Below are 71106 nucleotides of genomic sequence, written 5' to 3'. Positions count from 1 at the left end.
CCATCTGAACCTCAGTCTACACACACTGCCCAAAGCACCACACTCCCAGCACTTACACACCAACAATCTCTACCTACCAACACTCACAACCACATCTCACATCTTGCACACAATGACAGCTATTCAACTATGGCAGGCACCTTACCCAAACACATTGCTCTACACTCATTCACACACTTTCCTTTCTCTTGCAGGCCAAGGTGGTTCACAACAGGAGTGAGCAGGAGCACACAGGCGAGGGACAAGCCAACACCCAACCACTGTCTGTGCTGGAAAATAGAGTGCTGCAGATTATTGGGCACCAGGTGGTGGGCGACGCTGACCCCCTTGGGGAGAAAAATGGTATGTTCATCCCTACTCCTTCTTCTCACATCCCACTTCCCCCTCACCCCACAAGCGTTTCACACTTTCCAGCTAATCATGCTGTATGCATGCATTTCTCCCTTCCTGGCCCCCTCCCCTCACCTTAACCCGACTCTTGTACCTTTATGCTTTCAGATAATGAGCAAGCACCTGAGCAGCATGTCCCTGAGGGCACCGTAGGGAGCAAGGTGGGAGAAGGGGAGGAGGAAGAACACACCGCGTCATTGCATGTCTCCCCCGCAGGCACCAGCTCAGACACTGGCACTACACGTCTTTTTCCGAGTGGCAGGCAGTGACTAGTGGGATACCGCAGGGATCGGTGCTAGGACCCCAGCTATTCACAATATATATTAATGATCTAGACGAGGGAACTAGATGTAATATCTCCAAGTTTGCAGACGACACAAAGCTGGGTGGGCGTGTGTGCTGTGAGGAGGATGCAGAGAAACTCCAGTATGATTTGGACAGGTTGGGTGATTGGGCAGATGCATGGCAGATGCAGTATAATGTGGATAAATGCGAGGTTATCCACTTCGGTGGCAAAAACAGGAAGACAGATTATTATCTGAATGGCAATAGATTGGGAAAAGGGGAAGTGCAACGAGACCTGGGCGTCCTTGTGCACCAGTCGCTGAAGGTAAGCATGCAGGTGCAGCAGGCAGTTAAGAAGGCAAATGGTATGTTGGCCTTCATAGCGAGAGGATTCGAGTACAGGAGCAAGGATGTCTTGCTGCAGTTATACAGGGCCTTGGTGAGACCACACCTTGAGTATTGTGTGCAGTTTTGGTCGCCTTATCTGAGGAAGGATGTTCTTGCCATGGAGGGATTTCAGCGAAGATTCACCAGACTGATACCTGGGATGGCAGGAATGACGTATGAGGAGAGATTGGGTCGATTAGGCTTATATTCGCTGGAGTTTAGAAGAATGAGAAGGGATCTCATTGAAACTTATAAAATTCTAACAGGACTAGACAGACTAGATGCAGGAAGGATGTTCCCGATGGCGGGGGAGTCCAGAACCAGGGGTCACAGTCTAAGGATAAGGGGTAAGCCATTTAGGACTGAGATGAGGAGGAATTTCTTCACCCAGAGAGTGGTGAACCTGTGGAATTCTCTACCACAGAAGGCAGTAGAGGCCAATTCATTAAATATATTCAAGAAGGAGTTAGATATATTTCTTAAGGCTAAAGGAATCAAGGGATATGGGGAAAAAGCAGGGACAGGGTACTGAATTTGGATGATCAGCCATGATCTCATTAAATGGCAGAACAGGCTCGAGGGGCCGAATGGCCTACTCCTGCTCCTATCTTCTATGTTTCTATGTAGAGGCTAGTATAGTAGCGGGATATGCACAGGGTGAGGCAGCGGGGATGAATGGGCTGCAGCAAGGCCAGGGGGAAAGGGTAGCTCAGGGCCCAGCTCCCTTGAGGGCGAGTTTGCACATAAGCTCTGCTGCACAGGTCTCAGATGAGGACCTCGATGGGGAGGTGTTTAGAGGAAGGGTGATGGGCATGCACACGGAGATGAAAGGTACAATGGCAAGGGTATCCGAGAGCCTCTCGGCAATGATAAGGAGCGTGGAGGAGTCCGCCTCCAACATTGCACAAGGCTCTGCGCACACCATGGAGCCCATCATTTCCAGTCTGCAAAGGATGGTAGACTCCCAGAGAGACTGTGGCGACCCAGACCTGATGTCACATGTAATGGGCGATCTGGCAGCTTCCATTGCAGCACAGGCAGAAGCAGCGCAACGTCTTAGTGCTGTAATGCAGTCTATGCTTGGTGGCATCAAATCTCAGACTGCTCTCAAGCAGTCTCAGCTTGATACCACGCAAGCTTTGACTGCTGCCATCGTGGCTGGGTCTACCACCGTCAACTGGGACTTTAACGGTGTCGCAGCAGGCCAGCAATCTGTGCTGCAACAGATTGCTAGGGATGCTGAAGTTCTGCCCCGAGGGAGCGGCAGTGGGTCAGTGGAGCAGGAACCTGCTGTCCTCTCTCAGGATGACAGCATTCCTGCTCCCACTACTGCTACTCCACCATTGCCCTTGTCGCTGCCTGTCATCCAGCCAGCCCAGACTGCTGCCACCCACTTTGAGGTGCTGCAGTCTACAGCTGGGCCTTCCAGGCCCAGAGCTGGTCGAGGACGTCCTGCAAGGCCATCTGAAGTCTCCCGCATGGACACTCAGCAGCCTTCCGCCAGCCCTGCTGCATCCACTGGGCCAACACTTTGTAGAAGCACTAGAGTAGGCAAAGGCACAGTAACGAGAGGCACTAAGGGATTGCACAAGGGTGAATGGTTAATATTTTTGTTGTAAATATGTGTTCACTGATTATTGAAAAATGTATTAATTCAGTTTGGATTCTTTTGTGGCGTCTCTCATTTCAGCTTTGCACTGTGATATGACCTGTGACAGAGATGGAATGATGGGGATATGGTGAGCAATGTGGATCTGGGATTCAATTCATTCAAACCGCAGTCTGATGAAGCAATCACGGACCGTCCTTCCAGAAGGCCAATTGAGTGGCTGCCTCCTCCCTTGCTCCTGTTCCTCCTCCTCCTCATCCTTCTCATCGTCCTCCTCATCTTCCTCTTCCTCCTCGTCATCCTCCTCTCCCTCCTCCTCCTCCTGAGGTGGTCCCGCAATCCCTGGTGGCAAGGGCTGGGCCCCCATGATGGCCAAGTTGTGGCGCATGCAGCAGACCACCACGAAATGGGACACCCACTCAGCCGAGTACTGGATGGCTCCTCCCGAGCGGCCAAGTCAGCGGAACTGTTGCTTGAGCACCCCGATGGACTGCTCAATGATGTACCTGGTGGTAGCATGGCTCTCATTATATGAGTGCTGGGCAGGAGTGTTGGGGTTGCGGAGGGGAGTCATGAGCCAGGTGGAGAGCGGATAGCCCTTGTCCCCGACAAGCCAGCCGTGAGCTTGATGTGGTGGCTGGAAGAGTGCTGGCACACCGGTCTGGTGCAGGATGAAGGCATCGTGGCTGCTGCCAGGATAGCGGGCAATGGCATTGAGGATTAGCTGTCCTTGGTCGCATACCAACTGCATATTAAGTGAATGGTAGCCTTTGCGGTTATGGAAGTTCTCAGGATTGTTATACGGTGCCCACAAAGCCATGTGGGTGCAGTTAATGGCGTCCTGCGTCATGGGAAATCCAGCTATCCTGGCAAAGCCACATGCACGCTCGCCCTGCTTCTCTCATGTGATGTGGGAAAAAATTGTAGTCCCTTCTCCTACTGTAGAGAGCCTCTGTGACTTCTCGGATGCAGCAATGGATGGCAAACTGCGATATGTTCACTATATCTCCTGTTGCAGATTGGAAGGATCCACTGGCAAAGAAATTGAGGGTGACAGTGACCTTGACTGCCACTGACAGAGCCGTGGTCGCCCTGAACTGAAGTTGGAATGCTGGTTGCAGGAGGTGGCAGAGTTCTGTGACCACCTTCTTGGTGAAGCGGAGCCTTCTAATACACTACTCCTTGTTTAATTGGAAGTGGGAGAAGTGCTCTCGGAATACCCTCAGAGGGTAAGGCCTCCTGTTGAGAGCCCTGATGGCCCTCCTCCTCCCTCTGGCCACATGTTCCAGTCTTTCTCGCTGCCTCCGCTCCCTCTGGCATAGATCCTAGAGGGCAAGGTTGACCACCAGTACAGCCCCCATTAATGTAACCAAGTTTAGCAATTTCATTTTTTAAAGAATAAATGTAGCTACTTTTTAGTTGCCACAACACTCCTGATACTAAATAACCTTGAAATCACGGAATGAGGCTGTTGTACTATGTGAAACTGACAGGAAAGCACTGAAACTCCACTAACCCACAGCTGCGACTCATTACTGATGATTCCTTTAAATAACGTCCCTGGAGCCAGCTTCCTGGTGTTTCATACCAGCTCTCCCTGTCGCTGTTTCTCAGGTGCTAAGGTAGGTGGCAACAATCAATTTCACAGATTGGTTGGTCAGTGAGCTTTGCACACTCACTGATGTCACGAGCCACCTGGCGTTGAAGCTCCTGGTGATAACTGTTAGTGGCAGCAGTGCGGGGGGGGGGGATTTGACGTGCGGTGCTGGATTCACATCGCCCCAGCGATAATGCTCTAGCGCCCCGTTAGCACCAGCAGATGGCGCTAATGGGAGGCATTAAGGTACCAAATTTTTCCCCATACAAGTTTTAAAAAATACAGCTCAGGTAACATAGACAAAATCCAAATTGCTACACAGCATGACTAAGGAGGAGTGCAGGTGCATTAGAGGAGGATCCTAAAGGAGGTTGGAAGGCCCATTCCAGGAAGCCTTCAAATGATGAATTGTGGGTAAAGTGCCAAGGAAGGCCTACCTAAATATAATTGCTTGCTGAGCAATATCAATTCATCAAGTCCTTTGAGTGCATGCAAAGAACCCTGTACAATATGAGAGCTAGTATGAAGCAGTTCACTACCTGCACCTGTGGAGTCATCTTTGACTGAATAATGGAACTGCAGTCCACCCTGGAGTGCATGGGAACTCCTTCCCTTACCTGAAGATCCAAGTACACTTGTGGGTTCTCTCATGAGCCCCATAATTGATGGTAGGGAAAACTGTTACATTTCAATATTCTGTCCTAGATGGGATTTTGGGTTACTTTTTATTAAGATGTTGTTATTAAGTTAAATTCAGCACACAAGGGATTAAATCTACACAACATATAAGCTATCTGGGAATGTGTATTCAACCCAGTGGCCAGGGCAAGATGAAATAGCTGGCAAATTTGTGTTTCTTGCATACCATATCAGTTTGAGACAATGGGTCCTGTTAGTACATCCTAGTAACATTAACATACAATGTTGGAATGGCCTCATTCATTTGAGCACATTGAGAGGTGGCTGCCAGTGGCAGGTTTGATTTGCAGCCCCACTACCCAATCTCCGACCGAGAGCTAAGGATGTCAAGTTTTTGGCTTCCTTTTGAGGTGGAAGACAGTCTGCAGAAGTTTGGATTTTAAAAGACAGGTAGGCAAAGAACTCTCCTTTGCCAAAGATTACACCCAGTCAGTCCAGTAAATATTGACTTGTAACGTGAAGTTAGACCTGTATCACAGGCGACGTTTGTGTAATTTTATTATTTTTGATGTCATGGGAGCAATCTTTAATTAGATTAAATTTCACAGAGAACTGTATTACATTTGTTCATATGTTATATTAAAATAAACCAGTCTCTTGGTTCACAATTGGCCTCATCTCACTCAATTGCTTATCAATCCACCTTCCAAAGTTCGGGTGAAATGCATGTGGGAACATTTACAAGATTGCACACAATGAGTGTTCTCACTGTTACAGTCCTCAAGTCATGCTGTCCTAGATATTGGGCAGTAGAGGTAAACTCCTGATCATAGAAAATGCATGGTCCACTTATGTGAGAGACCGGTGACGCTGAACTCGAGAAAATATCTAGTGCAGACACAAATATTTTTAACAAAAGCTGGGGCTCCAATCATCATAAGTCCATCCTTATAGGATTCTCCATGCTGGAAGATCATCTGGATAGGACCTTGATGCAGAGTTTCCTTGACCTCTCAGCAGCTCTATAGTCTGTACCCACACTCATGGCTGAATATGCTGAGGCTACGCCCAGCATCAGAGTTGTGGCATGAGGAGCAGAGATGAAAGGGTTGTTGCTCAGGATGACTCACCCAGCTGGCCCACTCAAATGATTCTTCCCGTGCTGGAAGGCAAACAGGTCCAGGCAGCCACAGCAGCAGCACAAGTGGCGCTTGCAATTGCAGGAACCCCTCAGAGACATCCAGCAGCCGGGTACATCATTTCCTTTTCCCATGAGGGTAGCACTTTGAAGGACCGTTAGAATTAGGTAGCAGGACACACCCAATATCAAATGTTACCAAGGATAAAAAAGTAGAGCCCACCACACACAAAAAACACACAACACAAAAAGCACAATACAGTACAGTGGAAATGATTGCAAGGATTCCTTAGAGGTGCTCTGCCCTCTATGTTGTAGTATATGCCTGGCTGTGCAGTGATGATGACTGAAGGATAGCAGGAATTCACCATAAATTTTGTTGGTGTGTTGGGTAAAAATGGCCTTTTAAGTAAAGTGGCCAATGACCTTTTAGGTGAAGTGGGTTTTGATTAATAGCTGTGTCAAGTTGCGAGCAAGTTCCCCTGTTCTGGCTCATTTGCCGATCCTTCCCCTGAACCTTCTCTCCCTGCTGCGAATCAGTGCTTCTACAAAATGCATAATTATAAAGCATGCAGCATGCAACTACTGTATAATTTTGGACACCTTGATGGGGCTGTATAGTCAATATCTGGCATCAGCCTGGAAGCTTTAATGACTGTGGTCACAAAAAAGCTGGACATTTACTGAGTGGAACCCATTCCTTTTCATGAATGCCTCTGAATTAATAAAAGGAGCTCATATAACCATATGAGTGACATCAATTAGGGCTTAGACCATGGGATTTCTGCCACCCTGTACAAGTGCTGGGCCCTCTCCTTTTGCTTCAGCTCTTCCTTGGAGCAGGTGTTAAAGTTATTTGCCCTTTTAAACATGCCATCAGTGACCTGATGGATTCAGTGGTACATTGCATACAGGCTTATCTGGCACATGTTTTTTGTGGCACTGTTTTTCTTGTCATTCTTGGGGTGTGGGCATTTCTGGCAAGGCCAATATTTATTGCCCATCCCTAGTTTCCCTTGAGAAGGTGACGGAGGGCTTTCTTCTTGAACACCTGCAGTCCGTGTGGTGAACGTGTTCCCATGCAAAACCTAGGACGACCATATGGTGTTGGCCTGCAGGGTTATCAGAAGGTAAGTACAACGAACCCCATCCCCCTCCAGATCCATTAATGAACCAGGTTGATTAGCCAATTATCAACAGTGCTCTGGAATACGAATACCTGCCCGGCTCAAGTATCGGATTACCGAGTCTGTCATAGAGGGTTGACATGGATCCAATGTCTGAATGCAAGAGTTATCTTGGAGTCATCAGATATATTTGGTGGAGGTTAGCACAGATCCAGTTGAATGCAACAAGGTAAACACATCGATATCTAAAAAATTGCATGTGTATGTGAAATTACAAATTGCTTGCTCTATTCTCCTCTAAAGGAAAATGGTTTTCAAAATGCTCCATTGTGTTAGAGGATCCTTTTCAATTCAACTTATTAACATTTGTGGAGACTGCTTCTCAAGGCGTTATTAGCATAGAGATCTATTGTTGCTGATTTTTGGATGCAGCGCTTGAAACTTCAATGCATAATAGTTGCTGAGCAACATTAATGAGATTGTAAGGCAAAATGCTGTACAGGCTGGCAGTGGGGGAGGGATTAATTAACTGATGTATTATAGTTATAACCATTGTTAATAACATTTAAAAGTAATCAGTAGAGGGGAAATTAGCACCAACACTCCCACAATACGCCGTAATAAAAACACAATTTTAATTATTCCATCATCACAAATCAGTGACCCTGACAATTAGATCTTGTATTTTAATTATTTGTAGGCATTTCTATATGTTAATTGTATATGACATGGGATAGAACAATGTGTCCTCCTACTTAACGAGAGATCCACTAGTATATGTAAAAAAAATACTCTCCATTGATTTTAATAGAAACTAAAATCAGGCAGGGTGTAAAACCAGAGTTGCACCTGATTAGATTAAAATTGCTTCCTTCGAGTCAGAGTGCTACTTTAACAGAAGGGTATTTGTTTATCCTGAAAAAATTTCAGTTCATTACTAGACATTAACCAGTTAAGCAACAGATACACCAAACCCCAGACAAGATTTCTGACATTGTATATTTTTGGGAAGGTTTGTATGATTCACTCATCTACCAGAGGCCGACTCTGAGGCACATTTTCCCTCTGAAACAGTAGGTCATGAATGAGGCAAGCTAATAACTAGGTAAATTTTTTAAAAAGTACAAATGCAGAAAACTGGTGACATTTCAGACGTGTAATCCTTCATCAGATGTAGGTATCTCTTTCCCTTTTTCTAACAAGGGAATGATAGCGTAGTGGTAATGTCACTGGGCTAGTACTCCAGATACCTAGACTAATGATCTGGATTTGTGAGTTCAAATCCCACTATCTCAACTAAATTTAGTTAATTAAATAAATCTGGAATAAAAAGCTAGTGTCAGTAATGGTGATCATGAAACTACTGGATTGTCGTAAAAACCCATCTTGGTTCTTTAGGGAAGGAAATCTGCTGTCCTTACCTGGTCTGGCCTATATGTGACTCCAGACCCACAGCAATGTGGTTGACTCTTAACTGCTCTCTGAAATGGCCGAGTGAGCCACTGAGTTGTAACAAACCACTACAAAACAAAATAATAAAAAAGAAACTGGATGGACCACCTGACATTGGCTATGGACACTGCAACGGCATGCCCAACCCAGTCAACCCTGCAAAGTCCTCCTCACCAACATCTGGGAACTTGTGCCAAAATTGTGAGAGCAACAGCCTTTCAGCCAACGTCCCAAACTCCTCCATCACCAATCCCTGGGGTGGCGGCACAGTGGTATACAGTCTGGCAGGATTGGTCCTGGAGTCCTCATGAAGTGTCATGGCTTCAGATCAAGCATGGGCAAGGAAACCTCCTACTGATTACCACCTACTGCCCTCCCTCAGCTGATGAATCAGTACTCCTCCATGTTGAATACCACTTGGAAGAAGCACTGAGAGTAGCAAAGGCACAGAATGTACTCTGGATGGGGGACTTCAATGTCCATCACCAAGAGTGACTCAGTAGCACCACTACTGACCGAGTCCTGAAGGACATAACTGCCAGTCTGGGCCTGCGACAGGTGCTGAGAGAACCAACACGAGGGAAAAAACCTTCTTGACCTCGTCCTCACCAATCTACCTGCTCCAGATGCATCTGTCCATGACAGTATTGGTAGCAGTGACCTCCGCACAGTCATTGTGGAGACAAAGTCCCGCCTTCACACTGAGGACACCCTCCATCGTGTTGTGTGGCACTACCACCGTGCTAAATGGGATAGATTCAGAACAGATCTAGCAGCTCAAAACTGGGCATCCATGAGGCGCTGTGGACCATCAGCAACAGAATTGTATTCCACCACAATCTGTAACCTCATGGCCCAGCATATCCCTCACTCTACCATTACCACCAAGCCAGGGGACCAACCCTGGTTCAATAAGGAGTGTATAGGAGGTGTGCCTGGGGAAGTTGCAACACAGGACTACATGCAAGCTAAAAAGTGGAAGCAGCATGCTATAGACAGGGCTAAGCGATCCCACAATCAACAGATCAGATCAAAGCTCTGCAGTCCTGCCACATCCAGTCGTGAATGGTGGTGGATCATTAAATAACTAACAGGAGGAAGAGGCTCCAAGAATATCCCCATCCTCAATGATGATGGACCCCAGCACGTGAGTGCAAAAGACAAGGCTGAAACGTTTGCAACTATCTTCAGCCAGAAGTACCGAGTGGATGATCCATATCAGCCTCCTCCTGAGGTTCCCATCATCACAGAAGCCAGTCTTCAGCTAATTTGATTCACTCCACGTGATATCAAGAAATGGCTGAGCGCACTGGATACAGTAAAGGCTATGGGCCCTGACAACATCCCGGCTATCATGCTGAAGACTTGTGCTCCAGAACCAGCCACGCCTCTAGCCAAGCTGTTCCAGTACAGCTACAACACTGGCATCTACCCGACAATGTGGAAAACGGCCCAGGTATGTCCTGTCCACAAAAAGCAAGACAAATCCAATCCAGCCAATTACCGCCCCATCAGTCTACTCTCAATCATCAGCAAAGTGATGGAAGGTGTCATCGACAGTGCTATCCAGCAGCACTTACTCACCAATAACCTGCTCACTGATGCCCAGTTTGGGTTCCGCCAAGACCACGCTGCTCCCGACGTCATTACAGCCTTGGTCCAAACATAGACAAAGGAGCTGAATTCCAGAAGTGAGGTAGCATTTGACCGAGTGTGGCATCAAGGAGCCCTAGTAAAACTGAAGTCAATGGGAATCAGGGGGAATACGCTCCACTGGCTGGAGTCATACCTAGCACAAAGGAAGGTAGTTGTGGTGATTGAAGGTCAATCATCACAGCCCAGGACATCGCTGCAGGAGTTCCTCAAGGCAGTGTCCTAGGCCCAACCATCTTCAGCTGCTTCATCAATGACCTTCCCTCCAACATAAGGTCAGAAATGGGGATGTTCGCTGATGACTGCACAGTGTTCAGTGCCATTCACAACTCCTCAGATAATGAAGCAGTCCCTGCCCGCATGCAACAAGATCTGGACGACGTTCAGGTTTGGGCTGATAAGTGGCAAGTAACATTCACGCCACACAAGTGCCAGGCAATGACTATCTCCAGCAAGCGAGAGTCTAACCACCGCCCCTTGACATTCAATGGCATTACCATCGCTGAATCTCCCACCCTCAACACCCTGGGGGTCACCATTGACCAGAAACTTAACTGGACCAGCCACATAAATACTGTGGCAACAAGAGCAGGTCAGAGGCTAGGTATTCTGCGGCGAGTGACTCACCTCCTGACTCCCCAAAGCCTTTCCACCATCTACAAGGCACAAGTAAGGAGTGTGATGGAATACTCTCCACTTGCCTGGATGAGTGCAGCTCCAACAACACTCGAGAAGCTCGACACCATCCAAAACAAAGCTGCCCACTTGATTGGCACCCCATCCAGCATCTTAAAAAACAATCACTCCCTCCACCACCAGTGCACCGTGTCTGCAGTGTGTACCATCTACAAGATGTACTGCAGCAACGCGCCAAGGCTTCTTCAAAAGCACCTCCCAAACCCGCGACCTCTACCACCTAGAAGGACAAGGGCAGCAGGCACATGGGAACACCACCACCTCCAATTTCCCTTCCAAGTCACACACCATCCTGACTTGGGAATATATCGCTGTACCTTCATCGTCGCTGGGTCAAAATCCTGGAACTCCCTACCACACAGACTGCAGCAGTTCAAGAAGGTGGTTCACTGCCACTTTCTCAAAGGCAATTAGGGGTAGGCAATAAATGCTGGCCTTGCCAGTGATGAATAAACAAAAATCGCACAGCTCTGCCAACCAGACCATGTGAAGACACCTCCGCACAGCCATTGCCAAGTGAGTGTGACAATGCTTGAAAATATGACTGGTGCATCTTGGCGGATGCAGCCAAACAGGCTGTGCTGCCTGATGATCACCCTGGCATGCCTCTTTCATGCAGGAACATGATGTGCTGTAACTGAATGGTTCTGAAAAAACAACCAGTAGAACAGTTCGTCAGGCATGTATCTGTGCCATCTAGCCTGCTGTCACAACTTATCTTGACAGTTGGAACATCCGCAAGCACAAATCATCTATTAAAGAAAGGTCACCTTTGTTTGCAGATACAAGTGTGTGGATACCAGTGGGTGGTACAAAGCATCTCTTGTGCAATCCAGCCTCCTGGCACCCCTTCTTCTTATAAGAACCTCAAATAGAGGGATTCCCATTAGGAAACCTGTGATGCAAGTAATATTGCTAGAGCCAAAAAAAATCAAATCAATTGGCACAAAGGCTCATGAAAACTGAGAGATGACTAAGGGGGTGGGGGGTGGCGGGGAAACACAAAACAAACAATTTGGATAAATGTGTCTGTACTGGTCTCAAAACTGCAGGTGCTTTTGAAGAAGCCTTGGCGAGTTGCTGCAGTTCATCTTGTAGATGATACACACTGCAGCCACGGTACGCCGGTGGTGGAGGGAGTGAATGTTTAAGGTGGTGGATGGGGTGCCAATCAAGTGGGCTGCTTTGTCCTGGATGGTGTTGAGCTTCTTGAGTGTTGTTGTCCAGGTCTTGCTGCATGCGGCCACAGACTGCTTCATTATCTGTGGAGTTGCGAATGGAACAGAACACAGTGCAATCATTAGCAAACATCCCCACTTCTGACCTTATAATGGAGCGAAGGTCATTGATGAAGCAGCTGAAGATGGTTGGGCCTAGGACACTGCCCTGAGGAACTCCTGCAGCAATGTCCTGGGGCTGAGATGATTGGCCTCCAACAACCACAACTATCTTTCTTTGTGCTAGTTGTGACTCCAGCCAATGGAGAGTTTACCCCCTGACTTCAGTTTTACTAGGTTTCCTTAATGCCACACTTGGTCAAATGCTGCCTTGATGTCAAGGGCAGTTACTCTCGCCTCACCTCTGGAATTCAGCTCTTTTGTCCATGTTTGGACCAAGGCTGCAATGAGGTCTGGAGCGGAGTGGTCCTGGCGGAAACCAAACTGAGCTTCAGTGAGCAGGTTATTGTTGAGTAAGTGCCGCTTAATAGCACTGCCGACGACACCTTCCATCACTTTGCTGATGATTGAGAGTAAACTGATGAGGCAGAAATTGGCCAGATTGGATTTGTCCTGCTTTTTGTGGACAGGACATACCTGGACAATTTTCCACTTTGCCTGGTAGGTGCCAGTGTTGTAGTTGTACTGGAACAGCTTGGCTAGCTAGTTCTGGAGCACAAGTCTGCTGTAAGCACACCTGCTTGTTAACATGCACCAGAGGGCTGGCACAGCCAGTGATGGAACTGATCAGTTGCCACCTACAACCTGCATGCAGCTTCCTCTTTAGCTGTCACTTCTAATCCCCCGTCCTTTCGGCCTTGGGCTGCTAATTGGTTGTGATCCCTTTTGAGCCTTTCTAAAGTCTTTTAGAATGCTTGTCCTACCATGGTGACACTTTCCTTTAATTGTTCCAAGCCTTTAACATTTTCTTTGTACACAGTTTTCCACTCCCACCTCTTGTTTGGTATCTACCTCTGCCTAAGGCTACACTTGGATCTGTGAATATTTATACAAATGAGCTGACCCAGGAAATTTGAATGCTATTAGCTTTTTACCATTCAGATGGGATTAACACCAGGGGGGAAAAATTCAGTATCGCCCCGTTTGGGGCGCCATTATCAGCCGTGCGCAAAGTTTAGCGCCTGACGCTAATTATCGCCTCTGACAGCAAACTTGGCTTTTATCGCCCCTGGAGGTGATTGGAGCGCTAAATCAGGCACTTCACACCTGTCTTAAGGCGCAAAGGCCGAGGAGCGAGGCGCTATCTCAGAGCGCTGGCGAAGCAAGGAAGGGCAAATCAAAATAAACCTGCAAAGTGCTGCTCAGTACTCAAAACTCCTTCACACAGCGTTGAATCTCTCCAGAAGTCTCTCTCTCTCTCTCTCAGAATGCGTGGTGCAAAAATGTCACCGACAAAAAAAGGCAGGAAGTGGTCACCTTTAAATAGCGCTCCCCTAGTCCCTTTCTGACAGCATAACGCTCCCCTCAACCTGTCGTTGCTAGCGGCAGGCAGTAAGGCAGGGGGCGCCACTCAATATCCGGTCCAGGGCGCTAACGGGGCGTTGCGCACTCGACTGACGTCACGATCTGACATCACGATCTGGCGGTAGTGTTTAGCGCCGCCGCAAAATATCTAGTTAATTTCGCGAGTGGTGCAAACATCGCTGCGCCCGGGCGTTAGTTGCTTTGCATCCCATTAGCACCCTCTTACGGTGCTAATGGGAGGCGCAAGCAACTGAATTCCCCCCCCCCAGTTCTTTACCTTTTAGACATGACACATCAGTAGAGGAAAATCGTCCTCAATTTGTGCACAGTAAGATTTGCGAAAACCAAAACAGAACTTGTTACAAATGGAAACATGACATCACTAATATAACTTCTTAAATGATGTCCCTTCTTCATCAAGGCGCATTCTTTCTCTACCACATTCAAAGGTGCTCTTTCAACTTCAAAGCAGGTTCTTGGCTTAAAGTTTCTAGATGTTTAGGATGCTTTGTAAATTTCTCAGTAAGTAGTCTGAGATTCAAATGGACGGAACGTAGAACAAGTCAGAAGGGTCAAGCTGGAGACTTGCAGATCATAGTTGGAAAAGCGCTGCACCTATCAGCAGCATAGAGCTTAATTGCTTTTAATGGTATACTGCACTTTTTCCCGCGCATTTATAAGCATTAATATTAGTGAGATCCTATCACTGTTGTGATTGATGTGGCTAATGTCCATTCTTAGCAGAGGGAGGTGCTATTTCTAGAACTTCACTTCCTTCTTGCCCAATTGAATGAAGAATCTGGAGTGCAGCACAGCTAGGAGCAGCAGATATGGGCGTTACAATTTGGCCGTAGTCAGGAAAACCAAATCCAGCTTCTCCTAGGAAGCCTAGGCAACAGCCTAGAGCTGTATTTTCTTTGGGTTCCCCTTGCTGTAGTACCTTAGGCATATCTGTGCCTAGGTCACCTATGCGTTAATCTGGCCCTGTGTTGACTAGCTGTTTGCCCCAAAGTGCATGTTCACCTTTGAATAACAAGGGATGGTTTACACACCAACCTCAGCATCGCAGTACAACAAAGTTGGCGTGTAAACAGAGACTGACACCAGCAATCTCAGAGTGGATCACACTACTGGTGCTTAAGTGAGACAGATCCCCCAGGCTGGGGATTTCACACCCAAACTGCAGATCTTAGACAGCAGTGTGAGCATGGTTTTCTGCAGTTCGGGTTGAAAAGTCCACGATAAAGTGAAGGCATGGATGGAGCTTTGCCAGCAAGACAGGACAGGCAAAATGGGAAACTTCATGGAAAATCTTGAAATAATTGGATGTCCCTTCTAAGAACATAAGAACATAGGAAATAGGAGCAAGAGTGGGCCATTTGGTTCTTTGAGCCTGCTCCGCCATTCAATAAGATCATGGCTGATCTTCTACCTCATCTCCACTTTCCTGCACTATCCCCATATCCCTTGATTCCCTTAATATTCAAAAATCTATCGATCTCTGCCTTGAATATACTCAATAACTGAGCCTCCACATCCTTCTGGGGTAGAGAATTCCAAAGATTCACCACCCTATGAGTGAAGAAATTTCTCCTCATCTCAGTCCTAAATGGCCGACCCCAGATTCTGAGATAATGTATAATAAATACTTTTCACTGCTGCTAAATTTTGCAAATTGTGGTGTGTGCATGCACTCTAAGCATTGTGACATTATCATGCATATGTAACAACAGAATAATGACAAGCTTCAGACCAATTTAAAAAACAATTTAAATTGTATGAGTTGGACAAATGCCTGAGATGTGAGATTTTCGGCTGAAGCAGCAAACCGGAGGCATAAGATTGTGCCTAAAACATAAATATGATTAAAGGCGGCATGTTGCATCCGTCATATAGCTGTGGTTAAAAAAAAACTTTCATTTATATAGCGCCTTTCACGACCCCAGGATGTCCCAAAGCACGTTACAGCCAATGAAGTACTTTTGAAGTGTAGTCACTGTTGTAATGCAGGGATTACAACAGTAGCATTAATAACTTCTGTCATCTTTACCCTGTCTTTCCCTTTTGTTTTTTTTTCGTTGTCTCTTCAGAGTCCACCAGGCTATGGGAGTTGCCCAGTGGTTCTCTTCCAGTCATGGAGGTGGGACCAGCCCAGAATCCACTTGGACGGTGCAAGCCCTCTATTAAACTTGCAGGAGCTTAGTTGAGCGGCACTCCCGTGTGTAGATGGCGCTATGAGAGGGTGAAATGTCCGTCTGATGTTACCAAGAGGCTCCTTCTTCTCTCATTGCAAATGACAAACAGTGGATGAAGGTTTTTGGGCCGAAGCAGGCGCTTTGCTCAACAAGAGAAGCAGTTTAAAGGGATCAGGTGAGTGAATGTATCTCACTTTCAGTTTGCAGGAGCGGGCTGTCCATAACTTGTGCGTTGCATTTATTTGTTATTGTTAGTTTGTATTTTGCAGCGACGTGATGCCCTTGCTGAATGGTAGCCTGCGGGCAGCGTGGAGAGCGCTCTCCTCCGCTCGCTACGCCGCTCTGGATGACCCCCAAGGCGGTGCCCTTCTCCTGAAGTCCACGTCCAATGATGTCTACGAGAACCTGGCGGTGGAGGACTGGCTGCACGAGTACGTGCAGTCCCGGGACCGGGAAGTGCTCCTGCTCTGGAGGAATTGCCCAGCCGTGGTCATCGGTCGCCACCAGAACCCCTGGCAGGAATGCAACCTGAAACTCATGAGGGACAAAGGCGTCCGACTGAGCCGGAGGAGGAGCGGGGGAGGCACCGTGTACCACGACATGGGCAACATCAACCTGACCTTCTTCACCTCCAAGAAGAGGTATGACAGGCGCGGGAACTTGGAGCTGGTCATTTCTGCCCTGAAGAAGATCCGACCTCACCTGGACATCTTGGCCACAGACAGGTACGACTTGCTGCTCAACGGTGCCTTTAAGATCTCAGGCACTGCCTCCAAGATTGGAAGGACCTCTGCTTACCACCACTGCACCTTACTTTGTAACTCAGACAGGTCTCTCTTATCCTCTGTGCTCCACACTCCCCACCAAGGTCTAAAAAGCAACGCTACCCCTAGTATACCTGCCACTGTGAAAAACCTCTGGGAAGAGGATCCCACTCTCACATGTGATGTCTTGATGGATGCCATTGCGGCAGAGTATGCAAGGCGCCACGGCCTCCAAAACCAAATCATGCTCATTGACCCCAAAGACAATTTGGTGCTACCAGGAGTTAACACGTTTACCCAGGAGCTTAAAAGCTGGGACTGGATCTATGGAAAAACACCCAAGTTCAGTGTCAGTCATTCTTTCTCTGTGGACCATAATGTATCCGGGGCAGAAGTGAAATTGAACATGAGCATCAACCGTGGCAGAATTGAAAGCTGTAACATTGAAGTATTGTCTGATTGGCTACCACCTGCAATGTGTGACCAGCTAGCTTCAGACCTCATTGGCAACAAGTTTTGCCCCACTGAAACACTGGTTTTGGCAAATGCCCATTTAAGGGTTTGTCCCCAGGACAACGAGCTGCATAACAAATGGAATGTACTTTGTGAACAAGTTATGGCAATTATGTAATTTTTAGTCTTGAGTGATTTTTTTAAATGTCAAATCTCTACATGCACCCTGGCAAACTTGAATTTAACACTGTTGAACCTCCCATCAAAACAAAAATGGCAATCTAATTTTGTGCAACATTTATTCGAAGATGAGTTTTACAATCCAGTGTACCAAGTTAGTAAAAACTGTAAAAATGGGTCCTGGCAGTTTGAAGTAATTATTTTCTTTAGGGAAGCAAAAAGGATCTGTATGGGCGATGGGCTTGAATCAAAATAATGTAATTGGTATCTATTGTTAGGAATATTTGAATTAACAAACAATATATAATATATATATTACACAAATATTTGATCTGATACCAGTAGCTGTATTCTGGGTTCCACCTCATTTGAAAGTGTGAGGCTGGAACTGCTATTCTTCCCAGGAGAGATTTTTGCACATCTGTGGTTACATGAGTAATCTGAGTTCCACTCCCAGGAGTTAAAATTTCAAGTTTAGAAAGCATAGGTGGTGTCCACACCCATTATTCAAATTAACTCCAGTTATGTTTAAAAAGCACTCCATGCGGTGTCAAACCCAAGCAGGGTGAGGCTACCTCCTCCGGGGAGTCTCCAACCTCTTAAGGAGTTAGGTTAGGCCCTATGGCTGGATTTATACTGGAACATTATTGTTGCTTGCGAAGTGGAAATCGGAATGCAGCAATGCTAAAGCTGCAATGTAAGTGCACTCTAAAATCTGACATGCATTGAATTCTGCAGCTAACACATTGGCTTATCACAAGATCACCACTGTGTGTTCACAAGATCACCACTGTGTGTTGAGTCTCCGTGGAGCTGAACTGGATTTGGATTCAGCAACTCTGGAATAAGTTTCAATGCACAACTCTTGATATGACCAGGGGATTAGTAAGTGCTTGCTGTGTGATTTGCATTCTAGCTACTAAATCACCTAAATGTGTCATATGTGACCTAAAAGTTCCTGTACAACAGGTTTGTTTTTCAAATGAGACTAGCTGAAATGCATTCTGGGAGTAATAAAACTACATTTCCCAGAATGCTGTGCGCCAACCAACCTTTTCCGTGGAAGGTAAGGAACACCTGCACAAAACATTATCTATCCAGTTTCTAAGCATTTTCCACCAAATTTGGAATTAAATTTAATTAACTGGATGACCTTGTACCAATGAGATGGCTGTGAGAGGGCATAAACATTGGAATAATAATTTAATAAGAGAAAATAAGGATTAAACAGGTGTGTAGAACTCACCTGTCTTGAAATGCTTTTGTGGTCTGGGGTGTGACTGTTTGCTTTTGTTAATGCCTTAAAGGTAAAGACGGATGTTAAATGCAGAAAATTCTGGAATTTTGGTAGATCAATAAAAGGTACAGTTGAAGAGTTTTTCAAGTACATGGTTTTGAAGGTGCAAATAATTTCTTAGGCCTTTTGTAGGCTTTTAATGAAATCCATTAAAGCACATTGCCCATGGTTTCAAATTTTGAACTTAATGTGTCATGGTTATTTTTTTTAGGAATAACAGGACTTTTGAAAACTAAAAATGTAATCCTTTAAACACCAAACAGTTCATTTATAGAACTTTACATTTTCAATTCTATATATGCTAAAATGACTGTTTATGCGGTCTTGCGTCGCTCTCCAAAGAAAGCACTCGTCTGACATATTGTATCACAGTCTAGTTGCATGGCTACATATAGAAACCTGTGCATGTAAACAGCCTCTCACTACAGCTCTGTAAATCATTCAGGCCAAATCCACTGTGGCAGTAAATAAGATGGTACATAGAAACATAGAAGATAGGAGCAGGAGTAGGCCATTCAGCCCCTCGAGCCTGCTCCGCCATTCAATGAGATCATGGCTGATCATCCAAATTCAGTACCCTGTCCCTGCCTTCTCCCCATATCCCTTGATCCCTTTAGCCTTAAGAAATATATCTAACTCCTTCTTGAATATATTTAATGAATTGGCCTCCACTGCCTTCTGTGGTAGAGAATTCCACAGGTTCACCACGCTCTGGGTGAAGTAATTCCCCCTCATCTCTGTCCTAAATGTCTTACCCCTTATCCTTAGACTGTGACCCCTGGTTCTGGACTCCCCGACCATCGGGAACATCCTTCCTGCATCTAGTCTGTCTAGGCCTGTTAGAATTTTATAAGTTTCAATGAGATCCCCTCTCATTCTTCTAAACTCCAGCGAGTATAAGCCCAGTCGACCCAATCTCTCCTCATACGTCATTCCTGCCATCCCTGGTAGATAATGTCTGTCTGTATTCCAGCACATAGTTTGAAAATCATTAACAAAGTATTTTTGTATCAATTTCACAAAACAAAAAAAACCCCACCAAAATGATATAAATGGTTGTGGAACTAGATTTTAGTGGGATCCAGAATGCCAAGATACTACCATTTCAGCATTGATGCAATACAACCAAAGACATTTTTAAAAATTCATTTTTATGGGATGTGGGCGTCGCTGGCACGGCCAGCATTTATTGCCCATCCCTAATTGCCCTTGAGAAGGTGGTGGTGAGCTGCCTTCTTGAACCGCTGTAGTCCGTGTGGTGAAGGTACTCCCACAGTGCTGTTAGGTAGGGAGTTCTACGATTTTGACCCAGCGACGATTAAGGATCGGCGATATACTTCTAAGTCAGGATGATGTGGGACTTGGAGGGGAACTTGGAGGTGGTGGTGTTCCCATGCGTCTGCTGCCCTTGTCCTAGGTGGAAGAGGTCGCGGGTTTGGGAGGTGCTGCCGAAGAAGCCTTGGTGAGTTACTGCAGTGCATCTTGTAGATGGTACACACTGCAGACACGGTACACCGGTGGTGGAGGGAGTGAATGTTTAAGGTGGTAGATGGGGTGCCAATCAAGTGGGCTACTTTGTTCTGGATGATGGCGAGCTTCTTGAGTGTTGGAGCTGCACTCATCCAGGCAAGTGGAGAGTATTCCATCACACTCCTTACTTGTAGATGGTAGAAAGGCTTTGGGGAGTCAGGAGGTGAGACACTCGCCGCAGAACACCTCGCCTCTGACCATTTCTAAATGTATACACAGGAGCTGATATCTTTTTGAAATGCCACCAGTGCACCCCTTTTAAAATTGGACTTGAGTTTGTTTTGGAAACGTGAGTATTAATATTGCTAAAAATATTTAAACATATCAGTTTCTTTTGACATCCAAAGTAAATTGGCACCTATAATTTTTTTTGTAGTGTTTTTATTTTATTTTCCTTAGTGATGCAACAACACTTCACGTTTCCAAGTGCTTCTAGACATCCTTGTGTGGCGTTTGTCATTTTAAAGTTAACAAGGACAGTCCTTTTTTATGTTAGCTGTGGAATATCCTGCTTTTGGATTTATGGAGAGAAGCACAGCTGTCTGGGGAAAATGGGTTACTCCATGGAATCAAGTGGTTTTGTTTATATTTTTAAAAAAAATCTCCCAGTGGTTCACTACGTTTATGCATTTGAGTAGTTGAGACATGTGGTAAACCACTGTTTGTATTCCTGTTTGTCCTGTTTGTATTCCACTGTGTACATGCCTGGACATGCCTCGGCTGACTCCTCCCACAGGTCCTAGTATAAAGGTGACTGCTCCCCAGCCCTTAGTATCATGGACCGGTCGACCACGCGAGGCAGACCTCCATTCTGTTGTTAATAAAAGCCTTTGGTTACTCTTCTAACTCTCAGTCTTTTATGAGTAATTGATAGCGCATCAAGACATACAGACCTGGCCGGCCCCAGGGATTGCCCTGTTTCATGCTGTTAACTGACCTCAGCTGAAAGAGTGCTAGAGGTACTACAATTGGCCTCACTGGAGTCCGTTTTCCACATCTATGTAGAGTGTGAGAGGTTGCAGCCCCACTTCCATTATTTGAAGGGGCTGCACCTCGATTTATGGCTGCACTTCAGTCCCACGCTTCTGATCTTTGGTCACCCGGTGCGGAGGGGAGTGGGCAGATCTGGGGGACCTCCTCGTGGGACTGCTCCTGGGCCTGGCCAAAGTGGCCATTAACGGGTCCAGGCAGCGGGTGGTCGAGGGGGTCGTTCGGCCCGATTGCCTGCCTCTCTTCCGCGGCCACGTTTGCGCCCGGGTGGCCCTGGAGATGGAACACACGGTGTCTGCCGGCAGGCTCGAGGCCTTCTGCGACCGGTGGGCACCGCAGGGACTGGAGTGCTTCATCACCACTGGAAACAATATTTTAATTTAATTTGTGAAGTCTCAGTTGTTGTATTTTTGGTTAAGTTACAGTTTTTTAGTTGATGCTCCAACACAGAATTGGCCTCACTGGTCCCGGATTCCTGCTCTTAATTGCTATCTGGAAAATAATGCTACAAGTGCAGGTGTGATAAGATGTTGAGTGACAATGAGATTAGGCTCAGTAATCTCAATCCAGTTCCTAGCGGGAAGGGCCTAGAGCACAAAATTGTTCCTAATTTGGCATTAAATTGGCAATCTCACTTAAATGCCACAGGAGGGAAGGTGTCAGAAATGGAAAACACAAAGTCGTGCTGCTTTAGTAGTGGGTGTGCACCTGAGGTTGAGGCTGACCATTTTGCAGAGCATCATTGAGGAAGCTCTAATCATGCCATATTATAACGGGGAGTGCTTGGTGCTGATACTAGGTTGCCGATACCGCTAACACTAACATCCCATTTAAAAAAAGAGAATAATCAGAAGTTGTCTTTACATAATTCAAGACTATTGGTGCCAGGATGGAACAGTCTAGGACCTAGCAGGTAATTTAAAAAAAAAAGCTTTTTGGGATCCCATATTTTACTTTTTATTTTTCTTACAGAGATTAAGTTCAGGACTTCAGCATGTCTAAACCAATAACGCTGAATGTAGGAGGAAGGTTATACACCACTTCCCTGATGACTTTAACTCGCTATCCAGAATCGATGCTTGGCTCAATGTTTAGTGGAGCATTGCCCACCAGCAGCGATCTGCAAGGAAACTACTTCATCGACAGAGATGGGAAAATGTTTCGCTACATCCTGAACTTCCTTCGTACGTCACACTTGGACCTTCCAGTTGATTTCCAAGAGCTGGATCTTCTGAAGAGAGAGGCTGATTTTTTTCAGATCCAGCCTCTGCTGGAGGCTTTGCAGAAGATCGAGTGCCAGGACACGAAGCTGAAAAAGAACGCAATGCTCAACATCATTCACGACTCGCAGTTACATAATGTTGGCTCCTTTACTGTAAGGATTGTTGATGTTCGAGTATTTTGCACATCGTCTGCCTTACTGAAGCTGCTGAATTCCAAATTCTATTATACTTTCAAAGGAGACAATTTACCTGCTGGCCCCAATCTGGAAGATCTGAAATTTATTTCGCTAGAATGGGTTGAAAGTAGCGACAGTGTGCTGCCTCTCCCTCTAACTTAACCTCACTGTATGTATTTAACTTACTTATATATGTATAACCTACCTGTTGGGGCCGTTGCCCCTTTAACTTACCTTTTAGGGCCATTGCCCCTTTAAGACGCGCCTTAGCGTGCTGACGTCACGTCACGTACAACGTAGCGTGCTGACGTCACGGCACGTACGACGTGACGTGCGTGAGGCGGCTGCCGGCCCGACTCGGCCTTCCAGAAAGGCTGCCGGCACAGCCCGGCCTAGCGTCTTTGGCCGCATCTACCAGCCGCCGGGAGCGACGCGATCTTCCGCTCCCGCGGCAAGCATCGGCTCAGCCTGGCCTCCAGCTCCCGCTCCCGACTTCGGCCTCCACGGCCAGAAACGCGACCACGCGCATCACGTGACGCCCCAAGCGCGGACAACGCTACCGAGCGTGATGAGGTCATCACGCTCCCCACAGGACTGCTACGTAGTCCTCGTGGAGCCCTCGCTGGGACACAGACCTACACCACGGTGCTCCTACAGCAGCACAGGCTCTGGGCAGTTGTATTATCCCCATGCTTGAGTCTTGGAAATTGTTTGTCTGTAAGTATTTTAGAATGCTATGGATGATTAATGTGCACTGTATGTTGTAGAAAATGTTTAGTTGTAACTTTTCTCTGCCTAGCTGATTAACTAGTAGCTGTATTTTCATACACTATGTACAGGGCTAATTTAAAGAGAATGCCTCCCAGTTTACTAAATGTACTGTGTTGCTCAGGCGTACCTAAATCTGTGTATACATATCAGTTATGCGCCTGTATACTAATGTGTGCTTCCATTTCTGTGTTGTATTTCAGTTTTACAATTAGAATCGTTCAGTAAAGTGTTACAAGAAAAGTCAAGCCTTGTGATTTTATTGGAAGATATCGAGTTGTTCGCTATCTGTCTAGCTCTGCAGAGAAGCGCGTTGCGAGGGCAGAACAGACAGTGTAGTGGAAAGGCAGTATTTAATGCAGAATTGGAAAAGCCTCTGTGTTTCACCGTCTCATCAGCAAATCAAAAATCTGCAAATGTTTGTTCAGCAAGTCATAAAAATAGCAGTCAACGGTGGATTCCTTCTTCATTCCTTTCCTTCGATTTCATCCGGCCCAGTGATCCTGCATTTCACTCAGTACTAATAAGACTGCAAGCCACAGGCTCCCAGTCATTGGGGTTTTTAAAAAATTGAATAGCTTCTCCCTTCTGCTGTTTCTTTTATAGAACTGAATCTATTACCAGCTGTGTACTTCATAATAAAACTCCTATGTATAATGTATCATGAATGTTAATTCTTTTACTTGTACAGTTGAATTTTACTGTTAAGATAAAACTGATGTTGCTAGATTCACTTGTTGCAGTATACTTATTTTTAAAAAAAGTGTAAATATGCCAATTTCCGAGAGTCATTCAACACTGCACAGTCTCATTTCATCTAGACAGGATGTCCTTGGCTGTATATTAATCACTAGGAAGAAAGACTTGCATTTCTATAGCGCCTTTCATGACCACCGGACGTCCCAAAGCGCTTTACAGCCAATGAAGTACTTTACAACATTGACTACACTTTTTTTTTAATGTGGGAAATGCAGCAGCCAATTTGCGCACAGCAAGCTCCCACAAACAGCAATGTGGTAGTGACCTGATGATCTGTTTTAGTGATAAGGGATAAATATGATTGAGGGATAAATATTGGTGAGGACACTGGGGATAACTCCCCTGCTCTTCTTCAAAATAGTGCCATGGGATCTTTTATGTCCACCTGAGAGAGCAGACGGGGCTGCCGTTTAACATCTCATCCAAAAGAGAGCACCTCTGCCAGTGCAGTACTCCTTCAGCACTGCACTGGAGTATCAGCCTAGATTTATGTACTCAAGTATCATGGAGTGGGCCCACAGCCTTCTGCCTCAGAGGCGAGTGTGCTACCAACTGAGCCACAGCTGACGACATGACTGATTTGCCTGGCCGTCATCCCTTGAACTCATTCATACATTTTACTTGCGTGGCTTTCCCTGGTAGCTTATTCTCTACCTTCTTTATGAAATAGGTCCGCCTATTGTCCGGTGTCAATTCTTGAATGATTACGCCACTGTGAAGTGTCTTGGGATGTTTTCCTATGTTAAAGGCTATATATGAATGCAAGTTGTTGTTGGCATTCCACAATGATGGATATTCACTATTGATTTCTCTGGTTGCACCAAAAATGGTTTATGGATATTTAAGTTAAAATAGAGGCAACATTGGTCCTAAATGACAATACTTTTACCAATTGAGGTTTGCAAAGAAAGACTTGCATTTATACCGCACCATATCATGTCCGTCAGAAATATACCAAAGCACTTCACATATTATGAATTACTGTTTTTGCTATGGAATGCATGCTATTATGCAGCCATATGTGGCAGCCATTCTGCACACAGCAAGATCCCACAAATAGTTATTGCCAAAGAAAACTCTTTGCTGATAAACAAGAATAAATTTAGTTAACTTTTACTGAAAATATGTGCAAAGTACAGGACTTAAAGATATATAGGGTCTGTTAATATAGTGGTTGTGGAATGGACCAGCAACTCCATGGTTGTAAGTTCAAATCCCACCATGGCAAATTGCTGCTGCAATTAAGTACAGGCAATCAACACTGTGGGAAACCAGCCCACTGCCTTACCCCCAAATCAAAGCTACCTCCAGACAGATTTGCTTCCCACACAAATATAAATTCCTCAGGGTTATATTCATGGTTTTGGTTATCTTGATTAAATTTTCCTCCCAAATAATTCAAAATATTCCATTGAAATACACCACACAGCTCAGTGGATATGTGCACCACATGGTTTGGGACTGAACTCTGCAGGTTCTATGACAAGTTAGCTGCTCTCAGACAGGGCAGCAGTGCCTATAAGCTGAAGGATTGGCGGGGGGCCATTGGATTAAACCTTATTCGCCTTCAACGACTCCTGCTGGAAAGGCTGCATGTAGGAATGTCAGGTGGGGCTTATCTGCATTGTCCTCTCGTCCCCGCCCATCTATTCATCCATCTGTCATAAGAACATAAGAAATAGGAGCAAGAATAGGCCCTTCGAGCCTGCTTCGCCATTCAATAAGATCATGGCTGATCTACCTCAGCTCCAGCTTACCGCACTATCCCCATATCCCTTGATAAACCCACAACTAAGACCATCTGCCTCAGTCTTCTGTTGGCCCACTGCTTTCAACACCAGGGATCCTCTCGAGTTCTTTTTTTCCATTTCCCCTCTCACCTCTCATCAGACACATCTCCTCCATGTGATCCAACACCTGATCTCTTGATTTCCTCCCAACCTAGTTCATAGAATCATAGAAATTCACAGCACAGAAAGAAGCCATTCGGCCCATCGTGTCTGTGCCAGACGAAAAAGAGCCATCCCGCCTAATCCCACTTTCCAGCTCTTGGTCCGTAGCTTTGTAGATTACGGCACTTCAAGTGCATGTCCAAGCACTTTCTAAATGTGATGAGGGTTCCTGCCTCTACTGCCCTTTCAGGCAATGAGTTCCAGACCCCCCACCACCCTCTGTCAAATGGTTTGTTGACACTCGTGAAGAGTGATTATTTGATTCGGGTACTAGAGGGTTGCTAACATCCATCGAGCTGCACCCCAAGCTTAGCCACGATCCCGGGCGTAAGAAAAGTAAGCTCGAGGAACAGCACCTCATCTTCCGATTAGGCACTTTACAGCCTTCTGGACTCAACATCGAGTTCAACAATTTCAGATCATAACCTCGGCCCCCATATAGACCTCCATGTTGTAAAACAGTTGATTAAAGCTTTGTTTAACGCTTAGACCAAGTGCCTAGTAGTTTTCTTACGTCACTGTCTACTTCCACCTCTATCACATCACCCTTCTCCACTTCTGCCTCAGTTCATCTGCTGCTGAAACCCTCGTCCATACCTTTATTACCTCTAGACTTGACTATGCCAATGCTCTCCTGGCCAGCCTCCCACCCTGCACCCACTGTAAACTCTGCTGCCTGTGTCCTAACTCGCACCAAGTCCCGTTCACACATCACCCCTGTGCTCGCTGACCTACATTGGCTCCTGGTCTGGCAACACCTTAATTTTAAAATTTTCATCCTTGTTTTCAAATACCTACCTGGCCCCATCCCTCTGTAACCTCCTCCAGCCCTACAACACTCTGAGATCTCTGCCCTCCTCCAGTTCTGGCCTCTTGTGCATCCCCCATTAACGGCCGTGCCTTCAGCTGCCTGGGCCCTAAGCTCTGGAATTCCCTCCCTAAAGCTCTCCGCCTCTCTGCCTCGCTCTCCTCCTTTAAGACTCTCCTTAAAACCTACCTTTTTGACCAAGCTTTTGGTCACCTGTCCTAATATCTCCTTATGTGGCTCGGTGTCAATTTTTTTGGTAACGCTCCTGTGAAGCACCTTGGGACATTTTACCATGTTTAAGGTGCTATATAAATGCAAATTGTTGTCGTTGTAGTAATATAACTGCGCACTAACTCAAATGACCAATTTTTCAACGTATTTTTTCATAAATACATTATGAGGAGAGTATGCGCTTATTGTTAAGTACCCTGTGGTGCCAAAAGAAATAATCTCTACAGCATTATTTGTAGAGTTGGAACATCTCCAGAGAGCTGGAAGCTACTTACGCTGGTTAAACTCAAGTAGCAGATGAACAAGGTGTTCAAAAGGGAGAGATTGAGTAGGTTTTTTTGAGGGGGGTGAACATCAGAGCAGATGAATCCATTGCTGAGCTGTATGATTTTTTTTTATCCACACTTTTTGTCTGTGTCTTTTTCTCTTCTCTCCCACATGGCAGCTGTCTTTCATTCTGCTCACGCAATTTACACTTCATCCAGAGCCATCCTTTGTTTCTTAACCTGTCCCATTACCATCTCCTCTTGCCTTGAATATCTCAATGTCCCTTTTGTTCTTTCATCCCCTCCCCCCTTTTCCCAGCCCCTAAACTTGCTTTCCATTTCCTGCTTTTTTCCAGTTCTGACGAAGGGTCTTCGACCTGAAACGTTAACTCTGTTTCTCTCTCTCCACGGATGCTGCCCTGGCCTGCTGAATTTTTCCAGCGTTTTCTGTTGTTATCTTCTATGTATCTAAAGGGATCAAGGGGTATGGGGAGAAAGCAGGGACACGGTACTGAATTTGGATGATCAGCCATGATCTCGTTGAATGGCGGAGCAGGCTCGAGGGGCCGAATGGCCTACTTCTGCTCCTATCTATTATGTATCTATTACATTTTTGCTTATATTTTATCCACATCTTTGTTTTGGGCCTTTCCCCCCCCCCCCCCCCCCACTTTCTTTTTTTTTCTCTCTCCCACATGGCAGCTGTCTCTCATTCTGCCAGAACATTTCACACCTAATCTAGAGCCGTCTTTTGTCTCCACTAGTCCTATCACCATCTCGTCTCGTTTTGAATACCTCTTAATGTCTCTTCACTTCTTTTGTTCTCTCCCAGCCCTGCCTTTTGATCTATTTCATTTCCTTTCCAGTTTTGAAAAAGGGTTAGACCCGAAACGTCGACTCTATTTTCTCTCCACGGATGTTGCCTGGCCTGCTGAGTTTTTCCAGCATTCTCTGTTGTTATAACCATTTTGAATCTTGTTTGTGTTTGGATAACTGTTGTTCACATGCCAACTGAGGCTGTTGTCATTGGCGTGAGAGACAGAAACAGGCTTCAGGCTACCACTTGCGAATCATCAGTTCTGACCTACTCATATGGATACCAGTTTTTATTTTGCTGACCGCTGCAAGAGTAAATACCCTAGATAATAAAACTTCTAAAATAAAAAATACTTAAATAAAAGTAAAAAAACCCCTTTCTTTGAAGTATCATAAATACAAGAAACAAGCTTGCATAAAGTTGTGTACTTTTAATAAAAAGGAATAGGGAGTCAAAAGAAATGCTAGAGCAAGGAGTTGTCTTTACTTGCATTCACTCTGGGAGTAGCTTGACTCGCAGCAGCTGCAGTGTGAGTTTGAATAAAGTTGTGTGAAACAGCAATGGCGGCGCCCAGTGTGAGCGGTTGGAGCTGGCTGGCGCCGCTCGCTGTTGGCGTGACCCTGTTCAAGTGTCTGCTGATCCCTGCTTAGTAAGAGCTGCCTCGGGTCCGGGGCTTTATCCTTAAACTCGCTTTGTTTTTAAAGTATTATTTTTCGCCACACGGACGGGTCCGGGGAGGAGAGGGCCCTGTGGATGCAGCGACTGCAGTTTAAAGGCCAATTGCTTTTAATGGGACTTTCCCCGAATGTACCTGAAAACGGAGTCAGATGTTTTAAGGGTTTATCTTTTTAACGCTCAGATCAAATGTCAGACGTTGTAAGAGATCTATGCTATAATTTGACTTCATTGTCACACCATCAGATTACACATCTCATCTTTTTTCTAGTTCTCTGCCCCTTGCCGGGAGCCGTTGCTTGCTGGGCTGTAGTAACATGGGCAATGGGGACCCGCCAGTGCTTTACCCAGATGGGCATTCTTGAACGTACCTATGGACGATTAAAAGAGAGAAAGACTTGCATTTATATAGCGCCTTTCACGACCACCGGATGTCCCAAAGCACTTTACAGACAATAAAATACTTTTGGAGTGTAGGCACTGTTGTAATGTAGGAAACGTGGCAGCCAATTTGTGCACAGCAAGCTCCCACAAAAGGCAATGTGATAATGACCAGATAACCTGTTTTAGTGATGTTTATTGAGGGATAAATATTGGCCGGGACACCAAGGATAACTCCTGTGCTCTTCTTCGAAATAGTGGATGTGGTGTATTTGGACTTTCAGAAGGCTTTTGATAAGGTCCCGCATAAGAGATTAGCGTGTAAAGTTAAGGCACATGGGATTGGGGGCAAGGTACTGACTTGGATAGAGAACTGGTTGGCAGACAGGAAGCAAAGAGTTGGAATAAACGGGTCTTTTTCTGAGTGGCAGGCAGTGACTAAGGGGTACCGCAGGCATCGGTCCTAGGACCCCAGCTATTCACAATATATATTAATGATCTAGATGAGGGAACTAGATGTAATATCTCCAAGTTTGCAGATGACACAAAGCTGGGTGTGCGTGTGTGCTGTGAGGAGGATGCCGAGAAACTCCAGTATGATTTGGACAGGTTGGGTGATTGGGCAGGCGCAGTATAATGTGGATAAATGCGAGGTTATCCACTTTGGTGGCAAAAACAGGAAGGTAGATTATTATCTGAACGGCAATAGATTGGGAGAAGGGGAAGTGCAACGAGACCTGGGTATCCTTGTGCACCAGTCGCTGAAGGTAAGCATTGCAGGTGCAGCAGGCGGTTAAGAAGGCAAATGGTATGTTGGCCTTCGTAGTGAGAGGGTTTGAGTACAGGAACAAGGATGTCTTGCTGCAGTTGTACAGGGCCTTGGTGAGACCACACCTTGAGTTATGTGTGCAGTTTTGGTTGCCTTATCTGAGGAAGGATGTTCTTGCCATGGAGGGAGTGCAGCGAAGATTCACCAGACTGATACCTGGGATGGCAGGAATGACATATGAGGAGAGATTGGGTCGATTGGGCTTATACTCGCTGGAGTTTAGAAGAATGAGAGGGGATCTCATTGAAACTTAAAATTCTAACAGGACTAGATGCAGGAAGGATGTTCCTGATGGTGGGGGAGTCCAGAATCAGGGGTCACAGTCTAAAAATAAGGGGTAAGCCATTTAGTATATAGATGAGGAGGAATTTCTGCACCCAGAGAGTGGTGAACCTGTGGAATTCTCTACCACAGAAGACAGTTGAGGCCAAGTCACTAAATATATTCAAGAAGGAGTTAGATATATTTCTTAAGGCTAAACTGATCAAGGGATATGGGGAGAAAGCAGGGACAGGGTTCTGAATTTGGATGATCAGCCATGATCTCATTGAATGGAGAGCAGGCTTGAGGGGCCAAATGGCCTACTCCTGCTGCTATCTTTTATGTTTCTATGAAATAGTGCCATGGGATCTTTTATATCCACCTGAGAGAGCAGATGGGGCCTCGGTTTAACGTCTCATCCGAAAGACAGCACCTCTGACAGTACTGCACTGGAGTGTCAACCGAGATTTTTGTGCTCAAGTCTTGAACCCACAACCTTCTGATTCTGAGGCAAGAGTGCTACCCACTGAGCCACGGCTGACATTACTGTCTGGTACTTAAGTTGGAGGAAGAGGGAAGGGAGAGATGGGATGACCACTTAGCCCAATCTTGTCCACACATGCATACACTTTCCTGTCAAGTGTCATTGGACATTGATTAGGATTGTGTTCCCCTCCCCCTCTTCCCTAGCTGAGGGGCTCTGTGGCCAGTTGTAATCCTCTATTGCTACCCAGGCTCAGATCACATCACAAGATTCTTACAGATGAGGAAGGCCATCTAATGCATCCATCCAGAAAGACCCTACCTGGTACAAACTGCGGGTCAAAACTCTACCTTCATGCTTTATATGATTCAGTATCACACTGCCACATTTACACAGCAGGTCATCACAATGGAATGAGAGGTTGCATCTTTAAACCAAAATGAGTGAATCTCACTCTAAATCAAGAGTGAAGTAGGTCTGCTTGTAACTTTGTACTCCATTTGTAGGAAATGCAGTAGTGTTACAGATTAAATTGAGTATTTTAGCTACAGTGTTTCCTTGAGCCTTTCTGTAATAAATGGTATTACATTTTAGTGTTTACAGTTCATTTATAATTGATGTGCAGGTGTTCTGCAGCAAAGTGACCATAAAGCGATGATAATTGATTGTGTATTTATCGTTTCAACAGTCTCATTGATCTATTTCCATGAAATGCATAGTTATTTCATTATTTCATTTGTAGTCATTCAACAGACTTTGAAGTCCACAGAAACTGGCTGGCAATTACTCACAGTTTACCTGTTTCACAGTGGTATTATGAAGTAAGTCTTTACGATTTAAGGGTAGCTTTCATGATGTGTGAAGGATGAAGGTGTGCTGTGTCCAGTGATAATTTAGTCATTCTTGTTGTGTCCTTTCAGTCATGAAATGGATGAGGAAGGCCATTCAGCCCATTTTATTTGATGCATTCAGAAGACCTACAGTCCCACCCATCATGGCATCGAATTGTTTCTTAAATGCTTCCAGACTTTTTTTTCTCCGGAAGCTCTTTCCACAAACTGAACCTTTTTGTGTGAAAGCTTCAGTCCCAAATTTGCCTTTTGTTGGCTTAGACCTGTGCCCTCTACCCTACCGTCACAGTTTAATTTGATGTAATGTCCGGAATTTACTGCTCCTACCCTATTTATTAACTTAGATGCCTCTTTGATGTCTCCTTTTTCAAGGTTGAAATGTTCAAATTTCTTAATTACTTCTTTATAACTTGGTCCTCTGATGCTAGGGATCAGTCTTTACCCTCTTCTTTGCACCACTTCCAGGGCTTTAATGTCTGATTTGTGTCTACATGATCAATCTGGACATAGTACTCAACGTGCAGTTAGAGCAAAACATTGTACAATTTCAGCTGTTGATTGGGTAAAGCCTGGATTGTTTTTAAATGCTTAAATATGGCTGGTTCCTTAATCAAATGTAGTTTTCAGTTGAAGCAGGGTTAGAGGGCAGAGCGTGTAGATGTAATTCAGTCCCCATTTTAAAGCCGTGCATTCTGTCCTTATTTTTATATAATACTTTGATATTAAACCAGTATATAATCAAATAGAAAAACTTACAACGGTTTGGGAAGCAGCAAACTAGAGTTGGGGCATAGGAGTTTCTCTACAGTACAGATGAGACAAACAGAGGCACTGTAGTGTCATCACTGGCAGGAGGGAGTAATTACAGCATGACAAGTTTACATAAGCAGTTTCCATTTTAAATGTCGACACAGGAATTTATAATGGGAGAAGTGTGTGCAGATGTAAGATTTTTAATATATTAAATAGATAATACAAAATTAAGGACCAAAAATGATGACTGAATGACATTTGCTCGTCCTAGTCCAATTATCCCATCCTTTAACCCTGCTTCACCATGTTATATGATCGAAGACCACTTCCAGTAATAGCCATCAGCAAGAATAGTCATTGTACCAAAGTCCACTAAATGTTGTATATGTCATGATGATATTTACTTGACTTCAATAAATTTAATTGATCTGAAATGCTGAATTGTAAATGCAAATAATTAAGTAAAATATAACTTTTATTTTCTTCTCTCGCTCTTGCTCCTCATCCTTCTGCCCCCCAAATCTAGGCAACTTCAGAATGGACTTTGGACTATCCACCGTTTTTTGCGTGGTTTGAATACCTACTCTCCCTCGTTGCGCAATATTTCGATAAGGAAATGCTGGTTGTCCAGAACCTTAATTACGCCAGTAATGCAACAATCCTATTTCAGCGACTTTCAGTCATCCTCGTGGACATAGTATTCATTTATGGAGTGACAGAGTATGTCTTAATATTACCTTTTATATTTATTTTAAAAATGTGCGTGTTCTTTATTAGCTGTATACCAAGTATGTAAATGTTCACATTTCCATTTTGAAAAGTTAATCACCAGTAATCATCAAAAATATTTGTAAAACCACCAGCTCTGAGATTTGAAGGATCCCTAAATGCTTAAAGTACTGATTTAAAAAGAATATTTTCCCATCCTCTCCTGAAGGTGCTGACTCTTTTGGAAGTATGATTGCATGGTTACTGGCAGTCCTCTGATACCATGCCCAAGTGGCCATTCTTCATCTTTTGTGTCAGCAGTCTCTTAAACCGTGGAAGAGAGTTTCTTAATCATAGTGAAGCCCAATTGTGTCCTCATCTAAGACCACCTATTTCCACCTCTGTAATATCGCCTGTCTCCGCCCCCACCTCAGCTCATCTGCTGATGAAACCATCTTCCATGCCGTTGTTATCTCTAGACTTGACTATTCCAACGCACACCTGGCTGGCCTCCCACGTTCTATCCTACGTAAACTTGAGGTCATCCAAAACTCTGCTGCCCGTGTCCTAACTCGCAGCAAGTCTCATTCACCCATCACTCCTGTGCTCACTGACCTACATTAGCTCCCGGTTAAGCAACGCTTCGATTTTTAAAATTCTCATCCTTGTTTTCAAATCCCTCCCTATCTCTGTAATTTCCTCCAGCCCCACAACCCTCCGAGATAGCTGCGCTCCTCTAAAACTGGCCTCTTGAGCATCCCCGATTTTAATCGCTGAACCATTGGTGGCCGTGCCTGCCGCTGCTTAGGCCCTAAGCTCTGGAATTCCCCCCCCAAACCTCTCCACCTCTCTTTCCTCCTTTAAGATGCTCCTTAAAACCTACCTCTTTGACCAAGTTTTTTCACCTGTCCTAATTATCTCCTTATATGGCTAGGTGTCAAATTTTATTTTGTAACACTCCTGTGGAGCGCCTTGGGATATTTTACTATGTTAAAGTTGTTTCATCTGATGTCCACATGTGCACTTTCCAGCAGGGATCAGCCATGGGATATAGCCAATTGTACTACCCCTACCACTGTCCAGGCTGAGAGCAGCTAACTCGGCATATATGGGATTGAACTTTGGGACATTCCTGGCCTGTGTGGCTCAGTATCACACTGGGCAATGGATTAACCACGAAGCTATTGGAGGAGCTCCATTTTAATTGTTTATAATCACATCAGGTCAGCCAGCAATGTGTCTGCTCAACTTTCAAACAAAGCTGTTCAGTCAGCTCCCAAAGAGTTCTGGCATTCCAACTCATTTATTACACCTCAGTCTGTCGGCATTTGGCTGGGTGCTTTGAAAGAAAAAGCTAACAAAAGATAAAATGGCTCCTGGTGCCCGGTCATAGCTGATGAGAAATGTGTATCTCATCCTGACCTTCTGTGTCATGGGAATGTGGATGGGGATAGTGCAATTGGTTAATAATATAAGGAGATTAATCAGCAATCATTGAATTAAATGCTTTTTAATAATGATCCTCCACTATTTTGAATTACCAGTCACAGTTATGCTGTTAACAAGGGTGCTGGGGAGAGCCCAGGCATTTCCCACCCTGTGTAGTTTTCATGTACCCAGCAGCCAGCTAAAGAATATAGTTGTTGGAAGATTGAGAACTGGTCACCATCCCTCTTACCTGAGAATGGTGCACGACCATAGAGAGGTCAATGGAAAAGGAGAAAATTACCATGTACATTAATTGATATATTCTCACCCTTAAAAATGTATTTATAGTGTTTGTTTTAAAAAGTTGCATTAATAGCAAGCCTTTCTGTTCACCCCTGCTAACAGTTTCCATCTTGATTCTCATGTTTTAAATATTTTGAAAGACATTACATGGGCATCATTGGAATTAACTGTAAGTGACCTGTTGAAAGTAACATTATCTAACGGCATTGCCGTTCTGACATGCAACCCAAAACAAAATCCCCTATCAAAGTGTTTTGTATCATTTTTCCTATTGCAGCCAGAGTCTCTTTTTATAGTTTAGTGGAAAGCATATCAGCAAGTTATAGAGGCTGGTGATCAACATTACAAACTGTTTTATTGTTTAGAAACCTCACATTTAGAATATATTGTTATGGTGCTCCTATGTTACATAGAACTACAAAATGTGCAAAAGAAAATCCCTCCCTTGCTATTTGCTTCCATCACTTTCACTGTCTGCACGGTAACTGCAGTTAGAAAGCAATTCAGCACAGGATTCCCAAAGGTGAAAAGTGTGTGTTAAACCACTGTGCTATCTAGTTCTCAGGGTAGAAAAAAATGGAAAATGTATAATCAATGAGCATATTTTTATTTGTACTATTTTAAAGGTGTTGTAAGTGTGTAAACAGAACAAGGGAATCAAAGGAAATAATTGAGAGACCAGCTTTTATACTTGCAGTGCTGTTACTTTGGAACTTTGGATTATTGATTGTTGATCGTATCCTTGCATTATAAACTACATCTTTTAAAACAACTATTGGGTAATATTTTATAGATTCTAATGTGTTAAATGTGGCTTCATTTTCCTCGCCATGACAAAACATCACTGTTATTCCTGACTAGTTTTAGTCAGTGAATATGACATGCTTTAACTTATTAATTTATAATACTTTAGTTTATTCCATGATGGTAAAGACTGTGGGTTTATTTCTTGGTGAAATTTATGATTTTAAATCATAATTAACACACCATAGCTGGTGACAGTAAAAATGAGTGTATTTTAGCAGCAACTACAAGACTGTTATCCGTCTTTATTTTTCTGGTAGTTTTGATATCTGTATTGCCTAACAAAGGAGTGTCGCTTGCTAAATTAGTAATTGTGAATATTTTTAGTGGTATCTTGACTAATAGCATTGCTATGTGACGCCCTGGAATGATGGGATATTGTGACTTGCCCAGAATCCCGGATACTGCTGTGTTCCTGATCAGATGATACTTTGGAAAGGTGATTTCCACAGGATCAGCGTTTAGAGGGAGATTCGCTCTGAATGACATTGGTAGAGACTGAAGAGCAGGTGTGTGACATGGGGAGAACTGAGAAAGAGGAAGTCTTGCCTTTATTTAAAAAAAAACCTGTGTGTTTGTACGTATGTTTCTCTTTCAATTCTCACACACGTACACACAAAGTATTATTCCTTAATTCAAACCTAGATATTCACTTTCAATACAATGGCTTCTTATTTGGTTTGATGCTTCTTTCTGTTGCAAGGATGTTTCAGGTAATTTGGGAATTTCAGTATAATAACTAATAAAAAAGAAAGACTTGCATTTATACAGCGCCTTTCACGACCACCGGATGTCCCAAATGTAGTACTTTTTGAAGTGTATTCACTGTTGTAATGTAGGAAACTCGCACAGCAAGCTCCCACAAACAGCAAGCTCCCACAAACAGCAATGTGATAATGACCAGATAATCTGTTTTAATGATGTTGATTGAGGAATAAATATTGGCCAGGATATCGGGGAGAACTCCCCTCCTCCTCTTCGAATTAGTGCCATGGGATCTTTTACGTCCACCTGAGAGAGTAGATGGGGCCTCGGTTTAACGTCTCATCCGAAAGCTGAGAAGGGTTAATCCGACAGAGCAGCACTCCCTCAGTACTGTGCTGGAGGGTCAGCCTGGATTTTTGTGCTCAAGTAATGAATAATTGAATGTTATTCCCTTCAGTGCTTGCTCATGGTATACATCAATCACAGAAATGTAAACAGATTTAACACTCAATATTGTTAGAAAACAATAAAAAGGCCTCAGTATTGCAATACTTGAAATATTTGATTTTATTACAGGGAAGACATTTGGAAAGCGCTTTACTCTTTGCAGTCCTGATGAACTTTAAGCACATTTTTCTTTACGTGGCTCCTGCCTATGGTATTTACCTGCTACGTTCATACTGCTTCACTGAGAACAAACTAGGTACTGAACTTAATTTTTTACAACTTAGCTTAGTCCTTTAGTAGATTTTCAATTGTAAAGTGAAAAGCAGGGATCAATTACAGGCATTGGTGCCAGGGAGAGCTGAAGAGGGTGAAAAAATTTAAAAATAGCAAGGGGAGTGGAGTAGAAAATTATATTAAAAGAAATGTGTTCTTTGTGAAATGATCGCAAGATAATTACGGATGAGGAAGTCGATCTTAGTTCACCCATCCAGAATGATCCCAAAGTCCCTCCATTGCAGCATCCAATTGTTTCTTAAAAGATTCCAGCTTTTTGCCTCCACTGGCTACCCTGCAGTTTGATACAACCGAGTGGCTTGCTAGGCCACTTCAGATGGCAGTTAATTATAATTGGTATTAGAAATTTTACAGAAATCATGTTTGTGATCATCCAGGATGAATATTCAAAAGGCTAAATGTTTAATTCCTGCTGAATCTGCCTTCCTAAGTCTTTTCTTAATCATTTGCATAAGCTAAGTTTTTCATTTTGTGTACCAGCATTCTCGTTCATTCTCATGCTTTCTTTTTTTAAAGTAGAGTTTTATCGTAAGAACCACTTTGACCTGCTGACCGGTTCAGGGAAATTCCTCTCTCTCTGAGGCAGCCTGTTTTGCTTGTTTTCAGCTCATACAGCCTGACATACAGTTGAAAGAAACATTAACAGAAATGTCAGCACCAATATTTTTCCTCAAGTGTTTATCTAATTCTCCCTTAAATGTTCTGATTGCTTCAACTTCATAGTCACTCATAGTAAAGCATTCTAGATCCTCATAAATTTTTGTATGAAAATATTCTTTCTACTCTCTCCTTTTATACTTCTAGTACTAATTCTGAGTTCATTACCTCTTTTTACAAATTTGCTGACCAATAATGAAGCTGTAATGAAGCTCCTCAAAAGTCAAGAATGGCTTTATTAGCATAACATAATTTTTTTCCTAACCCTAATATTAGGGTTAAGAATAAAGGGGATGAGTAAACTTGTTCTGCTAAACTCTTAAGAGTTTCTTTTTGTGTTAAGCGTTAATCATTAAAAAATTTTGATTTGTTAATTCAGCTCCCTGACACTCAGCTGTGGTAACCTATTCAAACTAACTACCCCAGTGTCACCACTCTGTGTTTATATAAAAATAATTTAAAAAAAAATCAACTTAAATGGATAGGAAAAAGGGAATTTAATCTCACGTTTTGGAGCTATCTGATTTTTTTTTTAAAGGGGTATTGATTGTGAATATTAAGTTTTGGAATTTTAAAGTGCTGCATGTCATTTAATTTTGTCATTGCCTGGCTTGTAATTAATGAAATAGTTTTTATTGTAATATCCTAAGATCATAGATTGTCATTATTGTTTTTTGTGTTTATTTTTAAGATGGATCTATCCAGTGGAGGAGCTTCAGCTGTTCCCGTCTTTTTGCCTTGGGATTTATAGTCTGTTCTGTTTTTGCTGTTTCATTTGGGCCCTTCATAGCCATGGTGAAGATGAGTTTGATAAATAAATTTAAAGCACTGTATTCTGTACTTTATATTTTACTACATTTGAGATGTAATTTTTGAAGTACAGTACTCTGATTTGTATTGAGCACAGTTTTTTAATATAGGGGCCGATTGTGCAGTTCTCTTGCAGTGCCAGAAGACTTTGATGTCAACTTATTATCAATATTTGTAATATGTTCCCTGCGGACATTAGCCCAAGACCAGAAAGCATACTTGATGTATTGGGGGATATCTGGAGATGGTCATTGCCTGACACTTGTATGGCGTGAATGTTACTTCTAATATCATGTCTATTATGGCCTCTCCAGTATCACTTGCATCTTCCAGTTCCTGGTTGCCTCTCTTCAGCTTCTGATCTCTCACCCATTTCTCTTGGGTTCCGTGTTTTTTTACACTGTCCGTATTCATTAGAATTAGATTTCCCATTTTTGGGGAGCCATGATAACTGATGGGGCATCTTATACCTAGGCGATAGATTGTTTTCAGATATTTTTTGGCTGGGAGGTAGGGATAGGTATAATACATGGGGTACCTTATATGACCGAGAAGATGTAAAGCAAAAAAAAACCTGAAGAAAGACCGCTTTTGTTTTAATTCTTTTTTTTAACAATTTGATTTTTAATAGGGTGATTGATGGCAAGATGTGTTTCTTGTGAAATGAGAGATGAATTTTGAAGGGATAATTATGGAATTCTTTATATGGAATGGAGGATGCAGGGCTATAGTTGAAATATTGGAATATTTGCAACGTGCCTTATCATGTTGATGTTGTACATATTGGGCTGCATATCAGCATATGTTTAATTTGAAAGTAAGTAATTTAAAATAAATAATAGCAATTCAAACATCAAGTAATGTATTAGGCCTTTACTTAAAAATATACTTCTGTAGAAAATTTCTATGCAAGAATACAAAATGCCTCGAGCTGTTTAATAATTGACGTTTCTTTCTTTCTCAGGGTCAGCTGCCTCAGGTGCTTGCACGACTTTTCCCCTTCAAGCGAGGTCTCTGTCATGCATATTGGGCCCCAAATTTCTGGGCTCTGTACAATGTGGTGGACAAAGTACTGTCTGTCATTGGTACGGTCTAGTTCAGTTTACTGACCATTTAATACATAGGTATCTAAGACGTTCAGTACACCGGCCTCTTCAGAGATTTTTGCTGACAATAGTGGAAATTAATTCTTTATCTGAATGTTGAAAACTGATAACCCAGGAAATGATATTTTCATAGTCCTGATATTTACCAGAAAGGAGTTACTTATCTTGCCAGCTGCTATGCCATTTCTGTAACTGCCACATTAAATTATTTTGTTAAACCGAAAGCTGATGTTTCAAATAGCAAATAACTTTTATTTACTGCTACAGATGTAAAGTTACAACTACTGGATCCTGCCAAGATTTCACAGGCATCAATGACAGGAGGCTTAGTGCAGGAGTTCCAACACACTGTCCTACCATCTGTGTCACCATTCACGACATTGGTCTGTACATTGCTCTCAATAATGGTCAGTACCGGCACATAATTCCACGTTCAATAAAACGTGACTCAGTTACACTTGATATTCTTTGGCCTTTATTTAATTTTTTGCTTTTGGCTGATGGACAGATAGTAAATGTTCACTTGACGAGATGCGTTTCATAGGTTTGTGTTGATTTTCTACTTTAAAGCCGAATGCTGGCACGAGTGTTTCGTCATGTGTGATATGGCTGGCGGAGAACATTATCTGTTTTTTGCTTCAGTTATTAATCATTGTCTTATACCTCTACGTATCTTTTGTTTCAAGCCCGCTATTCTCCATCTTTGGCTAAGACCTCGAGGACCTAGAGGGTTCCTTCAGTGCCTGATCCTTTGCGCATTGGGGTCGTTCATGTTTGGCTGGCATGTACATGAAAAGGCCATCCTCATCGCTATACTGCCTTTGAGGTACCTTAAATTAATTGGCTTACTGATGTTGTGTAATACTACGTAGTACTTTTTGTAATATCAATAATGGGGATTCTACTATAATGTCCTAAGCAGAAATATTTTATTAAGGTAGTTGAATTAGAACTTGATTTGAACAGCCCATCGAGCAATCTTCCCTTTAAGCTGCGCAGCGCTCTGGAGCTCCCGCCCAGCTGGCTCACCGGCTTTTAAATGGGGAAAAAATGCGCTTGCGAGGTATTTTGAATAGGCCACGCAGCCCCTTAAAGGGGCCGTGCACCCAAAAAAAAATTAAAGGGAACATTGGTAATGGGTTAGTACAGGGATGTTCAGACTGCAGCCCAGGGGCCGCATGTAGTTCTAAACTACTGGCAATCTGGCCCCCCGAAGCCCTGACAACTCAATCCTATTTTCACTTACATTTCTTATTTGCTGGTTCGACCTGTTTGTGTTTTGTGGACCTGGAGGTTTAGCTGTAGTTAGCACTGTTTCCTCATTGGTAAATAAATCTTAAATCGGAACACCAAGGTCTGCTAGTTTTGACAACTCCGATATATGCTAATTAATGGAAACATGGATTTCAACCTTGTAAGTGGCCTTTGAGGCTCCATGGTACATGACCCATGATTGGGCACTCCTGGATTGGTATTCTGTCCTTTAACCTCTGGGACCTGGATTTAAATGCAGGCTACACTAATAAGATGGAAATCTCTTCTCGCTGCTGGCTGTAAATGCATGAAGTGAGTTTGGGCAATTCAGTCCAGTTCGTATAGTGCATAAGACAAAACTGACATGATTTGGCACGAAACATGCATGGCTGATGTGGGAAATGAAGTTGTCAAATTGGTGTCATTCAACAGTGTCTAAGCTTACATGTGAAGAAACAACATTTGCTGAGGTTGACACCAATGCCCCTGGAACCATATACCTGTATAATCAACATCGTTTCTTGAGGGAAAAGGGTTTTTTGTTGTGGGGGGGGGGGGGGGGGTAAGAAAGTGCAAGTGTTTAAATCCACCTAAGGGTCCATTTGATCTTTCACTTCTCAAAACCATACTAATATGTTTAGTATTGCAATTTAAAATAGTAACTCTGCTTAAAACCACAGTAATAGATTTAGTATATCTATTTAAGGGTGCTGTTATTTTGCCATTTTCATAGAAGAGGAAGAAGAAGGTCTTGCATTTATATAGTACTTTTTGAAGTGTAGTCACTGTTAATGTAGGAAACGCGGCAGCCAATTTGCGCACAGCAAGCTCCCACAAACGGCAAGGTGATAATGACCAAATAATCTGTTTTAGTGATGTTGGTTGAGGGATAAATATTGGCCAGGACACCAGGAAGAACTCCCCTACTCTTCTTCTAAATAGTGCCATGGGATCTTTTACGTCCACATGAGAGGGCAGACGGGGCCTCGGTTTAATATCTCATCCGAAAGACGGCACCTCTGACAGTGCAGCACTCCCTCAGTACGGCACTGGAGTATCAGCCTAGATTTTTGTGCTCGGGTCCCTGGAGTGGGGCTCGAACCCACAACCAGCTGACTCAAAGGCGAGAGTGCTACCCACTGAGCCACTGGTTGACGCTCATGTTGAAGCAAGACGGTTTGTAATGACTTGAAAGTAGCAATATAACTTAAGATAATAGCAAAATACTGCGGATGCTGGAAATCTGAAATAACACCATTTTCTGTTAATATAACTTGAGTCTGGTTGGCGGTCTGACTCCTGAGTACACAAAGCCATGCTCGAAGTTTGCGCCATGTACAGTATAACTCCAGCCCAGTGCAAAGATGCTCTTTGAAAGTACCCAAGTGGTCCATTGGTTATACTAGAACTTTATAGACTTATTTTTCAATCTCATCCTGGCAGTTATTTTTAAATCTTTTCAGAAAATAATTGATCCTACCCTTATTCTCAAAACATTAAGTAAAACTGGTGCTGGAAAATACTCTTCCTACAAGAGATATGAGCTTCCCCCACCCCCAGTAATATACAGCTGATGTAAACTGGTTATTCTATGAAGTAAATAAACCAGCAATGACCAAAGAAACCAGTCTTATGTTCCTTATGTTGCAGAATTTTAATTTTTATTCCTTAGTTTGTTTGCTGTGGAAAATCGAAACGATGCTGGAATATATCTCATCTTAGTAACAACAGGGCATCTTTCCCTCTTCCCACTCCTCTTCACAGGGCCAGGTAAGGATAAGATTCTCACTTAAGACTACTTTTTTGTGTATGTACGAAACAAATAGATAAATTTTATTCATGGTTTTTCCCTCGCGTTAAAAATGATATGAAAATACCTTCAGTTGCTCTGACCTAGTGGCTTTGCCTGGTAAAGTGCTAAGACGTATAGACCAGAAGGTCCTGGGTTTGATTCCCAATCTGTGTTGAGTTAGCTGATTTTAGTCGGGGTAACAGTCGGGGGCTCCTGTAGGCAGAGGGGAGAAAATATCAGCTAGGCTTCCCACTTCTCATCGCTGTCCAATGACTCCTGCTGGAAAGTGTTGATGCGCTATCAATTACTCATAAAAGACTGAGAGTTAAGAGAGTAACTAAAGGCTTTTATTAACAAAAGAATGAAGGTCTGCCTCGAGTGGTCGACCGGTCCAGAAATACAAAGGGCTGGGGAGCAGTCACCTTTATACTAGGACTTGTGGGAGGAGTCAGCCGAGGCATGTCCAGGCATGTACACAGTGGAATACAAACAGTGGTTTACCACAAGTGTGCATGCACCAATTTTGAGAGAGGACTCGGGTTAGATTGTGGTGCACTCACGGTCTAGTCTCGAGGATGAGGTAGCCCCAGCATGTCAGTGGCTTCAGGAAGAGAAGAAAAACACACAGCAACAAAAAATACAAATGTACTCATTGGTTGCCTCATTTGGGTGGTTAACAAATCATTGGGCAACAGTTGATTTTTCCTTTACACTTTTTTCCCCCCTAATTTGCCCCCCTTGCCTAAAGATGCCGCGTTGTGTATTCAGGGTCACTGGATAGTGATCAGGAGAGGGAATGTTGGCTGATATTCCTTCGCCTAACACTGAGACCAATTATTGCACCCACACTACTGTCCCAGTTGCGAATACCTAGCTCCGCACAGCACAGATTAGATATCAAACCTGCAAACTTCCTTGTCGGTGTGATTTAGCACCATCCAATCTGATGCTTTTACCAACAAAGTCACGAGAGCGGCCCCCCCTGCCCTACATTTGACGTACATTAAAAGTACTCTCATTATGTTTAATTTTATGCCTGTTTATGAGCCTCTCAACACATTGGCTGCTAGTCTACTATAATTGAAATTCTAGTTATGTTTGGATTGCTAATACAAAAAGTAATCAAAAATGTTAATGTGATGTTGGCCTTTATCTCGAGGGGTTTGGAATACAAAAGTGATGCTTTAGTTGTAGTGATGCTTGGTCAAACCCTATCTGGAGTATTGTGTTCAGTTTTAGGCCCCACGCCCCTTGGAGAGGGTACAGCACACGTTCACCAGAATGATGCCAGGGCTGAAAGGGTTATAAATTAAGAGGACCGGTTGCATAAACCTGGTTTGTAGTCCCTTGAGTTTAGAAGGTTGAGGAGGTGATTGAATCGAGAGCTTTAAAATGATAAAAGGGATTTGATGGAATAGATAAAAAGAAATTATTTCCTTTGGTGGTGAAATTCAAAACAAGGGAGCATAATCTTAAAATTAGAGCTCGGCCATTTAGGAGTGACATCAGGAAGCACTTTATCAACAAAGGGTAGTGGAAATCTGGAAAGCTCTCCTTCAAAACTGCTGTGGACTCTGGATCAATTGAAACTTTAAAGGCTGGGATCGATAGATTTTTGTTGTGTAAGGGTATCAAGAGATACAGATCAAAGGTGGGTAAATTGAGTTGAGGTTCAGATCATGATTAATTGAATGGCGGAACAGGCTTGAGAGGCTGAATGGCATACATCTGTCCTATGACTGACTTGTACTATGGTAAGAATTTGAATCCAGAATGTTTCTACGCTCTCTGTCATTAATATAAACTGTAATTAGATTCCTAGAATAAATTTGATTATTTGGTAGTGAGCTGATGCAGCCTTGTAATTAATTCTCCATGTGTGTATAAACATAGCAGCAATGCAACATAGCTCAGAATCATTAAGTATGCTTGTTTCTGTTCTGCATTTCTAATGTAAAATCAGCCACAGTAAGGGTGTTCTATTCCACACTGCAGATATCATAGGGTACATACACTGATCCCATGCTCCCTGCAGGGGATGAGCTCAAAGGCAGAGAACTGGGGCGACAATTGTCTAGCCTTATCTCTGACTGTTGCTCCCTTCAAGAGCGACTCCTTGCTGACAGCGTGAGACTGGTGAATTTACTCTTGTATGTCATGCATTGCATTCAGTGCTATGCTTTTGATTTTGTTTGGTCTTTTTTCCTTTATAGAAATGCCAATCAAAATCTGCCTCATGATGCTATTCACTGTATATAGTTTCTCTGCTCTGCGAGCTTTGTTCAGGTGAGTTGAAATGCATCTCTCTCTGGAAATCTATGCTAATCATTCTGCTTTAAGGACTGCATATCAATATTTAAATATTGCAATTACTGTTGAAACGGGAAGGAAAATCTAGAGGGAGATGCTTTTTGTTCAAAGTACTCCCTCAATTTTGTAGAGATTAGATTATCTCTGGTCTTTCCAAATCATCAGGATCGAGTGCAAACCAATATGGCGGGTATATTGTGTTTAATCGGAGTTTAAGACGGAATATAACACACTAGTTATACGGCAAAAACATACAACTGTGACAAGTAGCTGGTATCGGTCCCGATCAGACAAACGGCTGGCGTGCGCGAACAGCTCTTTGGCTTACGGCTTTTCTCCCTCTCTTCTAGAACTGCCAAGAATGTTAAACTAGGGTCAGAATGGGTCCACCCTCGGAAGAGTGTTAGACCATTGATCACTTGTGGAAGCTCTCCACTTCACCATCTGCGCTAAGGGCTTTTTGGGTCTTGCTTTTATTCCCTTTTTTGGGGTGGGCCGGATATAAAATATGGACAGGACCATTTAACCTGTAAGGGCTCTTAAACCAAGGTGTCCAATGGTATGTCGAGTTCTTTGTCTTAACTTTCAGATGAAATCCCTTAATTTCTAAAAAAAAAAAGCATAATTTTCTGTCCACATGTCAAATGTCCCTCTCTCTTGGGTTGTTATGATGATGTGACCAACAGGTAGCATCCCTGTGCATCTTGGAGCAGCTCCATATGAAACAGTAGACAGGGGTAGGAGAAATTACTTACGACTGAAGATTTCCCCCTTTACTATCCTTCCCTTTTTGTCACTTTGTGGCCGAAATGGGATTTGTTACTTCCTATTAAAATAACTCATCAACTCCATGCATTTATTTATTTTACTTTTCTTTAAGTTGTTTCCTTTTTTATTGCCATGCTCTTAGTTTGCCCATACTATACACTATCCCTCAGTGAAGTGTACAGGGGAGCTACTCCTGAGCTTCTGCAGTTCTTGATCCAGCTGATAGGAAGCATACTCGAGCACCCTGGAAGATTCACATACTCGGTTTCTCTTCTCCCCCTGCCCCCGACCATGATTAAGTGTCCGTTCGCCGCTCAGTGTCGCTCCCCGATGGCACAGCTGATTTTGGAAACTGACCATATGGAAAATATTAACAACAACTTGCATTTATATAGCGCCTTTAACGTAGTAAAATGTCTCGAGCAACGTTTCCTCTAAGCTGCGCAGCTGTCTGCCAGTCCAGCGCAGCCCAAGTGCGAAATTTTGCGCATGTGTGAAACTTGGGGCTGTGCAGCCCACTAAAGGGGCCACGCACCCAAAAAAAAATTAGGGGGAACATTGATTCCAAGGTGTTTCACAGGGGTGTTATCAGACAAATTTTGACACCGAGCCACATAAGGAGATATTAATACCGGTGACCAAAAGCTTGGTCAAAGAGGTAGGTTTTAAGGAGCATCCTAATGGAGACACAAGAGGCAGAGAGGTTTAGAGAGGGAATTCCAAAGCTTAGGGCCTAGACAGCTGAAGGCAGTGCTATCCATGATGGGGCGAAGGAACATATCCTATTACTCTGTCCCATCGCACATGGAGCTCCAAAGCACTTCTCCACTGCAGCATTTGTGCAAGTATTGTTCTCTATAGATAACAGAAATTGTTGGAAATGTACAGCAGGCCTGCCTGCATTGGAAAGAGAAAGATTCTCTTTTGTCTTTCAGATGCTGATTGATCTGTTGTTTATTTCCAGCAATTGTTTTTCTTTTTATAAATATTATAGATGGGGAATTAATGCAACAAGTGGCATAATACGCTGCCTGGATCAGTAAAATAGAAATTTATCCAGAATATGCTGTGACAGGTCACAGTAACTTCTCTTGGTTTCACATTTTGTTGGAAAATATCTAAAACAATGTGCCCGTTGGACACTGACTGGGTCAGGTGAACTTCATCTTGACTAGCAATATCTGACTCAACTTGTTTCCAAAGGGGCTCCAACAAAGTTTCAGATCACACTTACATATTTTTAATTTCAAATGTTAGGTTTATTGAATTAAAAAAGTATATACAGTAAATCCACTCAAATCTAACTGAGTTTGTTACCTATACAGGAAAGAAGGATCGCTTCTAAACTGGCCTGAGTCCATCTACCTCAGTGGTCTTATTCCCCTGCAAGTTATCTGTGAGATCATCTATCCCCTAACATCCTGGCAGCAGAGGTTTCCCTTTGTGCCACTGTTGCTCATCTCCGTATACTGTTCACTGGGAGTTACCTACTCTTGGATTAAACTGTACATTTCAGTCCTGACGGAGCCAGGGACTGACAGGAAGATGAAAGCACAATAGTTGATGGACTCGTTCAAATGCTTTATTCGGACTTGCGAATGTGCTATTAACTTGGATTTACGATACAGGAATCATGGCATGGGCACAATATAGAAATCACGGGCACATTACAGGAATCACGGACACAATACAGGAATCACGGACACAATACAGGAATCACGGACATAATCCAGTATGAGGCCACTGCAGCTGTGATGTTGATCCTATTTTACTGCAACCTTTGAAAGCACTAGTGCTGGGAGTGACATGATCTTTCAACTATGGACATGTTTTCAGTACCTTTAACAATAATTGCATGACATTGTGTCTATGCTGATGTTTAAGATTAATTTCACTATTCTGGATAACTGTTGCCTGCTGATTAAAGATTTGTCCCTCTCCTGTGAATTATAAATGTTCTTGTCATCCTCCCCCACAGTATGCCATTGGAGGCAAAGTGCTTCCACTGTATTTTGTGATGCAGAATTCAGTACATTGCGACTATCAATGTTAAAATGATATTGATAGTGAATTTTGAAACAATAAACCTGCATCACTCCTGTAATAACAGCATATACTGATTTTAAAGTAGAGGTATACCCTGACCCTGGACCTCCAAATGTTTATACAAGCCGATTGGTTGGACATTTTTAGGAAAGACCTATTGAAGTGTCAATACTGCTTAAGGACCAAAAAGATTTCTGTTGTGAATACAGCTTCTGTGTATGTTTACATTAACCTCTGTGCATTGTGAATTGTAAATGTAACATGGAAAGGTGTTTATTTTACAAATACAAAATCCTGCAGCAGTAATTTGAAATGGAATCATGTTGGAGCAACTGCACTCCAGAAACAAAACAATTTGTTTAGTGCAGAATAAATGTATTTTCTTATTTGTATAAATGATTAGCAGTGTAAGTAGAAACACTTGATGATAAACATTTGGGACTGAATTAAGTGAAATCATGAAATTAATTTTATACAGGTAGACTACCTTTTATCCGAACTTCCGAAAACTGAAACCCTCTAAAAACCGAAGGTTTTTTCGTTCAGCGTAAGTCGTGCGCACGACATGACCAGAGTGGCGCACGACCCCGACCCCCGCCGCCGACCCCCCGACGACCCCCCCCCGCCGACCCACCCCCGACAAATTTCCCAGTCTTATAAAATACCTTCTGAAATTTTCCGAAAACCGAAACACGGCTGGTCCCGAGGTTTTCGGATAAAGGATAGTCTACCTGTATAACAAATAAAGGAGATTGTTTGTATTTTTGATTGTTTCTGACTTCCTTTTGCCTCAAACAACATAAAATAGGTTATAGTCCAACAGCTTTATTTGAAATCACAAGCTTTCGGAGCGCTGCTCCTTCGTCAGGTGAAGAAGGAGCAGCGCTCCGAAAGCTTGTGATTTCAAATAAAGCTGTTGGACTATAACCTGGTGTTGTGTGACTTCTCACATTTGTCCACCCCAGTCCAACACCGGCACCTCCACATCACAACATAAAATAGTGCTGCGGCATAGGGCCAAATGCAACATTCACCAGTAAGCCAGTAAAATGAAGAGGAACAGGTGAGTTTAGTGATTCTAAATTAAAGCCAGGGAACTGAAGAGCTTGTGCAGAATGTGCACCTTAACCAGTCTAGCTCTGAGTTCAGCTGCACATGTCAAAGGTTTGATATTCAAAATATTTCATTGTATTTTCTGAAACGAACTTCTCTGTAAACTGCATTTGTGTCAGAATGTGCAGATTAAAGAAAAGAAAAACTTGCATTTATATAGCGCCTGACACAACCTCAGGATGTCTGAAAGCACTGTACAGCCAATTAAGTATTTTTAAAGTGTGGTCACCTTTTGATATCCTCTGGCCAGCCATCTTCAGCTGATTCATCAGTGACCTTCCCTCCATCATAAGATTAGGACTGGAGCTGTTTGCTGACAATTGCAGTGTTTAGCTCCATTCACAATTCCTCTAATAATAAAGCAGTCCATGCCAGCCTACAGCAGAACCTGGACAATATCCAGGCTTGAACTGACAAGTAGCAGTTCCATGTTATATAAGTGCCAGATAATCATCTTGTATAAGACATGGCTCCCTCTGACCTTCAGTGGCATCACCATTGCCAACTACCTGACCATCAATATCAACAGAAGGTTAACTGGACTAGCCATATAAATAACACGGCTATAAAACAGGGCAGAGGTGACCAGTGGCTCACCTGCTGTGCCGCCTCCATCTATAAGGCTCACAAGGAGTGTGATGGTAAACTCACTACTCGTCTGAATGGATGTATTCACAACACTCAAGAAGCTCAACTCTGTCCAGGAGAAAACAGTCTATTCATCAGCACCCATGCGACAGAACTCAATATGTGCCCCTTCCACCACTGGTGCACTGTGGCTCCTGTATGTAGTGTACACTAGATGTACGCAGCAAATTGCCAATTTTACTTTGGCAGCAGCTCCCAGCGTTGTGACCTATGCTGCTCTTGTCCCTCTTGGTAGCAAAGTCATGTGATCATCATCACCTCTAAGTTTCCCTAGAAGTCATATACTGCCATTCCCTCATTGTCACTGGATCAAAATCCTGACAATCTCTACCTAACACCATTATGGGAGCGCTATCATCACAAGGACTGTTAAGGGTACTAGGAGAAAGCCCACCACTCCACCTCTGCAACTATGGGTGGACAATAAATGCAGCTTTGCCAGCACTGCTCATATTTTGAGTTTTTTTTTTAAAAGGCCTTGGGACATTTTACATGTTATTCATTTGCCTCGTAAATAAAACCGAGACTGCTATTTGGGGGTTAACTGTGAATTACTAAGGTCTTTAGGAAAAATTTTGCCTGCCTGTTAGTCCCCAATATCACTTTTCTTAGCTACAGATGGAAACATAGAAACATAGAAGATAGGAGCAGGAGTAGGCCATTCGACCCCTCAAGCCTGCTCCGCCATTCAATGAGATCATGGCTGATCATCCAAATTCAGTACCCTGTCCCTGCTTTCTCCCCATATCCCGTGATCCCTTTAGCCTTAAGAAATATATCTAACTCCTTCTTGAATATATTTAATGAATTGGCCTCAACTGCCTTCTGTGGTAGCGAATTCCACAGGTTCACCACTCTCTGGGTGAAGAAATTCCTCCTCATCTCTGTCCTAAATGGCTTACCCCTTATCTTTAGACGGTGACCCCTGGTTCTGGACTCCCCTGCCATTGGGAACATCCTTCCTGCATCTAGTCTGTCTAGTCCTGTTAGAATTAAGTTTCAATGAGATCCCCTCTCATTCTTCTAAACTCTAGCGAATATAAGCCCAATCGACCCAATCTCTCCACATATGTCATTCCTGCCATCCCAGGTATCAGTCTGTTGAATCTTCGCTGCACTCCCTCCATGGCAAGAACATCCTTCCTCAGATAAGGTGACCAAAACTGCACACAATACTTAAGGTGTGGTCTCACCAAGGCCCTGTACAACTGCAGCAAGACATCCTTGCTCCTGTACTCGAATCCTCTCGCTATGAAGGCCAACATACCATTTGCCGCCTTAACCGCCTGCTGCACCTGCATGTTTACCTTCAGCGACTGGTGCACAAGGACACCCAGGTCTCGTTGCACTTCCCCTTCTCCCAATCTATTGCCGTTCAGATAATAATCTGCCTTCCTGTTTTTGCCACTAAAGTGGATAACCTCACATTTATCCACATTATACTGCATCTGCCCAATCACCCAATCTGTCCAAATCATACTGGAGTTTCTCGGCATCCTCCTCGCAGCACACACACCCACCCAGCTTTGTGTCGTCTGCAAACTTGGAGATATTACATCTAGTTCCCTTGTCTAGATCATTAATGTATATTGTGAATAGCTGGGGTCCTAGCGCCGATCCCTGCGGTACCCCACTAGTCACTGCCTGCCACTCAGAAAAAGACCTGTTTATTCCAACTCTTTGCTTCCTGTCTGCCAACCAGTTCTCTATCCAAGATAGTACCTTACCCCCAATCCCATGTGTTTTAACTTTACACGCTAATCTCTTATGCGGGACCTTATCGAAAGCCTTCTGAAAGTCCAAATACACCACATCCACTGGTTCTCCCTTATCTATTTTACCAGTTACATCCTCAAAAAAGTTCCAGTAGATTAGTCAAGCACGATTTACCTTTTGAAAATCCATGTTGACTTCATCCGATCCTGTCACTGTTTTCCAAGTGCTCTGCTATTACATCTTTTACAATGGACTCTAGCATTTTCCCCACTACCGATGTCAGGCTTACCGGCGTGATCTCCAGTCTGCTCAGTGGGCTGTTCAATGTAGCAACAGAAATGATGATCATGGACAGCGGTGGTTAAATGACTTAAGCAGACAGTTAAGCCCTTGCATACACATAGGAGAGAGCAGGCCCGGAGTATTTTAATCATTTTGCTGTAGAATGGATGCTGGGAAAGCAAGAATAGCACATTTTGATTACCAAGCACCCACCATACTTATTTGTGAACTGCAGCAAAGGAGCCCTTCTCTGTTTCTGCTTCTGAACTCCCCAAATTGCTGGCCAGTAATGCTGAATTGTCACTGCCATAAACCTTTGTGATGACAGCAGTTTCTAGGCTTAAGTGAGATTGGGCGTGTTCATGACTAATCAAACTGACCAATCTGTTGGAAAGAATAGTTTGAACTAAGGGACCTTTTCTCATTCCCTATCCTTCTGTTTTTACCAAAGTCCTCAAACTATCAGTTAAGTAAAATATATACTGCAAGTTGACATGTTTAATTTTTTTTAATGCACTGATAAGAATGTGAAATAGATAATTAAAATAAAATGTTAAGTGGCCAAGTTTTATCATAAATAATTCACTTAGAACCAAGTACCCCTTCCTTTTAGACATGGAAGAAAAAACGAAATGTTGGAAAAGTTCGCTTTAAATTATTATTGTATTGTGGCGGTACCACTGGTTGTCCCTTACATTGAGACACATAATTCCCTTTAACTTACCTTACTGTATGTTTAACTTACCTTTTGGGGCCGTTGCCCTTTTAACTTACCTGTTGGGGCCATTGCCCCTTTAAGACGCGCCCTAGCGCGCTGACGTCACGTCACGTACAACGTGATGTGCGTGCGCCGGCACAGCCCGGCCTAGCGTCTTCGGCCTCAACGGCCAGCCAATGGGAGCGATGCGATCTTCCGCTCCCGCGGCAAGCACCGGCACAGCCTGGCCTAGTGTCTTCGGCCTCAACGGCCAGCCGACGGGAGCGACGCGATCTTCCGCTCCCGCGGCAAGCACCGGCACAGCCTGGCCTCCCGACTTCAGCCTCAACGGCCAGCGACGCAACGACGCGCATCACGTGACGCCCTACGCGCGGGAAATGCGAACGTGATGACGCCACAACACAAACGCGATGACGTCATCACACTCCCCACAGGACTGCGAACTCAGTCCTCGTGGAGTCTCCGCTGGGACAAGACCTACACCACGGTGCTCCTACAGTCAGCCATCTTACCTGCTGTAATTAGCCTGTTCCTGTAAATAAACAACTTATTTATAGTTCGTCGAAGTCAAACTCTCTTATTTAGTGGCGATCTACACGAACCGCTACAGTATCTTTTATATGAACAAATAAAGAATCAATTAAGGAGTTAAAAGGAAGTCATTTTTCACTATATAAACAAAACATGTAATCTGTGTTTTCCTGAAATTTCTCTATTCCTCTCCTGGATCTGGTTTCATGGTTGCTGGCAACCCACGAGCACCTGTCCATAAACATTTTTCATGTGACAGCAGCCCATTCAATCATGGAGTCAGATGGCAACTGCACCTGAATTCATCCTCACCTGACCATCACACACAAGCATTTCCCAGCAGAGGTCAGTGGATGGTGATCAAGAATGGGAACCCAGGCTGATTTCCACCCCACCCCGCTGCCTCCAAAACCCAACCTTGCCTAAACATACTGAGGCCAATTGTAGCATCCTTACCACTAAGCAGCAACTTGATTCTTCATCTGAAAATTGGAAAGTTACTGTGTCCTGTCTTGGTTGAGTCAGCACATGCAGTCTAGCTGTACTCCGTCATCTTATGATAATGACCAGGCAATCTGTTTCGGTGATGTTGATTGAGGAATAAATATTGGCCAGGACACCAGGGAGAACTCCCCTGCTCGTCTTTGAAATAATGCCATGGGATCTTTCATGCCCTGAGAGAGCAGACGGGGACCTCGGTTTAACGTCTCATCTGAAAGACGACACCTCCGACAATGCAGCACTCCCTCAGTACTGCACTGGAGCGCCAGCCTAGATTTTTGTGCTCAAGTCTACGGAGTGGGACTTGAAACCACAGCATTCTGACTCAGAAGTGGGAGTGCCATGGCTGACACTTTTATTTGTTTTTTGAGCAGGGGTTTTATAGTTAAACAGGAATCAATGCGTTGGGAACATCAAGCAGCTGTTTGACAGTGGTGGCGGTGGGGTTCGGAACGATTTGTTGTAGATACGGATCTCCACCCGGAGCTTCTGAGGGGCGCGTACCGTAAGTGGCTGTTCCTTGCCCTTGAATTGCGGTCCGGGTGCCGGATAGTTGGTGACGGTTGTGAGGCGGCGAGCGGAGATGGGGCTCCTGCCGGCCGAGGCGAAGGTTTTGCCGCCACCGGGCATCGTCAACAGGAACAGCGTGTGGCTGGGCCTCATCGGCTGGACCACCGCGCTGCTGCAGAATGGCGTCAACCGGCGGCCGCCGTTCAAAGCCGGTGAGTAAAGGCCAGGAAAACCCGGCGGCGACCTGAAGCTGCGGGCCCGGCCCGGCCCGACAGTCACCTTCAAACAGCAAGGAGTCGGGGGAAGGGCAGATTATCCAGAGTTACTCCCCCGTTTTATAGTGAACACCAACAGTAGAAAGATCATTATCGGCTAGAAGTCAATGTGTATTTTTGTAACTGCTACCACTTTTCACCTTATAAACAATAAAGGCCTCCCGGTGGACTTCCTTTTTTAAAATTCGTTTATGAGATGTGGGCATCGCAGGCAAGACCAGCATTTATTGCCCATCCGTAATTGCCTTCGAGAAGGTGGTGGTGAGCCGCCTTCTTGAAATGCTGCAGTCCGTGTGGTGAAGATAATCCCACGGTGCTGTTAGGGAGGGAGTTCCAGGATTTTGACCCAGTGACGATGAAGGATCGGCGATATACTTCTAAGTCAGGAGGATGTGTGACTTGGAGGGGAACTTGGAGGTGGTGGTGTTCCCATGCGCCCGCTGCCCTTGTCGTTCTAGGTGGTAGAGGTCGCGGGTTTGGGAGATGCTGCTGAAGAAGCCTTGGTGACTTGCTGCAGTGCATCTTGTAGATGGTACAAGACCGTTTCCAAGACTGTCCTCTGGAGATCTTCCCCCCGCAGCCACCAACCTCATAGTTCCCCAACCCCACACAGCCCGCTTCTACCTCCTTCCCAAGATCCACAAACAGGACTGCCCTGGTAGACCCATCGTTTCAGCCTGTTCTTGCCCCACGGAACTTATCTCAACTCTTTTTTCTCCCCTTGTCCAGTCTCTTCCCACCTACATCTGCGACTCTTCGGACGCCCTCCGCCACTTTAACAGTTTCCAGTTTCCTGGCCCCAACCGCCTCCTTTTCACCATGGACGTACAATCCCTCTACACCTCCATCTCCCCCCAGGATGGCCTGAGGGCGCTCCGCTTCTTCCTTGAACAGAGCCCCGACCAGTCCCCATCCACCACCGCCCTCCTCCGCCTGGCTGAACTTGTTCTCACATTGAACAACTTCTCCTTTGACTCCACTCATTTCCTCCAAATCAAAGGTGTTGCTATGGGTACCTGCATGGGTCCTAGCTATGCCTGCCTTTTCCAGTCCTACTCAAGTCCCCTCCCTCACCTCTTTTTCCGGTACATTGATGACTGTATCAGTGCCGTTTCCTGCTCTCGCCCTGAACTAGACAATTTCATTCACTTTGCCTCCAATTTCCACCCTTCTCTCACCTTCACATGGTCCATCTCCGACTCTTCCCTTCTCTTCCTCGACTTCTCCGTCTCCATCTCTGGGGATAGGTTATTGACCAACATTCACTGCAAGCCCACTGACTCCCACAGCTACCTGGACTACACTTCCACCCCGCCTCCTGTAAGGACTCTATTCCATTCTCCCAGTTTATCCGTCTCCGCCGCATCTGCTCCAACGATGCCACCTTCCACACCAGTGCTTCCGACATGTCTTCCTTTTTCCTCAACCGAGGATTCCCTTCTACCGTGGTTGAAACGACCCTCGACCGTATCCGTTCTATCTCCCGCACTTCTGCTCTCACCCCTGCCCCTCCCTCCCAGAACCACGATAGGGTTCCCCTTGTCCTCACCTTTCCCCCCACCAGCCCCCACATTCAACGGATTATCCTCCGTCATTTCCGCCACCTCCAACGTGATCCCACCACCAAACGCATCTTCCCCCTCCCCTCCCCTTTCAGCATTCCGTAGGGACCGCTCCCTCCGAGACACCCTAGTCCACTCCTCTATCACCCCTTCCCCTTCGCCCGGCACCTTCCCGTGCAAGTGCAGGAGATGCAACACCTGCCCTTATACCTCCCCCCCTTCCCACTGTCCAGGGCCCCAAACACCCCTTCCAGGTGAAACCGCGATTTACTTGTACTTCTTGCAATCTAGTATACTGTATTCGCTGCTCACGATGTGGTCTCCTCTACATTGGGGAGACCAAACGCAGATTGAGTGACCGCTTTGCGGAACACCTCCGTTCAGTCCGCAAGGGGGACCCCGAGCTTCCGGTCACCTGTCACTTTAATTCACCGCTCCACTCCCACTCAGACCTCACCGTCCTCGGCCTCTTGCATTGTGCCACGGAAGCTCAGCGTAAGCTCGAGGAACAGCACCTCATCTTCCGATTAGGCACTTTACAGCCTTCCGGACTCGATATGGAGTTCAACAATTTCAGATCATAACCTCGGCCCCCATTACATTTATACTTCTATTTTTTATCCACACCTTTGTTTTGGTTTCCCCCCCGCCCCCTTTTTCTCTCTCCCACATGGCAGCTGTCTCCCATTCTGCCAGCGCATTTCACACCTAATCTGGAGCTGTCTTTTGTCTCCACTAGCCCCATCACCATCTCGTCTGGTTTTGAATACCTCTTAATGTCTCTTCACTTCTCTTTTGTTCTTTCCCAGCCCCCAAACTGGCCTTTTAATTTGTTTCATTTCCTGAGCTTTTTCAGTCTTGACAAAGGGTTTCGACCTGAAACGTTGACTCTATTTCTCTCTCCACGGATGTTGCCTGGCCTGCTGAGTTTTTCCAGCATTTTCTGTTGTTATTTTGGATTTCCAGCATCTGCAGTATTTTGCTATCGTCGTTGTAGATGGTACACACTGCAGCCACGGTACACCGGTGGTGGAGGGAATGTATGTTTAAGGTGGTGGATGGGGTGCCAATCAAGCACTTAGTTGAGAGCAGTCAGGGAGGAGGGGGATGTTGGGTGTCCACAGTTGTAATATGTACTTTAAAAAAAAAAAAAAATCCTGTAACTTGCATCAGTTTCTGTGGCCTATAACAGTTTCATATGGCAATCACTCGTGCAGATGTTGTATGTGCAAATTTATTTAATTTAAAAAAAACGACGTGAAAGGCCAATTATTTGTAATGTGCAGAAAATATAAATGCCTCATTGGCACATGAGTTAATAATGGCCCTGAATTCTCGGTCAGTATGACGGTGTACTCTCAGAAATTGACTGCTAAATCCCGAACTTGCGACCTGCACATAGGATTCGCTGCACTTTTCACCACCTCATACAAATGAACGTGTTGGTGAAAAGTTGGGCTAATTGTCCGCCTGCTGCGAATTAATCACCCAGAAATTTTTTACATCTGGTGCAAACAGGCGCAGGAAGCTTGTTGCACAGCGTAGAGAGGGGGAATGAGAAAATTGTATTACAAACCTATTCCAAACATTGCTGCTGTCATATAAAAAGACCAATTTGTATTTAATCTCTCATTCTCTTCCATATACGATATATCGAGGGAGCTCTTTCTGTCCATTAGATGATTTGTATTGATAAACACATAGCAAATTTGTTTCCAGCAGATTAGGTTATTCATACTGAAAGAAAGGGATTGTGTCCATTATCCCAGCTGTGCTTTGCTTTTAGAAATAGTGGTAGCATCTTATAGAGTCATAGAGTTATACAGCACAGAAAGAGGCCCTTCGGCCCATAGTGTCCACGCCGGCCATCAAGCCCTGTCTAATCTAATCCCATTTTCCAGCATTTGGTCCGTAGCCTTGTATGCTATGGCATTTCAAGTGCTCATCCAAATGCTTCTTGAATGTTGTGAGGGTTCCTGCCTCTACCACCCTTTCAGGCAGTGAGTTCCAGATTCCAACCACCCTCTGGGTGAAAAAGTTTTTCCTCAAATCCCCTCTAAACCTCCTGCCCCTTACCTTGAATCTATGCCCCCTTGTTATTGACCCCTCTACTAAGGGGAAAAGTTCCTTTCTATCCACCCTATCTATGCCCCTCATAATTTTGTACACCTCAATCAGGTCCCCCCTCAGCCTTCTCTGCTCCAAGGAAAACAACCTCAGCCTGTCCAGTCTTTCTTCATAGCTGAAGCGCTCCAGCCCAGGTAACATCCTGGTAAATCTCCTCTGCACCCTCTCCAAAGCAATCACATCCTTCCTATAGTGTGGCGACCAGAACTGCACACAGTACTCCAGCTGTGGCCGTACCAGCGTTTTGTACAGCTCCATCATAACCTCCCTGCTCTTATATTCTATGCCTCGGCTAATGAAGGCAAGTATCCCATATGCCTTTTTAACCACCTTATCCACCTGTTCTGCTGCCTTCAGGGATCTATGTACATGCACACCAAGGTCCCTCTGATCCTCTGTCTTTCCTAGGGTCTTACCATTCATTGTGTATTCCCTTGCCTTGTTAGTCCGTCCAAAATGCATCACCTCACACTTTTCATGGTTAAATTCCATTTGCCACTGTTCTGCCCATCTGACCAACCCAACTATATCGTCCTGTAGCCTGAGGCTTCCCACCTCGCTATTTACCACCCCACCAATTTTCGTGTCATCTGCGAACTTACTGATCATACCTTTTACATTCACATCCATAGAAACATAGAAACATAGAAGATAGGAGCAGGAGTAGGCCATTCGGCCCTTCGAGCCTGCTCCGCCATTCAATGAGATCATGGCTGATCATCCAAATTCAGTAACCTGTCCCTGCTTTCTCCCCATATCCCTTGATCCCTTTAGCCTTAAGAAAGATATCCAACTCTTTCTTGAATATATTTAATGAACTGGCCTCCACCGCCCTCTGTGGCAGAGAATTCCACAGGTTCACCACTCTCTGGGTGAAGAAATTCCTCCTCATTTCAGTCCTAAATGGCTTACCCCTTATCCTTAGACTATGACCCCTGGTTCTGGACTCCCTGGCCATCAGAAACATCCTTCCTGCATTTAGTCTGTCCAGGCCTGACAGAATGTTATAGGTTTCGATGAGATCCCCTCTCAATCTTCTAAACTCCAGTGAGTATAAGCCCAATCGACACAATCTCTCCTCATACGTCATTCCTGCCATCCCAGGTATCAGCCTGGTGAATCTTCGCTGCACTCCTTCCATGGCAAGAACGTCCTTCCTCAGGTAAGGCGACCAAAACTGCACACAATACTCAAGGTGTGGTCTCACCAAGGCCCTGTACAACTGTAGCAAGACATCCTTGTTCCTGTACTCGAACCCTCTTGCTACGAAGGCCAACATACCATTTGCCTTCTTAACCGCCTGCTGCACCTGCATGCTTACCTTCAACGACTTGTGCACAAGAATTCCCAGGTCTCTTTGCACTTCCCCTTCTCCCAATCTATTGCCATTCAAATAATAATCTGCCTTCCTGTTTTTGCCACCAAAGTGGATAACCTCACATTTATCCACATTATAGTGCATTTGCCATGTTTCTGCCCAATCACCCAACCTGTCCAAATCGTACTGGAGTTTCACGACATCCTCCTCACAGCTTACCCTCCCACCCAGCTTTGTGTCGTCTGCAAATTTGGAGATATTACATCCAATTCCCTTGTCCAGATCATTAATATATATTGTGAACAGCTGGGGTCCTAGGACCGATCCTTGCGGCACCCCACTAGTCACTGCCTGCCACTCGGAAAACGACCCGTTTATTCCAACTCTTTGCTTTCTGTCTGCCAACCAGTTCTCTATCCAAGTCAATACCTTGCCCCCAATCCCATGTGCCTTAATTTTGCACGCTAATCTCTTATGTGGACCACAAACAGCAAGGGACCCAACACCGATCCCTGCGGTACCCCACTGGACACAGGCTTCCAGTCACAAAAACAACCTTCCACCATCACCCTCTGCCTTCTGCCATTAAGCCAGTTTTGGATCCAATGTGCCAAGGCACCCTGGATCCCATGGGCTCTTACCTTCCTGACCAGTCTTCTATGCAGGACTTTATCAAAAGCCTTACTGAAATCCATGTAAACCACATCCACTGCACTACCCTCATCTACACACCTAGTCACCCCCTCGAAAAATTCAATCAAATTGGTCAGACATGGGTAGAAAATAGCTTGAGAAAATTGAATGGGACTAATATCACTGCTACATTTTATTAACGGACAATTGTTTTATGAGGTAAGCCATGGCTGGGAGAGAGAGTAAAACATTTCCCCCTTTTGGAAGTCCAATGGGATTGGACTGGGCTGCCTTACCCGACCAGCGGTTGAAGGGTGTCTGCTTGGGGAAACGAGTTGCTCCCGGCAAAAGCTCTCTGTGCATTTATAGCAGAAAAAGTCAGAGTAAATAATTATTTCTATTCAGCAACAGAAGTTGTGGCAGAAAGAAAATTACAGAGAAGGACGGGTGATCTTTAGAATAAGTGAGAATGAAGCAACATAAGGGGATTGGCTGAAAAGAGGGAGGAAGTAAAACATGTTCCACACATACTGTAACTGTGTGTTCTAAACATGCATTTTGTGAAACAAAGTAAAATTAAGAAAGCTTACAGTGAACAAAGACTTTAAAACAACAGAAACTGGAAGAGTAAAAATAAAGAATTGAGCACTGGGTACTATTCATTTCTGTAGCTTTTTAAAATGAGTTGTGGGCAAATCGGCAATCTTCTGTTTCCCACGTGATCCACAACGGTGCGCCCCTGGGATCCGTGGGCCATTACGCTGCGCACAGCTATGCAGCCTTTGAAAGCAACTTTTCGAAGGGGGGTTTGTACGAGTTAAGAGCTGATTTTCTTCGGATGTCGGCAACGTGCTCCTTAGCTACGCCGCCGACCGCAAATTCAGGGAACTTAGCAATCACATTTGCTAAAGTAAGGAAGCCAATCATCAAATGTTGGGTGTTAATGACCTGCAGCCTGAAATTTATCAATCTGCAAATTTCCCTGAATAATTCCATTCTGACTGGCCTGAACCTGTGCTGTACAGTTAGACTTTGTGGCCTTAAAAAGACACAGCTGCACCTTAGTAGAATGAGGCATTGGTAGAAATTGTAAGGGGAGGGGGGGGAATCTGAGGGAGGTAAAAGTCTGGCAGTTTTGAGGTTCTGTGAAAGAATAAGTTAAGAGTACGAAACAGTGCAATGAATCTTTATTTCAACATTCAGATGGTTTAGGGAGGAGGAAGAGTGGGAGGAGCAAGACAAGAATGGTCAGGAGAATTGATCATAGTAGTGTCAATTCAAATAAAAGTCAAGAATGTTTGTGATCATGAGGTTGGAGACTGGAGAGAAAAGAAGTACCTTTTGGACGATTAACTTTTTCTTGATTACTCTCCAGGAGTGCAAGAGAGAAGTTAGAAATGCCTCCATTCATTGATTGCTGCTATTGATGACCTGTGCAGTTACTCGCCTGATTCATACCCAGATGTTTCTCATGAATGAAAATGACTTGAATGTATATAGTGGGCAGAAAATAAATGGTTTACAGGAATGTTGAGTTTTTTTTTTACCTTTGTATGTGTGCTCCTTGCTTTGGTGTTTGCTTACATTCTCGGATTAAACCAGTCAGACTGCTTGCATGTCTGTAATTCATTCCTGCTATTGTCTGCATGAAGTCGAGACAGATTTAATCTTGAAGTGCCACTGATGGACTTTCTGCTCCAGGTACCTCTCCGTTCTTCAATACCTCGGGAGCCTACTGTCAACAAGGGCAGACGTTGATGACAAAGTGCAACACCGCCTTCAGTGTGCCAGTGCAGCCTTCAGTCGCCTGAGGAAGAGAGTGTTTGAAGACCAGGACCTCAAACCTGGCACTAAGCTCATGGTCTACAGAGCAGCAGTGATACCCGCCCTGCTGTATGCCTCAGAGACATGGACCATGTACAGCAGGCACCTCAAAGCACTGGAGAGGTACCACCAACACTGCCTCCGCAAGATCCTGCAAATCCATTGGCAGGATAGGTGCACCAATGTCAGTGTTCTTGCTCAGGCCAACATCCCCAGCATCGAAGCTTTGAGCACGCTCAATCAGCTCCGATGGACAGGTCACATTGTCCACATGCCCGATACGAGACTCCCAAAACAAGCGCTCTACTCGGAGCTCCGGCACGGCAAGAGAGCCCCAGGTGGGCAGAGGAAACGCTTCAAGGACACCCTCAAAGCCTCCTTGGAAAAAGTGTAACATCCCCATCGATACCTGGGAATCCCTGGCCCAAGACCGCACAAAATGGAGGAGAAGCATCCGGGAAGGCGCCGAACACCTCAAGTCTCTGCCGGGAGCAAGCGGAAGCCAAGCGCAAGGAGCACACGTCAACCCAAGCACCCCACCCACCCGCCCCTTCAACCACTGTCTGCCCCACCTGTGACAGAGACTGTAGGTCCCGCATTGGACTCATCAGTCACCTGCAAACTCATTTTTAATGTGGAAGCAAGTCATCCTCGGTTCCGAGGGACTGCCTAAGAAGAAGGTGGTCCAGGTGCAATCAGACTGCTTGTGTTGTAATTAAAGGTAACTCTTTGGTAATGATCCTCTTTGATGCCAGAAAATAATGTCAAAGGTTGACTTGGTTGCAATTATGATGCAACCATGTCAAACTTCAGCATCCATTAGCTGAAAATGTGGCCTTTGGAACTGATTTGCAGTCCTCAGATGCCATTCCCCCCCCCACCCCCCCCACAGATGAATGGTGAACCCCAGAAGGCCGAGCAAAAACATGGCAGTAAATTTCATTGCGAAGTACTGAAGTTCTGCAAAAGAAGTTCAAGGGGATGCTGGATATCATAAAGAAAGAAAGACTTGCATTTATGTAGCGCTTTTCACAACGTCAGGACTTCCCAAAGTGCTTTATGGCCAATGAAGCACTTTTGAAGTGTAGCCACTGTTGGAATGTAGGAAATAGTCATCACTTTTTGTTGAAGTCTGAGGAGAATAATTGGGAGTTTACAGGTGCATGGTTAAATGGACAGTCAGTTGGACCAGCATATTGTGAATGACCAGGTTTAAAGAGGCTATTACTTGTGAAGCTTGGTTAAAAGTCAATGAAACCTCAGCGTGACAAGTTTGGGTTCACAGATGAAAGGACGCACACATGGTGTGTTCGTATCATACCCACCTTTTATATGAATTGGTGTATTAGGCAGACCTGTACCAAAGAATCCTTTGTCATTGTAATAGGAATGCCTGTGGAAAAAAGGTGGTGTTTATTTTCTTGCTTTAGGTCATATTTTGTCATCTTGTTCCATAAAAGTAAAAAAAACTCACTTTTCTTGCAGGCGTGCACCGGCAGCTTCTTTTTGTAAGTGTTGGATGGTTTGTTGGCTATTATCTCACCAAGCTGGAAAATTACAGGACTGCCAAAGTAGACCATGAGATGATGGAATATGTTCAGTGTCACCCAGATGACTTTCCTGAAAAAGGTATGTAATTCATTGAGTACAAACTAAAGAAGCAGAAAATATATAGACTGTAAATGGATGTTTACTTTTTAGATAGGTGTTGAACTAGCTCTTGGAAAGCATTCTGCAGTCACACACAAGAAAGTTTTATAATGAAGCAATACAGAGCCTAGGCAGCAAGAGCTGCCAGATTAATCAACTGCATTACGGACGAGCTTGATCTGTCCTCATCCGATGTTGAGCAATGCACATTGCCAGTAGGGGTCGCTGGATAATAATCAACAACAGAACAACTATTGACTGTAGAGAAAACCTCCCTTGGCACTTGATTAGGAATTCTAGCTGAATCTTCCCTTCTAAACCCAGGGGACATGAGGCCATTTGTAGTGTCCCTGCTGCTGCCCTGGCTGAAATCGGCTAACTCAACGTAGACTGGGGATTGAATCTGGTACCTTCCTGATCTGAAGGGCTCAGCTACTCTCAAACTAACGTTAATGGTACTACTTAAATTTATATCAGAAATCGCATCTCAGTAGAGTTCTGGAGTTATATAAAAAGAAAAGCCTGCAATATTACCTTAAGAAAAGAAAAACTTGGACCTGGAATTTCCTGGAAATTCATGCCATACTAATGGCGCAACACTGCTTGTGGGAACACTGTTGCAGGAAGGCACTGGTGTTGCCGCCAGTATTGCCTAGGGCGCATCTTTCATCGATGTTGTGGTTTTGATTAAACTGTTCAATAGACGGCTCAACTAACTGCAAGCGTATGTTCTGGGCATAAAATTTAAAGGTCGGAGATTAAAAACAGAATTTGCTTTGTGATATTGTTTAAAAATATATGCCATGAAACGAAAGTAATAAAATGTTACAAACAGCAAATTACTCCAATATCTAGGGAGGTGATTATTGCGAATATGCATGGGAAGCTGATCGTTTTTCATTAAAGTGCCACCCAGCGTTTCTCATCTGTTCAGCAGACCCATTAATGACATTTCAAAGTGAAATGTATTTATCAGAATATGCTGAAGCATTCATTGATTCTTCTGCCCCGTGAAAACTTTGAAATTCACAAGTGAAGCATTGTGGACGCAACTTTCAATATCTTCTGGACATGTCTCGCAAATATAATCGTGTAAATGACGCCTCCTGCGAGAGAGCACTGCTTCAGAGCTCGTTGGATCGTCGCCATCATTGCTGTGGCGTATGATGATTTTTTCCAGCAAATCTTGGCTTTGGATCAGTGCTGGAAGATGGGCCGAACAACGTTCTTGCTTATCGTTGCCGATACCGCTGTTGCAACAAATTCCCGGCCTAAATCTGGGGATGTCACAATGGGTTTTCATACCTTCCTTTCCTCTGACTCCTCGATTTCAAATATATTTCAGTCTGTGTGGATGAAACTTGCTACGAAAAGGGCCTTTACCTTGTTTCAGTTCAGTTCTACATGAACAGAATTACCCATTAATTTGGTACTCGGCACTAGAGACTTCAGAAGAATAGCTGGTACATAAGAAATTGGAGCAGGAGTAGGCCATGTGGCCCTTCGAGCCTGCATTCAACAAGATCATGGCTGATCTTCTACCTCAACTCCACCTTCCCGCACTATCCCCGTATCCCTTAATTCCCTTCGTTCCCAAAAATTTATCGACCTCTGTCTTGAATATACTCAACAACTGAGCATTCACAGCTCTTTGGGGTAGAGAATTCCAAAGATTTACAACCCTCTGAGTGAAGCAATTTCTCCTCATCTCAGTCCTAAATAGCCGACCCCTTATTCTGAGACTGTGACCCCCGTATTCTAGATTCCCCAGCCAAGGGAAACATTTTCTCAGCATTAACCCTGTCAAGCCCCTTAAGAATTTTATGTTTCAATTAGATCACCTCTCATTCTTCTAAACTCTAGGGAATATAGGCCTAGTCTACTCAATCTCTCCTCATAGGGCAATCCCCTCATCCCAGGAACCAGTCTAGTGAACCTTCGCTGCACTCCCTCTAAGGCAAGTATGTCTTTCCTTGGGTAACAAGACCAGAACTGTACACAGTACTCCAGGTGTGGCCTCGCCAATGCCCTGTATAATTGTAGTAAGACTTCTTTACTCTTATACTCTACTCCCTTTAGCTTTCTGTGATTCATGTACAAGGACACCCAGGTCCCTCTGAATGCAAACATTTCCCAGTCTCTCACCATTCAAAAAATATTCTGCTTTTTTTGTTTTTCCTACCAAAGTAGATAACTTCACACTCCCCCCACATTGTATTGCATTTGTCATATTCTTGCCCACTCAGTCAACCTGTCTATATCTCTCTGCAGCCTCTTTGTTTCCTTCTCACAGCTTACTTTCCCACCTAACTGTGTATCATCAGCAAACTTGGATACATTACACTCAGTCCCTTCATTTAAGTCATTAATATAGATTGTAAATAGCTGAGGCCCAAGCACTGATCCTTGTACCCTGCTAGTTACAGCCTGCCAACCTGAAAAAGTCCTGTTTTCTGTCCATTAACCAATCCTCAATCCATGCTAATATATTACCCCCAATACCATGAGTCCGAATTTTGTGCAATAACCTCTTGTGGTGGCACCTTATCGAATGCTTTTTGGAAATCCAAATACACTACATCCACTGGTTTCCCCTTATCCATCCTACTAGTTACATCTTCAAAAAACGCTAACAGATTTGTCAAACACAATTTCCCTTTCATAAAACCATGTTGACTCTGCCTAATCATATTATGATTTTCTAAGTGCCCTGTTACCACGTCCCTGACAATAGATTCTAGTATTTTGCCTACTACTGATGTCAGGCTAACTGGCTTATAATTCCCCGTTTTTTTTCTCTTCCTCCTTTCTTAAATAGTGGGGTTATGTTTGCTACATTCCAATCCTTGGGGACTGTTCTAGAATCTAGGGAATTCTGAGAGATTAATACCAGTGCATCCACTATCTCTGCAGCTACCTCTTTTGGAAACCCTAGGATGCAGGTAGTCAGGTCCAGGGGATCTGTCGCCACTTGGTCCCATTAATTTCTCTAGTACTATGTCTTTACTTATACTGATTTCTTTAAGTTCCTCATTCTCTCTAGACCCTTGGTTCACCATTATTTCCAGAATGTTTTTTGTGTCTTCTACTGTGAAGACAGATACAAAGTATTTGTTTAATGTCTCTGCCATTTCCTTAGTGCCATTATAATTTCTCCTGTCTCTGCCTCTAATGGGCCCACGTTTAATTTCACTCTTCTCTTCCTATTTACATACCTATAGAAATGTTTACAATCTGTTTTTATGTCTCTTGCTAATTTACTCTTTTTTTTCCTCTTTCCATATCAATTTCTTGGTCCTCCTTTGTTGAATTCTAAAATCCTCCCAATCCTCAGGCTTACTGCTCTTTCTGGCAACATTATAAGCCTCTTCCTTTGATCTAATACTATCTTTAACTTCTCTTGTTAGCCATGGTTGGATCACTTTTCCTGTGGGATTTTTGTGCCTTAAAGGAATGTATATTTGTTGTAAATTATGTATTAATTCTTTAAATGCTAACCATTGCTTGTCTATAGTCATACTTTTTAATGTAGTTTCCCAATCTATCTTCGCCAACTCGCCCCTAATACCTACGTAGTTTGCTTTATTTAGATTTAAGACTCTAGTTTCGGACTTAACTAAGTCACTTTCAAACTCAATATAAAATTCTATCATATTATGGCCACTCTTCCCTAAAGGCCCCTTTACTACAAGGTTATTAATTAACCCTTTCTCATTGCACAATACTAGATCTAAAATGGCATGTTCCCTAGTTGGTTCCTCAACATACTGATCGAGAAAACTATCTTGTAAACATTCCATGAACTCATTTTCCACACTTAATGCAAATTTGGTTTGCCCAATCTATATGTAGATTAAAGTCCCCCATGATTACTGTATTACCCTTGTTACGTGCGCCTCTAATTTCCTGATTTATACTCTGCCCTACATTACAACTACTGTTTGGGGGCCTATAAACAACTCCCACCACTGTTTTCCGCCCCTTGCTGTTTCTTCGCTCCACCCAAACTGATTCTACTTCTTGATTTTCGGAGCTAAGATCTTTTCTCTCTACTGTCTTTATCCTATCCTTTATTATCAGGGCTGCCCCTCCTCCTTTTCCATTTTGCCTACTTCTAAAAGTTAAATATCCTGGAATATTTAGTTCCCAACCTTGGTCACTTTGCAACCTTGTCTCCGTAATGGCTATTAGATCAAACCTATTCATTTCTTTCTGTGCTATTAATTCACCTACAGTAGGTACAGTAGGCAGTATGTGTTTAATGCACTGGTGGGGCTATTTTTACTATCTGCAATGAGTGCCCTGTATGAACCAGAATCTGTTCATAATAAATTCCTCTGTGTGCTTTTTTTTAAATTGTTGACATCTGCGCTTTAAGAGAAAGCACAAAATGCAATGTATGATTGTTTTAATCATTCGTACAGGAACGGTGCTGTGTGGAAAGTACATCCCAATGTGTCATAACCCCAACCTCAGAAGATTACCCTCTGCTACATCAATGCCATTTTTAAAAATCTTAGGCTTGTGGCCTGAGTGAGAGTGCCAGTTTCAGAATCTAGATTAGGACAGTTGAATATTTGTTTCACTTAGGACTTTTATAGCCAGTAGAGAAAGAAAACCTTCACTCCCATCAGTCTAGGATGGATTTGGACTGTGTCCAGCGGCGGAAGGAGCGCTACCTAGAAATTACTGTTGGTTGTATTGGTGCACAAATGCCAAGTGCTTTTGTATGACATTCCCTTGCCTGCTCTTCTAACTGAGGAGTTAGCCTGTTTAACTTAGGCTAAACACAGGCTAAAGCGTTAGAGGTTAATGTCTCTGTTAAATAGTAGGCAGGGGAATGTCATGCAAATGTATTAAGCATTAATTTGCTAATTCAGCAACAGCAATTTCCAGGCTAGTGTGTTAACTCCCACTGAGACATCTAGTCCCAAGAACTACGACTTGTATTTTGGGTCTGCTATTAGATCATAGCACTCTGGAAATTATTGGTTCTTTTAATTTTTAAGCATGATTTATTTTTCTCATTCATGTTTCTTTTCCAGAAAAAAAGACATTTGCTGAGATTCTGGAGGATTTTCATCCAATTCGCTAAACTACGCATCAGTAATTCTTAGTAGACCATGTTGGGTAATCGTTATAACTCTCACAACTGTCCAGCAGCTGATGTATAAAAATATGATAATGTGTGCTCATGGTCTTCCTCATTGTAAATTGCTTTGTAATAAATTATATGAAATAATTATTTATGCTGTTTTTATTTAATCCCGATGTTAAAATGCAATTTGGCGCAAAGTGCAACATGTTTAAAGATCTGACCAGTTTTCTCAAATTAAGCAGATGGTCATTGGTCTCTGCCCTCAGATTGATGCAGACATTTGAGACAGACAGTAAATAGATTATTGCAATGCAGGTTAAATAACCTTTGAGGGAAAATTGGCTGGAATGAAATACTGTAATTCTAGAAACTCAAACAATCTATTGCATTTTTTAAATGATAACGTCCGTTTCTGGGTGAAATGCCAACTTCAGTTATGTGGAGAATCCTCTGGCCAAATAAGTAACAAGCAGCACAAAAGGGCTTTTCTGCAATATTTATTAATTTACAATTAGAACTGTTTAATATTTTATAACGTATGAGGAGAGATTGGGTCGATTGGGCTTACATTCGCTGGAGTTCAGAAGAATGAGCGGGGATCTAATTGAAACGTATAAAATTCTAACCGGACTAGACAGACTAGATGCAGGAAGGATGTTCCCGATGGCGGGGGAGTCCAGAACCAGGGGTCACAGTCTAAGGATAAGGGGTAAGCCATTTAGGACAGAGATGAGGAGGAATTTCTTCTCCCAGAGAGTGGTGAACCTGTGGAATTCTCTACCACAGAAGGCAGTGGAGGCCAATTCATTAAATATATTCAAGAAGGAGTTGCATATATTTCTTAACGCTAAAGGGATATGGAGAGAAAGCAGGGACAGGGCACTGAATTTGGATGATCAGCCATGATCTCATTAAATGGCAGAACAGGCTTGAGGGGCCGAATGGCCTACTCCTGCTCCTATCTTCTATGTTTCTATAAGAAAGATTAAATGCTGTGTTTTTATAGAAAAATAAAATTCCTATATGTTACTATTGTCTAATGGCACTGTGTTTTAGAGCACTAAGGATCAATAAGTATGGCGTAGGATGAATTTTATTCCCCACTGCTCAGTTTTCAATCTGAGCTCAGTTGAATGGGATGGTGCTGTGCAAAAGCTGTGGCATTGTCCTATAGGGAGAGTGAAAATTAGACAGGAACCTATAATTGGTACCTCTTAGCAGCTGGCTACAGAAGGGACACCAAGCACGGGTCCACCTTGGTAGTGCAGCAGTGAACATCAAATAGAATTTCTATGATTCTTGCTTTTCTTAATATCTTATCTTGTATTCATTGCAGATGCCCATGCCTCATATGGATTGAAGCAAAACTTTGCAAAGTAATCTAGTGTAGCATACCATGGGTGAACAGTAGATGTGTTTGCCAGCGTTGATTTTCTGAATATGCACTTTCAATGCAGAGCCTTGCCCACCAGAGGTGTGTAATGGAAAGTTACGGCCAGGTCCCTGAAAATTGTTGGAAAGTAAGTGGGTTTGCACTTTGCTAATTGTGCTCTCTCAGCAGCGTGACTTCGCACTGGGATGTGCATTTAGAAAACTGGCCCTGCTATATCGATATTTACAGGTAGGATTCCACAATGCATGTACTTCAGAAGATTAAAAAATATTTTCAGCATGTGGGCATTGTTGCATTCACTTCAGAGAGCATTCAGAGCCGACCACAGTGTGGGACTGGATTATGTGTAGGCTAGATCGGGTAGGGGTGGCAAGCAGTTGGGTTTTTATGACACACAGTCTGGCAGCTTTCATTGTCTTTTTTTTCTGATGCCAGCCCACAAATTGCCAGATTTATTGAATTTAATTTCATAACCTGCCGTGCTGGGATTTGAACCCACAGCTTCTTTCTCGGGTATCTAGTCCAGTACCATAACCACTATACCGTACTCACAAGATGATTAAAATCAGTGGTGCCAGATACGTTCTTAGAAAGCTATACTACCACTGGCACTAGGTTGGGAACCTGTGCAGGGAGACAGAGGAAAGGGAAGCAAGGATAGAAGCAAAAGACAGGAAGGAGGAAAGCAAAAGTGGCAGTCAGAGAAATCAAGGGTGTAAATCAAACATGGCCACAGTAAATAATTCTAAAAGGTCTAAGTGTTTAAAAAAAACAAGCCTGAAGGCTTTGTGTTTTAATGCGAGGAGCATTCGTAATAAGGTGGATGAATTAGCTGCGTAAATAGATGTAAACGGATATATGATATAATTGGGATTATGGAGACATGGCTCCAGGGTAACCAAGGCTGGGAATTCAACATCCAGGGGTATTCAATATTCAGGAAAGACAGGCAAAAAGGAAAAGCACGTGGGGTAGCATTGCTGGTTAAAGAGGTGATTAACACAATAGTAAGGAAGGATATTAGCTCTGATGATGTGGCATCTGTATGGGTAGAGCTGAGAAATACCAAGGGGCCGAAAACGTTAGTGGGAATTGTATACAGACCCCCAAACAGTAATGCTGAGATTGGGGATGGCATCAAATGGGAAATTAGAGACTGGTGCAATAAGGGCACAGCAGTTACCATGGGTGACTTTAATCTACATATAGATTGGGCTAACCAAATTAGTAACAATACTGTGGAGGAGGAATTCCTAGAGCATATACAGGATGGTTTCCTGGACCAATATGTCGAGGAACCAACTAGAGATCAGGCCATCTTAGACTGGGTATTATGTAATGAGAAAGGATTAATTAGCAATCTTGTTGTGCGAGGCCCCTTAGGGAAGAGTGATCATAATATGATAAAATTCTTCATTAAGATGGAGAGTGAAGTAGTTGACTCAGAGACTAGGGTC

At 43.9% G+C, this 71106-nt stretch overlaps 4 protein-coding genes across 8 annotated transcripts; all 4 read left to right on the top strand.

The window, feature by feature from the left end:
* The first annotated feature begins 15789 nt into the window (after positions 1–15789).
* lipt1 (lipoyltransferase 1) lies at positions 15790–18112 on the top strand. 2 transcript variants are annotated; one of them, XM_085999490.1, is made up of 2 exons: positions 15790–16045; positions 16140–17265. In XM_085999490.1, the coding sequence occupies exon 2, from the start codon at positions 16147–16149 to the stop codon at positions 17263–17265; it is 1119 nt and encodes a 372-aa protein (XP_085855616.1). In that variant the 5' UTR covers positions 15790–16045; positions 16140–16146. The 2 variants fall into 2 exon arrangements, with proteins under 2 accessions (XP_085855616.1, XP_085855614.1); XM_085999488.1 differs by having other exon boundaries at positions 15793–16045; positions 16126–18112.
* A 2392-nt stretch (positions 18113–20504) lies between these two features.
* LOC147112029 (BTB/POZ domain-containing protein KCTD21-like) lies at positions 20505–23971 on the top strand. Of its 2 annotated transcripts, none has more exons than XM_085999491.1 (2): positions 20505–23200; positions 23455–23582. In XM_085999491.1, exon 1 carries the CDS (start codon positions 22079–22081, stop codon positions 22643–22645), a length of 567 nt encoding a protein of 188 aa, XP_085855617.1. In that variant the 5' UTR covers positions 20505–22078; the 3' UTR covers positions 22646–23200; positions 23455–23582. The 2 variants fall into 2 exon arrangements, with proteins under 2 accessions (XP_085855617.1, XP_085855618.1); XM_085999492.1 differs by having other exon boundaries at positions 22070–22619; positions 23582–23971.
* Positions 23972–28621: 4650 nt separating this feature from the next.
* Positions 28622–48146, top strand: alg8 (ALG8 alpha-1,3-glucosyltransferase). 3 transcript variants are annotated; one of them, XM_085999485.1, is made up of 13 exons: positions 28622–28733; positions 31457–31535; positions 32845–33038; positions 35384–35493; positions 36207–36274; positions 36843–36969; positions 38356–38459; positions 39439–39559; positions 39848–39987; positions 40267–40406; positions 42507–42604; positions 44840–44912; positions 47030–48146. In XM_085999485.1, the coding sequence occupies exons 1-13, from the start codon at positions 28645–28647 to the stop codon at positions 47262–47264; spliced, it is 1578 nt and encodes a 525-aa protein (XP_085855611.1). In that variant the 5' UTR covers positions 28622–28644; the 3' UTR covers positions 47265–48146. The 3 variants fall into 3 exon arrangements, with proteins under 3 accessions (XP_085855611.1, XP_085855613.1, XP_085855612.1); XM_085999486.1 differs by lacking the exon at positions 28622–28733 and adding an exon at positions 30811–31185; XM_085999487.1 differs by lacking the exon at positions 31457–31535 and having other exon boundaries at positions 28645–28733.
* Positions 48147–53667: 5521 nt separating this feature from the next.
* Positions 53668–68403, top strand: ndufc2 (NADH:ubiquinone oxidoreductase subunit C2). The gene is made up of 3 exons (XM_085999484.1): positions 53668–53981; positions 62994–63137; positions 68204–68403. The coding sequence occupies exons 1-3, from the start codon at positions 53843–53845 to the stop codon at positions 68251–68253; spliced, it is 333 nt and encodes a 110-aa protein (XP_085855610.1). The 5' UTR covers positions 53668–53842; the 3' UTR covers positions 68254–68403.
* Positions 68404–71106: the final 2703 nt, after the last annotated feature.

Source organism: Somniosus microcephalus, chromosome 10 (assembly GCF_052327205.1).
Source record: "Somniosus microcephalus isolate GS21.2 chromosome 10, FLI_Smic_1.0, whole genome shotgun sequence".
Taxonomy (NCBI): Eukaryota; Metazoa; Chordata; class Chondrichthyes; order Squaliformes; family Somniosidae; genus Somniosus; species Somniosus microcephalus.
Note: the sequence above shows the minus strand (reverse complement) of the source record. Positions and strands in the feature narration are given on the sequence as shown.

Bases quoted from the DNA above. Each gene is read 5' to 3' on its own strand.
- LOC147112029 (XM_085999492.1), top strand. From the start codon at position 22,079: ATGTCTAAACCAATAACGCTGAATGTAGGAGGAAGGTTATACACCACT. The intron at 22,620-23,581 runs GTGTGCTGCCTC...AGGGCAGAACAG, and splicing joins ATGGGTTGAAAGTAGCGACA to ACAGTGTAGTGGAAAGGCAG.
- lipt1 (XM_085999488.1), top strand. From the start codon at position 16,147: ATGCCCTTGCTGAATGGTAGCCTGCGGGCAGCGTGGAGAGCGCTCTCC.
- ndufc2 (XM_085999484.1), top strand. From the start codon at position 53,843: ATGGGGCTCCTGCCGGCCGAGGCGAAGGTTTTGCCGCCACCGGGCATC. The intron at 53,982-62,993 runs GTGAGTAAAGGC...CTTTTCTTGCAG, and splicing joins GCGGCCGCCGTTCAAAGCCG to GCGTGCACCGGCAGCTTCTT. The intron at 63,138-68,203 runs GTATGTAATTCA...TTTCTTTTCCAG, and splicing joins AGATGACTTTCCTGAAAAAG to AAAAAAAGACATTTGCTGAG.
- alg8 (XM_085999485.1), top strand. From the start codon at position 28,645: ATGGCGGCGCCCAGTGTGAGCGGTTGGAGCTGGCTGGCGCCGCTCGCT. The intron at 28,734-31,456 runs GTAAGAGCTGCC...TTTCATTTGTAG, and splicing joins TGTCTGCTGATCCCTGCTTA to TCATTCAACAGACTTTGAAG. The intron at 39,560-39,847 runs GTACGGTCTAGT...TTACTGCTACAG, and splicing joins CAAAGTACTGTCTGTCATTG to ATGTAAAGTTACAACTACTG.